General features: G+C 41.6%; 3 protein-coding genes across 5 annotated transcripts in view; all 3 read left to right on the plus strand.

The window, feature by feature from the left end:
- The window catches only part of LOC131241211 (wax ester synthase/diacylglycerol acyltransferase 5-like), a 17,652-nt gene extending 16,415 nt beyond the window's left edge, over positions 1–1,237 (plus strand). For both annotated transcript variants that reach the window (XM_058239943.1, XM_058239944.1), the window contains 2 exons: positions 19–156; positions 866–1,237. In XM_058239943.1, coding sequence (XP_058095926.1) covers positions 19–156; positions 866–1,015 — 288 coding nt within the window. In that variant the 3' untranslated portion in view covers positions 1,016–1,237. The remainder of the gene's footprint in view (positions 1–18; positions 157–865) is intronic.
- Positions 1,238–18,414: 17,177 nt separating this feature from the next.
- LOC131241212 (protein BOBBER 1-like) lies at positions 18,415–35,685 on the plus strand. Its single transcript, XM_058239945.1, has 6 exons — positions 18,415–18,934; positions 32,757–32,929; positions 33,503–33,551; positions 33,676–33,842; positions 35,384–35,467; positions 35,577–35,685. Exons 1-6 carry the CDS (start codon positions 18,523–18,525, stop codon positions 35,613–35,615), a joined length of 924 nt encoding a protein of 307 aa, XP_058095928.1. The 5' UTR covers positions 18,415–18,522; the 3' UTR covers positions 35,616–35,685.
- A 6,621-nt stretch (positions 35,686–42,306) lies between these two features.
- On the plus strand, positions 42,307–55,515 carry LOC131241213 (cytochrome b561 and DOMON domain-containing protein At3g61750-like). Of its 2 annotated transcripts, XM_058239946.1 has the most exons (5): positions 42,311–42,707; positions 44,107–44,500; positions 47,445–47,728; positions 48,746–49,044; positions 55,203–55,349. In XM_058239946.1, exons 1-4 carry the CDS (start codon positions 42,489–42,491, stop codon positions 49,031–49,033), a joined length of 1,185 nt encoding a protein of 394 aa, XP_058095929.1. In that variant the 5' UTR covers positions 42,311–42,488; the 3' UTR covers positions 49,034–49,044; positions 55,203–55,349. The 2 variants fall into 2 exon arrangements, with proteins under 2 accessions (XP_058095930.1, XP_058095929.1); XM_058239947.1 differs by lacking the exon at positions 48,746–49,044 and having other exon boundaries at positions 42,307–42,707; positions 55,203–55,515.
- The last annotated feature ends 16,574 nt before the right edge of the window (positions 55,516–72,089 follow it).

Consider the following 72,089-nt stretch of genomic DNA (forward strand, 5'->3'; position numbering starts at 1 on the left):
GCTTCTATGCCTTAACAGGCTGCGGCTGCTCTGTGTTATAGAATGCTATCAAACACAACATTGTCCTTCTCGAACATTATGGGGCCCGGGGAAGAGATCAGCTTCTACGGTCACCCGATAGCTTACATTGCTCCTACGGTTTATGGTCACCCACATGTAAGTATCTCTTATTGATCCTTGTGATTTGGAAAACTATTTGAATTGAATAAAATTAAAATAAGAAAATAAGAAAATTTACCGATCTGTAGAAGTCGATGTGTGATTTTAAATCACTTGGCTTGAAATCGAATTTGCCGTCTTTGGATCGCGTGCCAAGTACAACAGGATTATATGGGCAATCAATATCCAGGATACAACGACTATCACCCGGTTTCGATGGTGCACTCACTGTACAAAGGCTTGAACCACTCGCCGTCGTAACCTGAATTAGAAATACTTAAACACATTTTTAAAAAACAAAACCTTACTTTTAAATATATTTCAAAACAAAAGAGAAGAAATATATTTATAGACTTTGAGTGGACACCCTTAAAGGTGTAAAGACACCCTTTCATAAAAGGGTTATGGCTACTGAGCTCAGACCCAAAGGATGCAACCACCTTCGGACTTGCATGAAAAGACACATCCATATGACTAGAGGCCAACTCATGAGGTGTGGCTTCACTTATTTAACACTGTTGAGTCGGGTGGCTTCCTGCGCCGGGCGGACCCTGCCGCATCTGATTTATTAGCATGCCAGCTGGGATGGGCTGGGAATTAGGTCCGTTGATCATGTGATAGGCCCAGAGAAGCTTATTCCAGGTCCAAAGTGAAACTTTTACATTCTTAGAAGCCTAATTTCTTAATTTATCTTTGAATTTTGCAGGCTTTAACCATTCATTTCCAGAGTTATATGAACAAGGTGAAGATGGTCATTGCTGTCGATGAAAATGCGATTCCGGATCCTCACCAGCTCTGCGATGATCTAACCGATTCTCTCATTCTCATTAAGAATGCTGTCGAAACAAGACAGTGAGATGGCATGCCCACACAAACACACTCAAATGGACACCAGGAATAAGAAGGCCAGATAACACGTGCGCAAACATACACACTACAGAGAAGAGGATCGGACATTCTCTCTGTCATTCATTAAAATCGTGAATTCTATTGTATTGTTATAATCCATGCTGCTGTTGTTGTATTACACTTAACATTGCGCACATGAGAAAGTTAATCGTTGTAATGTTTTATTATAGATTAAATGGAGCAATAGGTCCAATGCGCCAGCCGTACCGGCGGGCCCACCCCAACCCAACAGTATGAGGCCCAAGGCCCTTTTTCATGGGTCTAAAACAACTGCCCAAGCCCTGGGCCTGGAAGAAACGGACCCACCGTGATCTATGTTGGAAATCCACTCCATCAATCAAAAGAAACCTTCCATGGTGAGCCACGGGCTTAAAAATCAGGCTAATTCATGACTTAGGTGGCCACACCTCAGACAACAGTTGAGAGTGAATGTTGAAACTTTCTTGATTGTATACGCGGCCTGGTGAGATGGTTTAGACAGCCAGCCCATCCATTGTGCGTCCCTCACTTGGACGAGGGGTCACATCCAGCCCATCCACTTTGTGTGTCCCACCACCAAATTTTAGGCCATTTCAAAACTCAGGCGGAAGCCAACAAATGCTTTTAGATGTTTTAGTCGTGATTTTAGGTGGTGTGGCCAACCTAAAACTCCGATGCAGTTAAATTTTGGTACATCTTATAATTTAAAGCGGGACCTACCAAATGCAAGGTATGGACGTCTCAAAGAGGGCGGGGCCCACGGAGTTCAACCTCAGGGAAATTCTCATGAGGTCGACCTCTAGGAACTTTTTTCTATTTATATTTATATACAAATTTTGTCAAAGCTTTTATTTTTTCAGATGTCAATATTTTCAAAATATAATGATCTATCCTTTACTGTATTTTTTATGATATTGCGAGATATATTACATCTAGTACAACAATTTCACTCTTCGAGCTTTAAAAAAAATAATGCACAGGCATAACTTTCTGTTGAAGTTCCAAGTTATTCATCATCTCTTTTAACCAAACAGTTTCTTCGAGCACTTCCGTCACGGTCATATATTCGACTTCAGTTGCGAAAAGTGCGCCCAGATATTTAAGTTTCGAAATCTAACTAATAGCTACTCCGACTAACACATCGGATTTATGTTTTAAACAATAAATCCAAACTTTTATAAAGAAGTCTTCAATAAATATAACAAAGAATAACAATCCGCCTCTAGTAATAACGGACGACGACCCCCACACATCCGAATGCACATAATTTATCCGACTTATACTAACATGCTTTTAAATTTTAAAGCTTAACTTTGATTGTTTCTTATACATGCAATGATTACATATGTTTAAATCAAAACTTTTAAAATTAAAAATTAAACGACAGTTAAGAAGTACCTTCATACGTCACTTGCTTGTGTGGCATATGCGTGCATGCCAAGAGCATGCCGACATGAACTCCACTACAAATGTTGTAACTCCACCTGATATATTATTTCTGATCAACTTGTAAAGATTTTCGCTCATCTGTGTTTTCATAATTGTGAGTGCCTATTTTAAAACCTTTAGGACACCTTCATAAACGGCAAAATTACACCTAAGTGCATCTAGAGCTCCTAGAGAGATCAACTTCTTCTTTAAATATGGAACATGCCTCACATCGATCAGAATACGTTTTACCCCATCAAACATTCTGATACAAACCAAACCAATTTCAACCATCTTACATGAAGGATTATTGCCCATAAGAACTAGGCCACCACATGCTCGCCATATGCATGATGATTATTGTTAGGTTAGAACAAGAAAATGTGAACTGAGGCTGTTAACATAGCTTTATTACTTGGTGAATTGGTCTCCTTCTGCCGCTATGTATTGTAAAATTTCAAATAAAGTGTGTAGTGGTTAGTAGGTTGACTACTTAAGACTGTGAGTATTTGATTGCAATGCTTACTCTCATATACCATTAGTTGAAAAAGATAAGCTAGACCAAAGGGCTAAAAAGTACGTCTTTGTCGGCTATGATAATAGTGTGAATGAGTACTGGCTATATAACCGAGTCACGTGGAAAATCATCATAGTCATAACGTCAAATTCAATGAAAAATCCTTGTTCTGTAAGGATGATTATAATGAAGTGAAAAAGTCAGTTGTGAGCATTCATATATACAGAAATGAGACACAAATTGGTATTGAAACTTAGATAGAAGTACAGGAGCAGGTGGGTGAGCCACCTGTGAGAAATGAATCTGTCAAGGAATCGTAGGTTACCAGTGAGATATAGGGATGACTCAAATGTTACATTTGTCCTCATTACGGATGAGGGAGATCCATCTACTTTTCAAGAGGCTATTGATGATGTAGATGCCGAAAAGTGAAAAGTAGCAATGCATAACGAGATAGACTTCCTGTACAAGAATAAGACATACGTGTTTGTGAGCTTCCCATCGGCCGTAAAGCGATCGGGTGCAAGTGGATCTTGAAGAAGAAACACGATAGGTAGAATGCAAGACTGGTGGCAAAAAGATATGCTCAGAGAGAATGTGTTGACTTCACTGAGATATTCATGGTGAAGCAAATATATATAAGATTTGTATTAGCGCTGGTTGCCAATACAATCTCGAGCTGAAACAAATGGATGTGAAGATTACTTTCCTGCATGTGGATTTGAAAGATGAGATTTATATGAAGCAATCAAAAGATTTCAAAGTAAAAGAGATAAAGACATAAGATTTGTAGGACATGAAATAGTCACATAAACAATGGTATAAAGAATTTAATTATTTCATGGTGAGTTAGAGATTTACCATGAGTGAGTATGATCATTATGTTTATTACAAGACATTGAGTGATGGAGAATTCATTATTTTGGTATTATATGCTGATGACATGCTTAACGTCAGTTATAGCATGTCTGAGATTGGCATATCGAAGACTCGACTATCAGAAACATTTGAGATTAAAGAGTTGGGGGTTGCGAAGAGGGTTCTCAGCATTGACATACACAAATATAGGAAAATGAGCAAGTTATGATCATCTCAGACAGAATACCTTGAAAATGTATTGTTAAAATATGGGATGAACAAGACAAAATCAGTCAGCGTTCCCAACGCAGTTCATTTTAGACTTTATTCTTAACAATGTCCTGAAATAGATGAAGAAAAGTAGATTATGTCTTGTGTGCCTTATTTGATCACAGTTGACAACTTGATGTATGCCAAGATCTATATGAGACCATATATTTCACATGCGGTGAGTGTTGTTAGCAGGTATATGTCTAGCCTCGGCAATTAATAGTGGGAGACAATGAAATGGTTACTTCGATATATTTGAGGTACGCATGATTATATCTTGACATTTAAAAAATCAAGGGATAAGTTAGTAGGCTACGTGGATTTATGCTACGCAGGCAATGTAGATAATAGAAAGTCGACTTTCGATTACTCGTTTGTATTAGTAGTGAATTGATTAATTGGATGTTAAAGTGTCAGTCTGTCGTAACACTTTCCACAACTGAATTTGAGTATATGGCAGTAACAAAAACATTTAATGAAGTGATTTGGTTGAGAGGAATGATAAATCAGTTGAGGCTTCAACAGGAAGCCGTGCAAGTTAATTGTGATAACGAAAGCATAATTACTTTGGCAAATAACTATATTTATCACTTGTTACTAAACATATTGATGCGTGTCATCATTTTATCCGACATGTGTTTGAGGAACGAGATGCGATTTATTGGGAAGACACACAAGTGTGAATTCGGCTGACATACTTACAAACATGGTTCCAACAGAGAAGTTTGTTGAAATATTTAGTTGAATTAAATAGACTATTAAAAATCGAGAACAAAAAAAAGAAAATAAATTTTGAGAAAGAAGAACTTATTGAATTGAGTCGAGGCGTGACTGAGTCACTCGGCTTGAAATCGAATTTGCTCCCCTTGGACAGCGTCCCAAGTGCAACAGGTTTCCAGAGCAATCGACCTCCAGGATACAACGACTATGACCCGGTCCCAGCGGTGCACTCACTGTACACGGGCTCGAACCACTTGCAGTTTAATCCGAAAGTGCTGAGTTGACTCAGCGATGAACTCAGTAGAAAATGCTTAAAACCGAATATCAGAGAGCGTTTTATAAGAGAAGAATTTTTCGTATCTTTGAAACTGGAATCGGTTGTCTTTATATAGACTCCGAAGTGGTGCATAAGCACCCTTTTCAAAAGGTTAAGTCCATTGGGTTTAAACCTAACAGAGGCGACCAACCGGAAGGGACGCATCTCTCTGGTTTAAAACAAAAAGGTACAAGTGCGAGTACACTCCCGCATATACAGTCCTACGAGTACCCATACACACACCCACGCGAGTACACACACACCGCACCCGCACCCGCACCCACGCCCACACGGACACGGACACGGACACGGACTCGGCTCGGCTCGGCGCGCGCGCGCGCGTGTGTGGTCAATGACATAGATTAGAGCTATTGGCATAGCCCCCCCACAGGACCAAATTCATATGCTCCCTGAAAGGGGCTCAAGCCCTAGGCAAAAAGACTATCTTATAAACAAGATAGTTTACCTTTTCAAATCCGATGTGGGACAAAATCCACAACATAAAAGTACTTCAACTTTTCAAAATTGGAGGGAAATTACCGAAAATTTAAAAATTCAAATTTTAATGCTATTTTAAAACAAAATACAACAATCCCCCACATGTTTTAAAATAAAATCCTTTCGGATTAAAGCGTAATAGTTGTGCAATGGTGCCGGTGTCACCATAGACTTGAACCGACATTAGAGTAAGCAAGACAGGTCTACAGGAATTAGGTGACACCATAGTCTTGAACCTGAATCCTTTTAATGTAGATCGCAAGTACATGCCACTCACACAACTCTTCCTCTGCAAGTGATTCTGCGGTTCGGTGCGTTTCGGCCATACACCATTACCTGAATTTCATGAGTGCTCTAGAGAATTCGCCTAGATTCTCATAGGAGGCGGCCTCCACCTCCACACCCATATAGGTGAATTTCATCAAGTGTATGCAGCAACTGTATACACCACAAAATATATGGCTTATGGATTTATTAAGAGTTCTAACAACTCATCCTTCTACGTTGCTGCTCGCACTGTACACTATGAAGGAGCTCATACAACTCAGTGCAATCATCTACCTCGTGTTTTATTGTTTACCCATTGAACCTATCTTATGGGATTTCCACTTGTATAGGTTGGGTTGCCGACACTGGTAGCTCATATATTAGGCTTAGCCTCATTCCCTTCGATATATCATTGACTAACTTTTTAGATAGTCCTTTCGTCAGAGGATCTACTAGATTCTTTTCTGACCTCACAAAGTCAATAGATATGACTCTATCACGCAACATATGTTTCACTATGTTGTGTCTGAGTCTAATATACCTGCTTTTTCTATTATATATTTTACTCTTTACTTTCGTTATAGCTGCTTAACAGTATAATGAATAGATACGGCCACAATGGTATATCAGCTAAGAGATTTCTAAGCCACTCGGCTTCTGATCCAACCTTTTCTAAGGCAATAAACTCGGATTCCATAGCAAACCAATCGATACATGTCTGCTTGGTAGACTTCCAAGAGACTGCTCCTCCACCCAAAGTGAAGATATATCCACTCGTGGATTCTGTCTTATCTGAATCATTAATCCAGTTAGCATCACTGTATCCTTCTAATACAGCAGGAAAACCATTATAATATAAACCATAGGCTATACTGCCTTTTAGGTATCTCAAAATCCTAGATAAAACATTCTAATGCTCTTTTTCAGGGTTATGTGTATATCTACTTAGCCTTCCTACTGCAAAAGCTATGTCTGGTCTAGTGCAGTTTGTTAGATACATGAGGCTACCAATTATTCTTGAATACTCCAATTGAGACACACTATTTTCTGTATTCTTCATGAGAGTCACACTATAATCATAAGGAATACTGACAAGTAAATAGTCAAAATGGTTAAACTTTCTCAATATCTTCTCAATATAATGAGATTGAGATAATATAATAACATCATTTTTCCTGGTTACTTCAATACCCAAGATTACACTAGCCTCTCCTAAGTCTTTCATGTCAAACTTAGATGACAAGAATTTCTTAGTTGTATTAACTAATTTAATACTAGTTTCAAAAATAAGCATGTCATCAACATAAAGGCATATAATAACATAATCATTTCCAGAAATTTTACTATATACACATCTATCTACATCATTTATATGATAACCATTTGATTTTAAAACACCATCAAATTTTTCATGCCATTGTTTAAGAGTCTGTTTTAAACCATATAATGATTTAATTAGTTTACATACTTTATTTTCTTTTGCTAATATCTTATAACCCTCAGGTTGTTCCATATATATTTCTTCTTCTAAGTCTCCATTTAGGAAAGCTGTCTTAACATCCATTTGGTGTACCACCAGTTTATATATGGAAGCTATCGCTATTAAGACCCTGATTGTTGTAATTCTAGTTACAGGAGAGTATGTATCAAAGTAATCTATTCATTCTTTTTGTTTAAAGCCTTTCGCTACCAACCTAGCCTTAAACTTATCAATAGTCCCATCTGGTTTTAGTTTCTTTCTAAACACCCATTTACAACCTATTGGTTTATTTCCCGGTGGTAGGTCTACAATTTCCCAAGTGTTATTAGATATAATAGATTCTAATTCATCATTTATTGCTTCCTTCCAAAAGGTTGCATCTGGAGAATTAATTGCTTCTATATAGGTTGTAGGATCATCTTCTACTAAGAAAGTGAAAAAACTATCTCCTAGGTTAGTTTCTCTTCTAACCCTAGTACTTTTTCTTGGTTGTATCTCTTCTACTACTTTCTCGTATGCATTTTTACTAGTAGATGCAATATCTGATTCACTGACTTCCTCTATTCCTATAGATTTAGATTTCATAGGGAATATGTTCTCAAAGAACTCTGCATCCCTAGCTTATATAATTGTATTAGGATCTAGAATATTATCCTTAGTTTTTAAAACTAGAAACCTATAGGCCGCACTGTTTTGTGCGTAACCTATAAATGCACAGTCAGTCGTTTTAGGACCTAACTTTCTTTTCTTAGTTTCAGGTAATCCTACTTTAGCAAGACACTCCCACACTTTAATATATTTGTAACTATGAACATGATTCTTCCATAGTTCATATGGTGTTTGTTCAGAAGATTTAGAAGGAATCCTATTTAGAATATAACAAGCAGATAGAATTGCTTCTCCCCACATATTTGAGGGTAAGCCAGAACTATTTAACATAGTATTCATCATCTCTTTTAGAGTTCTATTCTTACGTTCTGCTATTCCATTCTGTTCTGGTGTATAAGGAGCTGTAGTTTCGTGAACTATTCCATTCTTTTCACATAATTCTCTAAATTGAGAAGATTCATATTCACCTCTTCTATCTGTTCTAAGTCTTTTAATTTTTATATTTAACTGATTTTCAACTTCAATTTTGTATTTAGAAAAAGCATCTAAAGCTTCGTCTTTGTTCCTTAACAGATAGACTCTAGTGAACCTAGAGTAATCATCTACAAAAGTTATGTAATATCTTTTTCCACCTCTAGACATGTGATTTCTAAAATCACCTAAGTCACTGTGTATTAACTCTAATAGAATAGATGATCTTTCTATTTGTTTAAAGGGTTTTCTAATGAATTTTGATTCGACACATGTTTCACATTTGTCAAATTCTTCATTAGATATATTAGGTAATAAACCTAATCTTTTCATTTTCTTCAAAGATGTTATATTCACATGACCTAATCTACTATGCCATAGATAACAAGGTTCAACGATATAAACAGAACTGAATGTCTTCTTATTATTATCATTGGATACATTTATAATGAATAAACCATCGTTGCAGTACCTCTTACCAGCAAAGGTTCCATTTTTAGTCATTACAAGCTTATCTGAATCAAATACTAACTTGACATCAGCCTTATTGAGGAGCGAACCAGAGACCAACTTTCTTCTAATGTCAGGTACATGTAGGACATCATTCAACATTAGAGTCTTTCCAGAAATGAGTTTCAGAAGTACTTTCCCTTTCCCTACAACTGGAGATGTTCTAGCATTACCCATGAACACCTGTTCATCATCTCCTGATACGTGGTAGGAGGTAAACATGCTACGATCCTTGCACACGTGCCTAGTTGCACCAGTATCTAGTACCTACTCCAAGTTGTTTACAAGAAAGATTTCTGACACCACAACTGCTACCATGTCAGACTCATTTTCTGTTTCTGTAAGATTAGCTTCTGGCTTATATTTATTTTTCTTAAGCTTGCATGTTTTAATGTGATGCCCAGGCTTTCTAAAGTTGTAGCAATTTCTCATTTTCTTAAATTGATTGTTTGCATTCTTCTTTTTGAGCTTGCATTCATTTGCGTAATGTCCAGGTTTGCCATAATTATGACAGTTACCATTTTTCTTATTATTTGCTCGACTTGATTGCACAAGATTCGCCTTTGAAACTATCTCATTTCCATTTTCTTTTTAGTCCCTGATTCTATTGGCCTCTTCTATTCGTATGTGTACGATAGTGGTTTCCAAAGAAACACCGTTCTTTTTATGTTTCATTCTATTCTTATATTCTTTCCAGGAGGGCGGTAACTTTTCTATTAGTGCTCCTGATAGAAATACTTCATCCAACTTAATTCCTTCTGTCGATAGTTCATGAACTAGACTTTGAAAATCATGAATCTGATTTGTGACAGGTATATTGTCTGTCATTTCATAATGAAGGAAATTAGCAATTGCATGTTTCTTAGCGCCTGCATCTTCTAATATGTATTTCTTTTCCAAAGCAGTCCATATGTCTTTAGCAGACACGTAAGAAGCATACACGTCATATAATTCTGTAACACCCCATACTTTCAGTACTCGGGTGTCACCACGTAGATCCAAATTAGCTTACATATATGCGATTACCAACATAATTTACCTTACACGTCACTATCCAACAACTCTCAATCTATATATCCATCTTAAACCCTTAGATTTTAGACTATGACAACTCACAACATTATAATAAGATTTGGAATCAATCTGTCCGTTTGACTATCACAAGTTAAACTGTATTTAAATAAATGAAAATCTTATTTGTATAATCTTAAGTATGATGACATCTCATCATACACCTATTTAGTACAATCGATCTGTATGAAACCAATATAGGGATCAAAATCACAAGATTCACCATTCATCAGTTTACAACGCCCCATAGAAAGATCCTTTCTATTCAACTCCCAAATCTCACCTAAAACATTCATTAGGACCCCTAGAGTTATCAATAATGAAATACTAGGCAATCCAATTGTTGGATTAGTTTATAATGGTCCTAACTCCTAATGACCTACAGTGTGGCCCACATAATGAATTATATATATAGTGTGCAGACAATAATAATAATAATAAATATAAAAAATGATATAAATACATGTATACACATAACAAAATAAATGAAATAAAATAAAATTATGAGTATTATATGGGCAGTAACAAGTCTTGAAGAGGTAGACAACCCATAGGGCCACTTTAACCGTTGACGATTGATATGGGATAAATCTGACCACCAGAACAATTATAATCATCCGTTAAGGGTCAAGATCTGGTTGGCACGGCCCACCTGGGTCTCACCATTGACCTGAAATATGCCAGGGTCACTATGAAGGGTTCCCAATGAGAATGGACGGTATGGATTATTATACTGACATCTCAGCGGGCCCCTACATGGTGCATGTGCACTAAGGACGTTGGTACACGAGCCACACTGGGACCAAGCCCTTTTGCAAATAAGAAATATCTCCCGCCTTTCTCTCTCTGTTTTAAACCGAACTACTTCAACCCTATAAGTGGGCCACCCTGATCGCTTTCCGAGCTTTGTAAACCGTTCAAATCCTTCATGGGACCCACACGATTAAAACGGTATAGCCGTTTGACCATTTGTAAATGGACGAAGGAGATTGAACGCCACCGTCCATTTGAGCCTATAAATCGCCCGACCAAGAACCTGCAGTGAGAGAGAGAGAGAGAAACTGACTTCCCCTTTGGGAAGGGCTAAGCTCGGCCGTCCACGATAAGGACGATCACAGCCGTCCATCTCTCTCTCGCTGACTATAAAATGAGGTTAGTGTAGCCCTTGAATTCGCACCAAGTGAGAAGGAGAGAGTGTAAGAGAAACAGGGAGTTGGGAGCTGAGAATGTGAGAAGGTGAGATAGGCTACAACCATTCCGGGGGGAAAACATTTTTGTCTTGTCCATTTCTCATTTCCTGATAGCTTTTCCTTAGGTTGTTTCTCATTTTTTTCTCCTTTGTAGCATTAGCTAGTAGTGGTGCACACCTGAAATCGAACGATGGCTGTAACTCGGGTCAGAGATTAGCCAAGTAATGGCTAAAATCAGACCAAGAGATAGGCTAGAAGACAACCCAGTCTCAGACCCTGATCAAGCCAATCAATGGCTGTGTAACGGTATGAGGAAATAGTGATGTTGGGTCTCTGTTTTGAACTAGGAACTGAGCCAACCCACGGCCCTGTTCCGGGCTGAAATCCAACCCAACTGAAACCCTGTTTCAAGCAGGAACTAGGCCAATCAATGGCCTTGGTTCTGAGCTAAAACCAGGACCAAATGTTAGTCATGCGGAGCTCTGTTTTGGAACAGGAAGCGTGCTTCAAACAGGTCCATTTGGAGCTTTATTTTGAGCTCTCTGTAGAGCTTCGAAACTAGCTCGGGTTCGGGTTGGTGACCAGTCATTCAATGGTTGTGAAACAGTTAAGAAAAACAATAGGATTGGTCTCTGCTTTGGGCTGAAGACAGGCCTCATGGCGACCCTGTTCGGGAGCTGAAAACGGCCAAACAATGGTTGGGTTTCAGACAGACTACGGGCCTTGATGGCAGTGGAGAATGAAGCCTAGCAAGAGCCCTGGTTGTGTGAAGACAAGCCAAGCAATGGTTGTCTTCCCAATTGAGCAATCATGGCTCGTCAATGGTGGTGAAGATGGACTGGAACCAGCTCTTTCAGCTGCTGCCGAGTTGCATTCCAGATAAGGTTTTCATCAGGCCCTACTTGAGGCCGATCCACGACCCAAATGGTCCCAGCTTGGGATTAAATAACGGTCAAGATCGGACCACGTTCATGCTGAAAATCAGGGCTAGGAACCACTCCAACAACATGCAGTTGGAAGACGGTTTCCACGTCTGAACCCAGCCAACTTGGCCCCTGCAAATTGCAGGTGGGCCTCACCCAAAATGACAGTGGCTGCACCAACCAGGGGCCCTATGCCGATCGTGGGCCCCACCAAATGTTTTGATGGCTTGCACTGGTCATAAACCTACCTTGAGGTCAGGATCCACCTGATACCCCATCAAGGGCATTGCAAAGATCCTTGGGCTGGACGTCCCTCAAAAAGCCCACCTGTGAAGTGCATAAGTGGTGTGCGTGCCCCAGAACGTGGAAGCAGAGGACGCCGAACGCTTCTCTGCCAATCAGTTCACCTAAACTGATTTGCAAAAAGTTGAGATCTCATCAGCTATGATGAGTCTGGGAAATCCGAATGGTCCACATGAAGCAGCACCTCATAAAACCCCTTGGTTTCAAAATTTACTTTAAACCGAAACTTCGGTGGGCCGCAAGGAATGAAAACAGTTTCTTCCTTTAAATTGAAATTATTCTTACTGTGGCCCACCAGAATCTTGGGTCATGGTGAAAACTCACGCCCTGAGGTTTCTTGGGATTCTACATCTTATGGACCGTTCGGATTTGACACCCACGTTTACGCAGTACCCACACGTGAAGTGAATTGGCTGTGCATGCATGCGCCAGGGAGTGAAGATACGTAAGTTCACGTAAGCCACTGTAAAATTTCGAGATCTCCCCATGGCTGATGAATCTGGAAAATCTGAATGGTCCACTTGGAGCAGAACCTCATAAAACCCCCTGGTTCCCATTTTTACGTTGAGCCGAAACTTAGGTGGGCCATGGTTAATGCAAACAGTTTCTTCCCTTGAAAGTGCATTTATCTTTGCTATGGCCCACCAGAATCTTAGATCAGGATGAAAATTTACCTCCCAGGGTTTCTTGGGATTCCACATCTTATGGACCGTTCGGATTCAGAACCCATGTCACAAGTGTGAAGGAACGCACGTATATTTATATTTGCATGGTGAGTCTTACATGTGTGGGACCCACTTTTGTGCACGCTGGATACAGACCGTCCCGGGGTCTGAATGTGGTGTGCCTGGACACACATCCACACCGTCCACATAGAACTCGTGTGATACATGTATAATACACATATATATGTACGTACATACTGTAGGTTTCAATATCAAATACATAACGGATATAGGGATACATTGTGTGATGCATATGTACTGTATACAGTGTGTACATGTATACCACGTGAGATGTTATGTATGTGGTGTATACATTATATACCATCGATACATACCTCGGATATATAAGGTATGTATATATATATATATGTATATATACGCTATGTGCTACGTATGTAATGTATACATGTATACTGCATGATGCAAATATATTGTACATAATGTATACACAGATATACTATGGGATGTATATAGTGGGCAAGCTCATCTATATGGCAGTGGGCCACATATGGGGGCCCCTCCATGATATAAATGCTTATATGCCCGTCTTGAAATGGACCCCACCAACTAGGTAACTGTATCTTGTGCCCACTTATTGGGACAAGTATTATTAGGCTTGTACCCTCTCAAATAAAACACCAAACCATCATGATTTGGGCCATTCGACTAACTAGGGCGTCCTAGAATCTTAGAACTTATTAGCTAATGCAAGGGATTTCTCTAGGAATCTGTTCAAGTGACGCAGAGACGCTAGCTTCTCGAGAGGGCTCACACCAAAGGATGCCCTACAACTTGTCTGGTGATGATTCTTCCCTTTGAGCTTTCCATCTTCTCATTAGCTTAAGTTATAGTTGTTATTTAAGTTCATAATTAATATTTCTCTTTATAATCACATGTGTTAGCTAGTGAAAATTGAATTGTTGTATTATATGCTTTATGATTATCCTGTATAACTGTTCATGCTTGTGGATTGCTTATGGAACTTAAACTGGTACATTAGTGGAAAATTCCCACATATGAATGTACACCCATACTTGGGATGTAATTTGACAAGTTGTGATCGTAATGGACCTTCGACTTGGTGGTTATTGAGCGGTGGTCTAGATGGACCATTGATGTGGGCCTACCATCTAAGGTTGTTGTGTCCAATGGCTTCAAGGATGGTCTTTTATCGCACAGTTCTGATACTCGCCCCATGTGGCCTACTTTGATATCGCCCTATGTGGCTTTGTTCTAGTATTTCCCTATATGGGTTTGATGTTTTATTCTGTGCAATCATGCGATGGTAAGTCCCATATATTGTAATGTGATTGGTTACTAGTCGATGGGGTTCTATTAAACATCCTAAGGTGGTAGTCTCATGGGCCGGGGATGGTGGCAATGGAACACTATGCCCGAGCCGTCGGCCTACGCTGGGCCATGTGCTCCCCGTAGTGACCTTTGAGCTTACCTAAATTGGCTGGTTGTAAATGGATTAATAATGACTTGGCTAATCATGCATACATGGCATATTTCGATGACTTGGATCACTCTGCCCTGCGATTACGCTGAATGTTGCGCTGATGACCAGTCTTATCCCTGGGTGACGACCCCAATGTCCGTCCGGATGTTTTTCCCGGGACATTGCCTGTCTGGATGTTTTACCCAGGGCACAGACCGTCTGGATGTTTTACCCGGGTCGATCATTACATTCATGCATCCATGCATCTAACAAGACTGCATTTACTCTGTTTTGGTTGTTTGTATGTTTTATACTATTTCTTACCTAATGCGGCGGTGTGTAATCTTGAGGGGAATTCACACTGAGTTGGCCACTCATCCATCAAATATAAAACCGTACAGGTAGTACAGGTGGCTTAAGTGATATGCATGTTCAGACTTGATAAGGAGCAGGGTACGATCACCAGGAATGCATGACTGTATGCTTGGAGGAGTTGTGTGATCTTGCGGCTTATATTTATAAGCTTTCTATTATTTCTCATGTATTAGATCATGTAATTCTTGTATTTGTTAATTTTGGAGACATTGGTTTGTATAAGTCATTTTGGGCAGCACTTGTATATTCTAAATGAAATTTGAAATTTCCCTTTATGCTACTTGTCCACTCTACGCTCATCTGCTTACTCTGATAAAAGAAAAATATTATACCTGACCATCCTTTAAGGTTAACACTCGGGTTTTCGGGACATGGGTCATGTACTCGGGTCTTGAAAAGTCGAGGCGTTACAAGTTCGTTGGATAAAGAATTTAGAATATAATTTTTACAATTATTTTCATCTGTTACTTCAGTTTGATTTGCTGGATCTATAGTAAATGATTCAGATAATATGTATGAAACTTTCAGGGTGGTCAGAGCGAACATCAGTTTCTGTTTCCACCGTTTAAATGATTGTCCAGCGAACGGTTCGATTTTGGCTAACTCAGTAGAAGCATTTACTGTTACTGTAGCCATAGTCTATGTAATTCAACAATTCGATTTCAAGATTGTTGGAATATTTGGTTGAATTAAATAGACTATTAAAAATCGAGAACCAAAAAAGGAAAATAAATTTTGAGAAAGAAGAACTTATTGAATGAGTCGAGGCGTGACTGAGTCACTCGGCTTGAAATCGAATTTGCTCCCCTTGGACAGCGTCCCAAGTGCAACAGGTTTCCAGAGCAATCGACCTCCAGGATACAACGACTATGACCCGGTCCCAGCGGTGCACTCACTGTACACGGGCTCGAACCACTTGCAGTTTAATCCGAAAGTGCTGAGTTGACTCAGCGATGAACTCAGTAGAAAATGCTTAAAACCGAATATCAGAGAGTGTTTTATAAGAAGAATTTTTCGTGTCTTTGAAACTGGAATCGGTTGTCTTTATATAGACTCCGAAGTGGTGCATAAGCACCCTTTTCAAAAGGTTAGGTCCGTTGGGTTTAAACCCAACAGAGGTGACCAACCGGAAGGGACGCATCTCTCTGGTTTAAAACAAAAAGGCGCAAGTGCAAGTACACTCCCGCATATACAGTCCTGCGAGTACCCATACACACACCCACGCGAGTACACGGACACGGACTCGGACTCGGACTCGGACTCGGCTTGGCTTGACTCAGCTCGGCACGGCACGGCACGGCTCGGCTCGGCTCGGCTCGGCGTGCGCGCGCGTGTGGTTAATGGCATAGATTAGAGCTATTGGCATAGCCCCCCCATAGGACCAAATTCACATGCCCCCTGAAAGGGGCTCAAGCCCTAGGCAAAAAGACTATCTTATAAACAAGATAGTTTACCTTTTCAAATCCGATGTGGGACAAAACCCACAACACAAAAGTACTTCAACTTTTCAAAATTGGAGGGAAATTACCAAAAATTTGAAAATTCAAATTTTAATGCTATTTTAAAACAAAATACAACAAAGTTTAAGTTCTGTGCAACTTCTCTATGCTTGACGAATGCTTAATGAGGATGGAGTGTGACGAGAAGCGATGATAAAACTATAATATAAGGCAATTAGAGATGGTAATGATGAATGAGAAATGCATAATGAAGATTGAAGACATGGTCGATATTATTGTCTAATGTATTAAATTTGTCTGTAACATGGTCTGTTGATGTCATCAACGGATCGCTCAATCCCATTGAGTATATGTCAATGATGTTGATGCCATCGACAGATGCTCGATCCTATCGAGAAAATTTGAAAAAATCTTATTTGATTGCTGGACAGTCTTAAAGGTTGTTACAGGATGGCATTGAATGATCTTCGATGCCATTGACTGATCCTCATTGTATGTCGATGCCATCGAATGACGAAGTGAAGGCGCACACAAATTTGCATAAGTGCACAATTTGTTTCCTATTGTGATTAGGTAATATATATCCAAGTGTACTCGGGATTAAGATGATGATTACAAGGATTATTGCTTTCTAAGTTATTGTAAAGGGTTAATGTCATAACTAGGAATTTAAGGAGATTCGAGGGTTGTTTAAATCGGTAAGATCTATCATCTATTGTAATGTTGCTTTTGTAGTGCATTATTCATCGCTTTGTAATGTAATTCTTTTTGAAGGGTTTTTTTTTTTTTAATTTAAAAAAAATATAAAATTCAATTTGTCTTATTGATTGGTTTATTTGTGAGATTATTATTATTTTGCTTAATTTTAATCTATGTGCTTTCGCAAGTTCCAATGAGGACCACATGCCCGTATGGACGGGGCAACATGCATGTATGCATAGAGGTGTGTACATGGCATTGGTTAGATTTTCTTCGAAGTTGTACTGGCTGAATGCATTGGGACACCACCCGAGCTCTTGGGCTCCACCCAGTTATTTCGTTTCAAATCCGCTGCATACATCAGTTGACCCCTCATGTAGACCGTACCATAGGGAGTGACGTAAAATAACCCATAAAACCTAAGTTCACACGGCGTGGTTCACCCCTTTCTGTCTACATCAGGATGATTTTTGGATTTTCCCTCCATCCTGCTGAGGATCATCCAACGGGTTGGATGGAATATAGGCATGTGGTGGGCCCCAAAAATCAGGGTGCGGATTACATGAGGTCGGGATAATAGCCTGCTGGATGAGGCCCTGGGCTAATCTTGATGTATCAAGCTCATTTTATGGCATGATCGAAAAAATAAAATAGATCAAAATATCAGGTGGACCCACCATAGTAAACAGTGGTGATTGAACACCCATCATTAAATACTTTCCAGGGCACACTGTAATGTTTATTTGCTATCCAACCCGTTGATAAGGTCACACAGACCTGGATGAACGAAAAGCACATATATCACAGGTTGTGGTTAAAATAAGTTTTCTAATGGTCAATCAGGGCTGATTCCTGTGGTGTGGTCCACCTTATATTTGGATCTGCTTCATTTTTAAATTCATTCCCTAAAATGAGCTGGAATAAGGGATGGACGGCCTGGATATACAAAAAACATATCAAGGGGGGCTCCACTATCAGGTCATTCCCTAAAATGACCTCACCTAATCCGCGCCCAAAAAACCACTGGCTGGCGTCTTATCTCCATTGTTTCATATAACGTGGCCCACTTGATTTCTGGATTGGGCCAATTGTGGTGAGATGCTCTAAAACAGAGGTTCTCACCTGATGGACGGAGTGGATTTAGCACCAACAACATGGTGGGCCACCTGGATCTCGGGTAGTGTACCCGCTGTGAAAGGTGTTGTAGATTGTAGAGGATTTGGACTTCTCTCCCTCTCTCTCTCTCTCTCTCTCCACGTTTCTAGTTACTTCTCCAAGCGACTATAAAAACCACAGCTTCGAGCGTCGGTCATATTCGAGAAGCTGTCTGTTTTTTCTGAAGCAATGGCAGTGATTTCGGAACTGCAAGACCAACAGCAACCCTCTTCTTCTGGAAGCAGCTCCTCTGCGGTGGGCCCGTACGACGATGTGCTGAAACCGATCCTCGACCGTCAAACTCCACTTGGATTCCTCGAAGCAACAATGGATTTCCTCCGCCGGGAGTCCAATCTATTCGATGACGAGGCCGTCGAGAAGAAGATCTCGGCCATCGTTTCCAAGTTGAGAGAGAGGGGCGCAGAGGAGAGGAGGAGGAAGAAGAAGGCCGAGGAGAAGGCTTTGGACGATGGCGTAAAGGCAGAGAAGCGGCTTAAAGATGCTGATTCGATGGAGGTAGATTCTGTCGGGAAGGAGGATATTCCGAAGGAAACTACGACAGAGAAATCGACAGAGGCGAACGGGAAGGAGAACGTTCGAAGTGAGTTTTTTTTTTTTAATCCTTTTGCCATAATGTTTCTTTTTCTTTTTAAAATATTTCCTTTCGTTGACGGATGAAACCCTAGCTTTTTAGGCATTATTTGTTGGGGTGTTGCACAAAACCTTAGGATCTAGCCTCCCAAATCAAACCAGAATTATGAGATAATAAAGCAATGAAATAAATCAAAGCATAAACCACACCACACAAGACATTTTTACGTGGAAAACCCTCAAAGAGGTAAAAACCATGGGACCTCGTCCAGATCAACAATTCACTATGAAGTAGAACGTTACAACTCCTGATAAACAATAAGAGAATAAAAGAAAAATAGAGAGATCTTGTCACGCCCCAAACCCGCTTATAGAAAGCTTAGAGGGTGGTGTAAGTGTGTGTACAAGGTAAGTGCCAAGTATTCAATACAATGCCATAATCATACAATACCGGAAATACTGGTGATCCATAAATCGTACAATATCGGGGTAAGCAGAAATACTGACAGATCTCACCGATCACGAGGACGTAGAAGCGCTGAGATGTCGAGTGCATAGTAGATCACCTCTACGAGCATAACCTCCCTTCCACAAGCTTCCTCTCTCTCTCTCTCTCTCTCTCTCTCTCACACCTTTGATAGCCCTAAACCCTTTAGCAAACCCTTGCAAAGCTTTAGGAAACCCTCTTGCATTACCTAGAAAGGCCCTAGGCATCCCTATTTATAGTTTAGGAAACTCCCTTTCGTATCCCTTGCGAAACCGCCTCAGATTTCTGCAGTCCGCACAAGATCCGGACTCGAATCTGCGTAACCTCGACTGGTCGAGCACCTCCCTCGACTGGTCGAGCACCCCGGAGAAAATTCATCAGATAGTCGCTGGCCTTTAAGTCAAGCCCCACTCAACCGGTCGAGCACCACCCACGACCGGTCGAGCAGTGCGGTGAAATACTTCAAATTTTCAACTCGCTGCACTGTCTCTCCTCTGAACTGAGGAGGAAAAATCTCATCAAATCTTCCCCTTTCTGACTCAGGAGGAATTCACATTCTTCAAGCCAGCTTGGTTTCTACAAACCTCAAACTTCCCCTTGAGCAAAGCCTTGGTCATCATATCTGACCCATTATCGTCCGTGTGGACCTTCTCAAGCTGTAACACCTTTTGTTCCAAAGTATCACTGATCCAGTGATACCAAATATCTATGTGCTCTGACTTGGAGTGCCGACTTGGATTCTTGCTCATGTGTATAACACTTTTACTATCGCAATAGATCACATGCTGCTCCTGCTTCAGGCTAAGTTCCTGTAGGAACCTTTTCATCCAAAGCATCTCTTTACATGCATCCGTGACTACAATGTATTCGGCCTCGGTTGTTGACAATGCTACGACCTTCTGTAGCTTGCTCTGCCAAGAAACCGCTCCCCCTGCAAATGTGAACATGAACCTCGATGTAGACTTCTTGGAGTCTATGTCGCCTGCCATATCTGCATCTGTGTAGCTCTCTAATACAGATTTTTCATCACTATAGCATAGGCTCAACCTGGATGAGTCTCTTAGATACCACAATATTCATTTCACCACTGCCCAATGCTCTTTGCCAGGGTTTGCAAGATACCGGCTGACAACACCAACCGCATATGCTATGTCTGGGTGTGTACACACTATAGCATACATCAAACTTCCTACAACTGATGCATAGGGTATCTTCTGCATCTCTTCCACCTCTGCCTTCGTCTTGGGACACTGTCCGTCGCTCAATCTGAAGTGACCATCTAGTGGAGTACTGACTGGCTTTGCTGCATTTATATTGAACCGTTTTAGGACTTTCTCAATATACCGCTCTTGTGACAGCCAAAGTTTCCTACTCCTTCTGTCTCGAGTTATCTCCATTCCTAGGATCTGTTTAGTTGGGCCCAAGTCTTTTATTGCAAACGACTTGGCCAACTCTTGTTTCAGCCTGTCTATCTTTTTGATGTCTTTTCCCATGATGAGCATGTCATTAACGTATAACAGCAAAACTGAGAAATCACCATATGAGAACTTGCGCGTGAACGCACAGTGGTCGACTCTGTTCTGTCATACCCATGCTTCAATATAAACGAGTCAAACTTCTTGTACCATTGCTGTGGAGCTTGTTTCAGTCCATACAAGCTCTTCCTCAGCCTACACACTATATGCTCTTTGCCCTTGACTTCGAACCCTTCTGGTTAGTGCATGTAGATCTTTTCTTCCATGTCACCATGTAGGAAGGCAGTTTTAACATCTAACTGCTCTATCTCCAGATCCATGCTAGCCGCCAATCCAAGCAACACCCGTATGGATCTCATCTTTACCACTAGTGAGAATATTTCCTTGAAGTCTATGCCTTTCCTCTAACTAAACCCTTTCACCACAAGTCTGGCCTCGAACTTCGTTTGTGAATTCTTCTGCTCAGCCTTCTTTCTGAACACCCACTTGTTGCTCAAAGCTTTCTTGCTCTTAGGCAGTTTCACCATGTCATAGGTGTGGTTCTTATACAAGGATTCCATCTCCTCTTGCATAGCTTTCAACCACTCCTCCTTATGCTCGTTGGTTAGGGCCTCAGAATAATCTTGTGGCTCTCCCTCATCAGTCAGCATAATGTACTCATGTGGCGAGTACCTCTTGGACGACTGTCTGTTCCTAGATGACCTCCTCACCTATGGCTTAACAGGTGGATCAAGTGGGGGTTGCTCCCTTGGTCCATCTTTTGAAGGAACTCACTCATCCTCTGCACCTTGTTGTACTCTCCTGTTATCAGGCACCACGGGAGGAATAATTGGATCTATGTCCTCTAACTCACCTGAACTAAGCTGGTTCTTCTCTGGCTTACTAATGTCTTCTATACACTGATCTTCAAAGAAAACCACATCTCTACTCCTGACGAGCTTCTTCTCGGTCGGATCCCACAATTTATAACCGAACTTTTAATCACCGTACCCCAAGAACATACACTGCCTGATTTTTATATCGAGCTTGGACCTCTCGTCCTTTGGTATGTGAACGAATGTCCTGCATCCAAACACCCTGAGATGACTGTACGATGGATCCTATCCAGTGCACACCTTCTCAGGCACTTCTCCATTCAACAGGGCTGATGGAGACCTGTTTATCAGATACACTGCTGTGTGCATTGCTTCTCCTCAGAACGTCTTGGGCAATTTCACATGGGATAACATGCATCTGATTCTCTTTACAATAGTGCGATTCATTTATTCAGCCACACCATATGTTGGGGGGCCTTGAGAACCGTCTGTTCATGTCGTATACCCAGGGACTTACAATACTCATGAAAGTTGCTAATGTATTCACCACCATTGTCAGTGCGGATGCACTTCAATGATCTACCTGTCTCTCTCTCGACCATAGTATGAAACAATTTAAACACACCAAAGACTTCTTCCTTGGATTTCAAAGCATAAACCGAAACCCTCCTAGATGCATCATCTATAAAAGTGACAAAATATAATGCCCTACCCAAGGTTTGTCCTCATAGGACCACAAACATCAGAATAAACCAAATCTAATGCATGCATTTTATTAATATGAGAAACGGATTTAACAAATGAAACTCTATGCTATTTTCCTAATAAACAATCAATACGGGTTTTGAGAGGTATACCTGTCACGTTTGGAAGGAGCCACTTCCTCGCTAGTAGCTGAAGCCCTTTTTCACTCATGTGGCCTAGACGCCTGTGCCACATATCAATAGCTGAATCTTCCACTGCGTTCAACCCACCCTTACACACACTGACACTTGCATTGTAAATGGTGCAACACTTATTTCCTCTGGTTGCGATCAACGAACCCTTGATGAGCTTCCAGCGCCCACCAGCAAACTGGCTTTTATAGCCATCATTATCCAACCTTTCCGTCGACATTAAGTTGAGGCGAAGGTCTGGGATATGCCTCACATCCCTGAGAACCAATGTGCAGCCTACATCAGTCTTCACACAAATATCATTGACCCCTACGATCTTCGATATGCCAGAATTTTCCGTCTTCACGGTCCTATAGTCGCTTGACTTGTAACTTGTGAAGAAATGCCTACGTGGAGTCACATGAAACGAGGCTCCCGAGTCTATCACATAGTCGGTGTCCTGACTTGTAGCCTTGAGACAAACATCATGATCTGCTGAAAGAATAACTACAATGTCGCCATCTGAAGCGACCGTAGTGGAATCTGATTCATCTTCCTTCTCCTTTCCTTTTCCTTTCTTGTCATTCTTATTCTTACGACATTTATGCTTATAGTGGCCCTTCTTGCCACAATTCAAGTATTCAACATCCTTCCTAGTACTCGACTTGCCTCTTGATTTATCTCGGGCCTTCCTGCCTTTTCTGTTCTTTCCTCTTCTCCGTTCTTGAGTCACAAGATCCTCTTGCTGCATAGACCCCTAAGACTTCCTCCTTGTCTCCTCATTGAAGAGACAACTAGTAACCTGTTCCATGGATGCCTTTCCGTCTAGCGCGGAGTTATTTAGAGACACCACCAATGTCTCCCAACTATCAGGCAATGAGCTAAGCAATAGCAAAGCCTGTAATTCATCGTCGAGGACCATCTTCACAGCGGAGAACTGGTTCAATATATTGCTGACTTAATTCATGTGCTCAGCCACAGAACCACTATCTTTGAACTTGAGATTCATAAGTCGTCTTATAAGGAAGATTTTATTACCGGCTGTCTTCTTCTCATACAATCCTTTCAATTTCAGTCATAGGCTAGCAGCTGAGGTCTCCGTAGACACATGGTGGAACACAGAATCATCCAGCCATTGTCTAATAAACCTCACCGCCTTCCGGTCTAATTTCTTCCAATCATCATTAGACATATCATTGGATTTTGTTGATATGCCTAAAATTAGAGAATATAAATCCTTGCAATAAAGTAAGTCTTCCATCTTAGCCTTCCATATAGTCCAGTTAGAACCATTGAGGCTGATCATCCTTGATGAGCCACCTTCCATAATTCAAAATCGATCCCACTCTGTTCAATGAACCTGGTTCTGATACCTCTTTGTTGGGGGCCTTGCACAAAATCTTAGGATCTAGCCTCCCAAATCAAACCAGAATTATGGGATAATAGAGTAATGAAATAAATCAAAGCATAAACCACACCACACAAGAGAATTTTACGTGGAAAACCCTCAAAGAGGTAAAAACCACGGGACCTTGTCCAGATCAACAATCCACTATGAAGTAGAACATTACAACCTTCTTCACTCACGCAGGAGTGGATAAACAATAAGAGAATAAAAGAAAAACAGAGAGATCTCACCGATCACGAGGACGTAGAAGCGCTAAGATATCGAGTGCACAGTAGATCACCCCTACGATTATAACCTCCCTTCCATAAGCTTCTTCTCTCTCTCACCCTCACACCTTTGATAGCCCTAAACTCTTTAGTAAACCCTCTTGCATTACCTAGAAAGGCCATAGGCACCCCTATTTATAGTTTAGGAAACTCTCTTTCTCACCCCTTGCGAAATCGCCTCAGATTTCCACAGTCTGCACAAGATCCGGACTTGAATCTGCGTAACTTCGACTGGTCGAGCCGGGTCCTCGATCGGTCAAGTGGCCCACTCGACCGGTCGAGCACCTCCCTCGACTGGTCGAGCACCCTAGAGAAAATTCATCAGATGGTCGCTGGACTTTGAGTCGAGCCCCACTCGACCGGTCGAGCGCCACCCACAACCGGTCGAGCAGTCCACTCGATCGGTCGAGCAGCTGGTGAAATACTTTAAATTTTCAACTCGCTGCATTATCTCTCTTCTGAACTGAGGAGGCAAAACCCCGTCATTATTGTTGTTATCTGCATCTTCGGCTGTAGTTTCAGTTCGATTGGAGACCGCGTTTGGATGAACTAGGAATGCAAATTACACTGGCTCAAGTGCACTTTCACCCTACACGTTGAAACAGTGTAAGCTCCTGGAAGATCATTGCCGCTTGTCAATCAATCCCTGTTAGTAGATGCCATAGCTTAAAAGAAAAGGCATATAACCATCAGGTGTGCTAGACCTGTATAAAACGATTGAACTGTTAAGAGACTTTCTTTTGGGGCAACCCTAGCAAATTGAAGAACTCAACAAATAAATTAATAGAAGAAGAAGAAGAAGCTAAAAACACCTGCTAGCCCCATCAGGGTGAATTACAACTGATTCCTGTTCCCCAATAAATCTTCCATGCAAACCCTCTAAATTGCTGTCATGCTGAAGCCCAAGTATAGATATGAGAGAGATTATTCTCTTTAACATGTTAATGGAAGATGATTACCCATCGAAGTATCTGTTGTTCCTCTCCTTCCATAGGCCCCAAAGAATTCTGTAAAAACACCATTTTTTTTTCCTGAAGGATTCCATTTTGACCACTGCAAGGGCCACCCTGCCATTCAATCAAATTGTTTCTGGGGTAATTGTTGAGAGTATATGCAACTCCAAAACGTGACACAAACAAGGACTAGATATCTTATTGGTGCAACCCAGTTATCGATCGATGAGATATGGGCACCGAATCGCAAAGAAGTGACAAGAATTGCAATCACAAGAATGTTAGAGTCAAGAGGGAGATAACTTTATTGATATTAAACTTCTACTCATAATGCTCTAGGAAAAATTCACATTTAGAAAAATATTGGAATTAACTACTTCCAACACCACCTCTCTTTTTATAAATTCTAACTGAATCTCTAATGAGTATTCCCCTAGCTTAGAGATTATTTCAAATAGATCGTAGTTGACTTCAAATTAATATAATCTACCAAAGATGGTAAAAGCTTGACAATAGTAAAAGCAAATATAGAAAATCCTAACTATATCTATAAATCCACCCTGTATCTTTAATCACCTCCTCCTTATATTTTCAATCACATTTTTAAATCAGCGCCCCTATCTTCCAAAAATAGTAAATTGCAATCCTTGATTTAAGCTCACAATTTGTAAATAAACAGTCTACATTATTGTTGGGCCCTACAATGGGCGTAGGTGGGCCATAGGTTGCATCGCTTATGGCAATGAACATTGCAAAAATAGGTTTTCTCTTTTTAAATGATCCGAAGTGAGGATCTTCTTTGCCGTTTCTAACCAAACGTTGGAAATTACTCTTGGGTGCATAGGAGCCTTCCACGCTGTGGCATGATGAGAATTCCCCGCCTATGTTATCTTGAAGAAAGATTTTACTAGAAAGCAAGAAAGATTTTACTAGAAAGCTTGCCATGGCTTGCCTATTTCCAAACTTCCCTCTCTTATGCTGCCACATCAATATGTCTTGCTACGCTTTTCTAGAATGGCAAAAAAACAAACCCACCTCATGGGCATGTGCAATCTAATTGACCAAACTGTGCTTTCACAAATTATTTCACAGCATGCTTGGACCTCTAATGCCAAACTGTGCTTTCACACATTATTTCACTTACGCCCTCTAACACCTTCATAACATTATAAGACTGGTGCATATCACTTATGGCAATGATGTGCACCAGTGTGTTATTTTGAACTCAGATTCTTTTTCATTGGCTAAAGCGAGCATGTATATGATACATTAGATGCTTTCTATAATGTTATAAAATGTGCAAGTTACACATACATACATTCATACATGCACACACACACACACACACATATTACATAATCATTGTTATTGTTGGTTGCTCTTTAGATTCATGTTATTCAAAGATAACTCTCTAGAAGCATGCAGTTTTGTGACTGGCATTAATATATAACACAGAAACACACAGAAAATAATAATGATGATGAAGAGAACTTTTTGGTGATGTCCAAACCAGGTGTGATGCTGCTGTTATTTGTGTTTGCTTGCATTCATTGCTAAGTGGATCCCAATTTTTTTGTGATTGGGTTCAGCAAGTTGCTGAAAACACTGACTAGTAGTGGCCACCATTTTTCATATCCAAAATTGTATACTCGTGTGTAATGATCATTAATTAAGACGGGCATAAATTAAATTAAATTGCAACATGTCAGGAGGTTCAAGTTCTATCCTGTTATAGAAGAGTTATTGTGGAAGAGTTCTTTTAGATAGGTATACTTGTTAAGTGCCATGCCGAACCCATATAGCTGGGAGAAGGCTGTGATGATGATGATGATTGGGTTTCATGGAATTTCAGATTCTGGTCTCGCCAAGCCACTTCAATGGACTGAACAATTGGACATTGAATTTGACCAACTTCGAAAACAGACTAATAAATCCTAACGGTAATCCAGGACAGATTACATGGCCAAACAATCTGAGTATTAAAGCATCCAAAAGTGAACCAGTTGGCAAATCTTTTCCTTTCCCTGAAGAACTGAATCAATGAATTAGAAAATCCAAACAATTCAAAGAAAAGGGCAAAAAAAGGGGAAGCTGAAAAATGGCATAATCAAACCAGGGCAAACAAGAAAAGTGATCCAGTTTGTCTGAACTAGCTGAGCTTCTACCAGAATGAGCTAGGATCATTCTCATAAGTGACAATCGCAAACCTGTACCATTTCTCAGTTTCTGCTAGTCATCATCATTATTTTGAGTTGAAATTTCAGGGATGAAGATCATTTGGAATAGCATAATCCCCATAATGATTTTATATTTGGTTAAGCCTGATCCTGCTACAATCCAAGTTTTGTGAATAGTAACATCTACAGTTTGCTACATTAAAGGCAACTATTGCATGTATAGGTTCTGCATTCTTGTCCCCTTGTTGCTGTTATCTGTCATTGTTCTGCAATGAAAAATGGCTTCTTTTAATTATTGTTACTGCTGCTGCTGCTGCTACTATTATTATCTGGAAAATGGTGTTCTTATTTTCAGAGAATAACGAAAGCTGGTGTTTATGGTTATTAATTAGGGTCTGAAAGTGATATCTTTGCTATATATTTCTCTATGTAGGTACCAGATTTCTATATCTACTCCATATTTTCTTCTCATTTTATTTTCTTTATGCATTTTGAGTAGCCCCCAACTCTGGAAATGGCCTGGATCTTGACAAGTATCTGCGTAACTTCGACTGGTCGAGCCGGGTCCTCGATCGGTCAAGTGGCCCACTCGACCGGTCGAGCACCTCCCTCGACTGGTCGAGCACCCTAGAGAAAATTCATCAGATGGTCGCTGGACTTTGAGTCGGGTCCTACTCGACCGGTCGAGCGCCACCCACGACCGGTCGAGCAGTCCACTCGACTGGTCGAGCAGCATGGTGAAATACTCCGAATTTTCAACCTGCTGCACTGTCTCTCTTCTGAACTGAGGAGGAAAAAGCCCGTCATTATTGTTGTTATCTACATCTCCGGCTGTAGTTTCAGTTCGATTGGAGACCGCGTTTGGATGAGCTGGGAATGCAAATTGCACCGGCTCAAGTGCACTTTCACCTTGCATGTTAAAACAGTGTAAGCTTCTGGAAGATCATTGCCGCTTGTCAATCAATCCCTTTTAGTAGATGCCATAGCTTAAAAGAAAAGGCATATACCCATCAGGTGTGCTAGACCTGTATAAAATGATTGAACTGCTAAGAGACTTTCTTTTGGGGCAACCCCAGCAAAGTGAAGAACTCAACAAATAAATTAACAGAAGAAGAAGAAGAAGCTAAAAACACCTGCTAGCCCCATCAGGGTGAATTACAACTGATTCCTGTTCCCCAATAAATCTTCCATGCAAACCCTCTAAATTGCTGTCATGCTGAAGCCCAAGTATAGATCATGAGAGAGATTATTCTCTTTAACATGTTAATGGAAGATGATTACCCATCGAAGTATCTGTTGTTCCTCTCCTTCCATAGGCCCCAAAGAATTCTGTAAAAACACCATTTTTTTTTTCCTGAAGGATTCCATTTCGACCACTGGAAGGGCCACCCTACCATTCAATCAAATTGTTTCTGGGGTAATTGTTGAGAGTATATGCAACTCCAAAACGTGGCACAAACAAGGACTAGATATCTTATTGGTGCAACCCAGTTATCGATCGATGAGATATGGGCACCGAATCGCAAAGAAGTGACAAGAATTGCAATCACAAGAATATTAGAGTCAAGAGGGAGATAACTTTATTGATATTAAACTTCTACTCATATTGCTCTAGGAAAAATTCACATTTAGAAAAATATTGGAATTAACTACTTCCAACACCACCTCTCTTTTTATAAATTCTAACTGAATCTCTAATGAGAATTCCCCTAGCTAAGAGATTTGATTTCAAATCAATCATAGTTGACTTTAAATTAGTCTAATCTACCTAAGATGGTAAAAGCCTAACAATAATAAAAGCTATAGAAAACCCTAACTACATCTATAAATCAACCCCATATTTTCAATGACATCCTTGTTATATCTTTAAATCAACCCCCATATCTTCCAAAAATAGTAAATTGCAGTCCTTGATTTAAGCTCCAAAATCTATAAATAAACAGTCCAAAGATCAACACATGTTGGGTCTTACGATGGGTTGTGGGCCTGCATTATTGTTGGGCCCAACAATAGGCCTAGGTGGGCTGTGGGCCTGCATCAATTCTCCCCGGCTTTGAAAGAACTTATCCTTAAGTTGAAAACTAATCTCAACTTTTGGACTGGTTGAAGCTGATGATGCAACCCTAAACGTCGGCTTGGCATAACCTTTGTTGGAGTCCACTGTAGATGACTTCTCTCTTGCTTGTATTTTTGTGGGTGCCAACTTATTTGTCATAATTTTAAAATTCTTCATGGATCCTGCAACATTTGCCCCATTTTTCATGCCACTATCATCATTTGCAAAGGTGCTTTAATTTGAGGATTGAGACCCATTAGCATGTTTATAAATGTGACGACCAATCTCAATGGATCCCTCAATTGATCCATTGGTGAGTTCAAGTGTAGGTCCAACGTAAATGCATCAATCACTTCATATGTCGACTTTTCCTTTGACTATGTGGATCTTTTTGTCATTTTCAGAAAATTTACCTTGATTTTGGGTTTTATGTCTTGTTCCAACGATCAAAGGATTTGATTATTGGTGTCTTCATATGCCGGGGCCACCCGTTATTGGTTATAGGACATTAATGGGGACCTTCCCCTACATGTCCATGTGCTTCAACTTCAGTCTCTAGATTCCCTTCAAGCTGTAGCTGCCCCACTTGATTAGTGAGACTGCTTGCAGTAGGTGTGAGTTGATCCACCCGCTCTGCGAGTGCATAGAGCAATCAGATTATTTGCACAAACTCTTCTTGTGGCATCCCTTTTGAATCAATTAGGTGATAGCGTAGAGTTGGCAGTTCCCCAATGATCACTCGCTCTGATACCAAAATGGTGCAACCCGGTTATCGAGTCAATGAGATCTCAACCCCCAAATCGCAAAGAAATGGACAAGAGTACACCCGCAAGAATGATGTGGTAGAGAGGGAGAAATAATTTTATTGATATTAAATTTCTTCTCTTATAATAAATTAAGAAAAACTCACACTTAGAAAATATTGGAATTGATTACTTCCAACACCACCTCCTTTTTTGTAGACTTTAAGTGAATCTCTAATGAGAATCCCCACTATTAAGAAATTGATTTCAAATAGATCGTAGTTGACTTCAAATTAATATAATCTACTAAAGATGGTAAAAGCTTGACAATAGTAAAAGCAAATATAGAAAATCCTAACTATATCTATAAATCCACCCTGTATCTTTAATCACCTCCTCCTCATATTTTCAATCACATTTGTAAGTCAGCCCCCATATCTTCCAAAAATAGTAAATTGCAATCCTTGATTTAAGCTCACAATTTGTAAATAAACAGTCCACATTTTTGTTGGGCCCTACAATGGGCGCAGGTGGGCCATGGGTTGCATCACTTATGGCAATGAACATTGCAAAAATAGGTTTTCTCTTTTTAAATGATCCGAAGTGAGGATCTTCTTTGCCGTTTCTAGCCAAACGTTGGAAATTACTCTTGGGTGCATAGGAGCCTTCCACACTGTGGCATGATGAGAATTCCCCGCCTATATTATCTTGAAGAAAGATTTTACTAGAAAGCAAGAAAGATTTTACTAGAAAGCTTGCCATGGCTTGCCTATTTCCAAACTTCCCTCTCTTATGCTGCCACATCAATATGTCTTGCTACGCTTTTCTAGAATGGCAAAAAAAAAACCCACCTCATGGGCATGCACAATCTAATTGGCTAAACTGTGCTTTCACAAATTATTTCACAGCATGCTTGGTCCTCTAATGCCAAACTGTGCTTTCACACATTATTTCACTTACGCCCTCTAACACCTTCATAACATTATAAGACTGGTGCATATCACTTATGGCAATGATGTGCACCAGTGTGTTATTTTGAACTCAGATTCTTTTTCATTGGCTAAAGCGAGCATGTATATGATACATTAGATGCTTTCTATAATGTTATAAAATGTGCAAGTTATACATACATACATTCATACATGCACATACACACACACATTACATAATCATTGTTATTGTTGGTTGCATTCTCTTTAGATTCATGTTATTCAAAGATAACTCTCTAGAAGCATGCAGTTTTGTAACTGGCATTAATATATAACACAGAAACACACAGAAAATAATAATAATGATGAAGAGAACTTTTTGGTGATGTCCAAACCAGGTGTGATGCTGCTGTTATTTGTGTTTGCTTGCATTCATTGCTTAGTGGATCCCAATTTTTTTGTGATTGGGTTCAGCAAGTTGCTGAAAACACTGACTAGTAGTGGCCACCATTTTTCATATCCAAAATTGTTTACTCGCGTGTAATGATCATTAATTAAGACGGGCATAAATTAAATTGAATTGCAACATGTCAGGAGGTTCAAGTTCTATCCTGTTATAGAAGAGTTATTGTGGAAGAGTTCTTTTAGATAGGTATACTTGTTAAGTGCCATGCCGAACCCATATAGCTGGGAGAAGGCTGTGATGATGATGATGATTGGGTTTCATGGAATTTCAGATTCTGATCTCGCCAAGCCACTTCAATGGACTGAACAATTGGACATGGAATTAGACCAACTTCAAAAACAGACTAATAAATCCTAACGGTAATCCAGGACAGATTACATGGCCAAACAATCTGAGTATTAAAGCATCCAAAAGTGAACCAGTTGGCAAATCTTTTCCTTTTCCTGAAGAACTGAATCAATGAATTAGAAAATCCAAACAATTCAAAGAAAAGGGGAAAAAAGGGGGAAGCTGAAAAATGGCATAATCAAACCAGGGCAAACAAGAAAAGTGATCCAGTTCGTCTGAACTAGCTGAGCTTCTACCAGAATGAGCTAGGATCATTCTCACAAGTGACAATCGCAAACCTGTACCCAAGCAGAACCCATTGGTCTGTGTAATGACGGCAGCATTTAGGCCACTTCTCTCCCATGATTGGTACAAGTTCTGTATTGAGTTTAATTAATTTCTCAGTTTCTGCTAGTCATCATCATTATTTTGAGTTGAATTTTCAGGGACGAAGATTATTTGGAATAGCATAATCCCCATAATGATTTTATATTTGGTTAAGCCTGATCCTGCTACAATCCAAGTTTTGTGAATTGTAACATCTACAGTTTGCTACATTACAGGCAACTATCGCATGTATAGGTTCTGCATTCTTGTCCCCTTGTTGCTGTTATCTGTCATTGTTCTGCAATGAAAAATGGCTTCTTTTAATTATTGTTACTGCTGCTGCTGCTACTATTATTATCTGGAAAATGGTGTTCTTATTTTCAGAGAATAACGAAAGCTGGTGTTTATGATTATTAATTAGGGCCTGAAAGTGGTATCTTTGCTATATATTTCTCTATGTGGGTAGCAGATTTCTATATCTACTCCATATTTTCTTCTCATTTTATTTTCTTTATGCATTTTGAGTAGCCCCCAACTCTGGAAATGGCCTGGATCTTGACAAGTATTCTTGGACACAAACACTCCAAGAGACCACTGTTAATGTTCCAGTTCCTCGGGGAACGAAGTCAAGGTTTATCACTTGTGAAATAAAGAAGAACCATCTTAAGGTTGGATTGAAGGGTCAGCCTCCTATAATTGATGTAAGTGCTCACAATCTTTCATTTGATTCCTTATGTCCGTATGTCTTCTTTCCATCATGCCAAGTTGAACATGAATGGGGTGGGGTGCATTTGGAAGTTCTGGCTTATTGAGGTCAGCATGACGGGCTAGCACCTAAATAGAATTGAGACATGTTTAGGTTCTTCTTGTACAAGCGACAAGTCTCAGTTGTAAGTTGGTGCTGCAAAAGTGGGAAACATGGAAACCAGCTTTATAACTGTTCCTGTTCTGTCCAATGCCTTTCTTGCCTTGTTGACTCGAAACTCCTGTCAATAGCGCTGTCAATTGGCTGGGCCTGGGTTTGTTTAAGCCTGCATTTTGAACTGGTTGGGCTGGCTTCTCAGGTGGGTCCTGTACAAAAACTTGATTGACCCATCGACAACCCTACCCACACTGGCCATGATTTGGCAAACACCCCAAACTCACTCTTATTTGTAATCTTTCCTTGTGCACCAATCCGTGCAATGTGTGTTAAAAAATAATAATAATAGTAATCAACTACTTTTGAGCCTCTTCTCAGCGTTCACATGTGATGAATATTCTCGTACTTCCAGGGGGAGCTTTTTCAGCCTGTCAAAGCAGATGACTGTTTCTGGAGCATAGGTATGCAATTTTCCATTTGTGTACTTCTTCAAGGGTTCTACAACATTTTCTTCTTGATTGTGCCATCTTATTTATTAACTACTTTCTTGGTTTGTGACAACCATACACCTCGAACTTTCTGCAGAGGACGAGAAATACATTTCTATCCTTTTGACAAAACAAAATCAAATGGAATGGTGGAAATGTTTGATAAAAGGCGATCCTGAGATTGACACGCAGAAAGTAGAACCTGAGAACAGCAAGTTGTCCGACTTGGATCCTGAAACTAGGCAAACAGTAGAAAAAATGATGGTAATTTTCCAATGTGCTCTTTGTTCCCATATCATCGTTTGAGAGAAACTGATCACAGACAAGCCAACATGCCACTTGTGTAGGACATATGTGCCATGAAATGGTAGGTCCCTCCACAGAGTACCTGGTACAAAAATCAGGTTGTTAGCTCATCAGGTGGGATTGCACAGCTGGAATCAGAGGAGAAGTTAGTACTGTTGCCTGTATGGTACAATGTCATAAGTTGAGTTACTGTTGTCTGTTTGTGATTAGTTCTTATTTAAGACCTCGATTGACTTAGGTTGATGACTAGGCTGGCCCAATCTGGCCTGGCCTACTTCAGCCCGGGTTTGCGCTCAGCTTCAAGGCCTGTGGGTTGGACCCATGCCTGAGTTTTAGGCCTCTGAACCGATTCCACTGGACGTGGCTTGCATTCATGTAAAGAGATAGGTAGCCCCAGCCCAGCCCAACTTATGTGACATCAGTGCACTGGGTATTTGGCTGACAGGCTTGTTCCAGCCAGAGTGATTTGTTAGCTCATGAGCTGGGCTGGGACATTCAGTTGATGGCTCATAGGCTGGACATGGAGATGTGTTTTTTCTAGGTTCAGTTGCAATCCTAGGTTGACAACACGAGAACCTGCATCAATACTCTGGTCAAATACAAGTAGTAATAGGTTTCCCCCCCAACTCTAGTAATAGGGAAGCATTAAGCTAGATCACTCCAAACCTCATGAATCTCTGAAGAGGTGGATTTGGTTTTCAGCCAAGTTATTTAGGTGACGGAGACTCATGTCTCTTTGAGCACCAAACTACTCTCCTTCCATGTCATTCCCAGGTTCTTCATAGGGTAGCTACCGGGTTGGGTGGCCCAGCTCGGCTCGCTTGTGGCTACATTTTAAGCTGAACGTGGAGACCCAAGCACTGGTCAAGAGCACCAAACTACTCTCCTTCCGTGTCATTCCTAGGTTCTCCATAGGGTAGCTACCGGGTTGGGGTGGCCCAGCCCGGCCTGCTTGTGGCTACATGTTGAGCTGATCGTGGAGACCCAAGCACTGAGCAAGTCTGAGTATTCAGGTCACGAGCTTGCATATGCCTAAGGGCCTTACAGTCAGCCCAGTCCAGCTGTTTTTCAATAATACGCATAGCTGTTGCAGTATGTATTTGACCTGGCCTGTGCTAATTCCTTAGTTGTGGTCTGGGTTTTTGGCTTGAACGGTGCCTCTTTCACACATGGTTTTGGACCTCCTTCAGCTTAAATCTCTTCCTGGCCCAGTATGACCCAGCTCTTTGGCAGGGCATCATTAATACCGTAGTTCCTGGTTCCCTGATCACTTCCCCCAGTCTTTGCCTTGTATGATTTCACCACAACCATAAAGAAACAGCATCATCATCCATTTTACTTATGAGTGCACGGGGAGCTGGCTGTGGTTTTTTAGGTGTCCCTGATTTATAACATTGTTACCGTTCTGCTTCATTCCATTCTGCACTTGTTTTTTTGGGTGATGAAGGCCAAATTCCAATTGACTAATTGATATCAAATATCCATGTGGGTGCCTACAGTTTGACCAGAGACAAAAGGCCATGGGTCTCCTGACAAGCGACGAGATGCAAAAGAATGAGATTCTTAAGAAATTCATGGCTGAGGTGAATTGATCTCTTGCTTGCAAATGTTGATTTTACATGTTACTTTGTGTTTCATGCAATTTCTCATCTCTGTCCTGGCTGGCTTTTTTATTTTTTCCCCTTCTTGCAGCACCCGGAGATGGATTTCTCAAGAGCAAAAATGGCATGAGTTCTGTTTCATTTTCATTTTCCTTTTTTGGCTTAGGAAAATATATGGAGAAAGAAAAACTGTGTATAGTACCCTAACTGAATTTATTTATTACTTTTTTAAGTAATCTATTTTTGGTTGTGGTTGAGTAGGCATTGTTTGCTATGAACAGGGTCCTTCCTTGGTGATCCTAGCCATTGATCTGACGGGCCATGCCTGACAGGGATGTGCCAAGAATCTCACGGTTTGGGAGATTGTGGCCTGCAGATCTTTTGAGTTTTGACTCCTTGCAAAACAGAGAACTACAATTCTAGTCTCCTCTTTATTTGGAGTCCTGGTGCATCATTTACTAAAGGGGGCCTCAAAGCAATGTTTGTTTCCTTTGTTGCCGGGCCTAATAGGTAATAGCATTGGCTGCTAATGAATGGGAGTATGCAAGTCATGGTTCCCACCCTCAATTGCGGTCCATGCCATGGCTGGCGAGAGTGCCAGTTGCTCTAGACCACTGCCCCAATCACAGTGACTTGCATCAATCAATCGTTGAGAACCTCTTTCCTTGCGTGTTAAAGGCCAATGGCCAGGCCCGCTGTGCTGGGAAGCTAGGTGAGGCCCGCCGTGATGTTTGTGAGAAATCCACCCGCTCCATCCATTTTAGGACATGCAACCAAAAGTGAGGTGGATCCAAAACTCAAGTGGGCCATATGAGAAAAAACAGTGGGGATTAAATGACCACCATTGAAATATTTGTATGGCCACAAATGTTTTGTATCAGGCTAGGTCTCGTGTTTTCAGTTCATCCCTAATGGGAATGAACTTATAAATGGTTTGGATGGCATGTAAATATCAAGGAGGAGCCCAGGAAGGTTTCAACGGCAGGCCTCTTTTCCTTGTTTTCCCTCTTGTGTGGCCCACTTCAGCTTTGGATTCACCTCATTTTTGGTTGCATGTCCTAAAATGACCTTGCAAAACGGATGGTTAGGGTGGATTTCTCACAAACATCAAGGCCCCGCGCCTAGCTTCCCAGCACAGGAACTTCCTGCTGAAGGCATTGGAAGGAAATCCGTGTCCACATCCCGGGCACGCAGGGTGTCAATGGGTCGGGTTTACCGTTGGGCCTGACTTGGGCTGCGCTTAGCCTGGAAATCAGGCCCTTGGACCAGGCTCGGGCTTAATGCTCATGCCCGTTTTTAATTCGTGCCGGGCTTGGACTGACATCCAAAAGCCTGCTGGCTCGGTCTGGCCCGTATATAAAGCATTTTTAAATTTTCATTGCTGTGATCGGGAGGTAAAAGATATTTGAGAAGGGGAAAAGCTATCTTCTCAAAAAATGTATTCACCTTGACAAAAGGGGATGCTGGCTAAGTGGCCGCCTAAAGTGGACCCCACCATGGTATTTAATTATTTATACTATGTGAAATCGACCAAACAACTGTAAATAGTGTAAAGGGCAATGCTAACAATCAATGTGGGTCCTATAAATATCAAGGGGTGGACGTCTATCTAAGCTATATCCCTTGTGGCCCGCCTAAATCACAGATTGTCCTACTTATTTTTTTTTTTGTCACGGGCACACCGTAGGATTACACATCTAATGGTTGGAGTGGATCACACATACACATGATGTGGGTCCCTTTAAAAATAAAGGGTGGGTCCGGTGGAGGGTCAAACGGGAGTGAATTTGGTGCGGTTGCCAGTGCGGCCCTTACCATGGGCCCCACCTTGATGTGTGTATCTTATATCCACAATCATTTTATCAGATCAGTTTATTGCACAAACCCAAAAATGAAGTAGATCCAATTCTCAGGTGGAACATAACATTTTATCAGATCAGTTTAGAAAAAATAAAGTAGATCCAATTCTCAGATGGAACAGAACATAACATAGGAAACAGTGGTGATTGACCATTAATGGTCCACAAAAGTTTCGTATTTGTTTATTTATTTATTCCCTTCATCGTGTTTTCCGTGACCTTGTCAGAAGGTTAGATGGTTAATAAACATTAGGATAACATTCTAGTGGGCCCTAGGAAGTTTTCAATCGTAGGGCATTCAATCACCACTGTTTCCCATAGTATGGTCCACCTGATGATTAGATCAGCTTCAATTTTGTTATCGTGTGCTATAATGATCTAGAAAAAATGGATGGACGGTATGGATATAAAATACATAGATCAAGGTGGGCCCCACTGTAAAGGCCGCACCATTTTGGGTGAAAATGGGACATGTCGTGGATAGGCTGGGTTTGGACTGAGCTTGGCCCGACCCTAACTTGGCCCATTGACACTCCTAAAAACTAGAAGAGAAAAACTTTAATACTCTGGCGGAATGTGCTAAATGATGCACTTAGAAATTGCATACATAGCATGCAATTAATTAAAATTATACCACCCAAAATAATGGGTCCCAATTTAGATGTATTATAAACTAAAAACTGATAGGGTCATTTGAATGTATGTGAAGTTTTAAGTTGTAAACACTTCACATTTAAGTTGTAAACACTTCACACTTTAAAAGAGTTTTAGTTGTAAATGATTTATATATTAATCCATTTGGCTTTTAAGTGATAATCTTTTTATAGATTATGTATTTGGCTAATTTGTAAAGTGTTTACAATCGGTCAAGTAGATAGAAGCTATAATTTATAGCCTGTAAAGCTTTTCTAGGCAAATACAGGTCCGTCCAAACAGCCCATGTAATTGAATTACCTGCAATTCCTTTACAGCTTAAGAATTTTACAGGGATCCAAACGTCCCTTAATCTAACTTGACTCTCAAGCTATCAGATCTGTTAAAAAAATAAAAAAAATTCAATGGTCTTGTTTCAGCTAAAAATATGTCCATAAATCCTATATTAGACTTCTTATTTTTGAGCAATTTCTTAGAAATAGTGGGAACCACATTTTAGCCGCTGTTGTTGTTTTATTTTTATTTTACTTGAAACTTTATGTATTCCACGTTTGCAATTACTGACACCAACGAATCAAGTGTCATATTCTGCCACAGTTTCTTATAATATGTATACTCTGCCTGGTACAAACATGGATTTTGTAATTGCCTGCATTGTGATATGTCATCCTTGACTGCTGCATTAAATGAGGTCACAGCAATGATGTGGCCCAAGTACAAACATGGATTTTGTATCTGAAATGAGGTCAGCAATGATGTAGCCCAAACACAATTCAGTCAAACGGGAAACCTCTCTTCATCACAAACAGTGGATATGGACTCATCATATAACTACCAGATTAGATGTGGCCCTGACTAAGGGGGCCCACCTTCATGTATGTACTGTATATTCACATGTTCTATCTATTTCATGGTATGATCCAAAAAAATGAAGTAGATCTAAATCTCAAGTGGACCATACCACGGGAATCATAGGTGATTGATTGATTATTATAAACTTTTTGTGGGCCACAAAAGTTTTAGATCAAGGTGATATTTCATTTTCCCGTACATCCACGCCTTTGTGACCTAATTAGCAGGTTAGATGGCAAATAAACATTGTGTAGGCATTATGTTGGGCCCTGGGAAGTTTTTAAGGGTTAAATCACCATTGTTTCCTATCGTATGATTCACCTCTGATTTGAATCTCCTCCACTTTTGGGCTCATGCTCTAAAATAATCTCGCAAAACCGATTAACCACTTGGTATATAATACATACATCAAGGTGGGCCTCACAGCAATCACAGTAAGGGCCCCACCATTTTGGGTGAGACCGGGGCGCACCTAATTAGCTCCCCCTTTGTTGCCACACACTGGCCCCACACACCACTGGGTTACCAATGATCACAACATGGACTGTTGTGGAATACTGACATAAGAAAGTAAAGATGAACTGATGATTGTAACAATCATTATCCGTGGATGGATTCGGAACAATGAAAAAGAAAATTTGATGGTTCAAATTCAACTCAACGGATGATTGTAACAATCATTATCTGTGGATGGATTTGGAACAATGAAAAAGAAAATTTGACGGTTCAAATTCAACTCTAAAAATCAATGATTTGTATCATTTCCAAATCACGATTATCTGTTAATAATTGAAATTGAACTCGATGGGTCATTCGTTTTACCAGACGCATATCTAAATCTCAAGTGGACCAAACCACACCACAGGAAAAGTGATGATTGAACCCCACCATTAAAACTTTCCTAGAGCCCATCCAACCCGTCGATCAGGTCACGCAGACCTGAAGCCGCGTGGATATGGAACATTCACGAGATCTAATCCGCCTATTAGGTATGCTGCGTCATTCCAACCATTGAAAAAAATAAATCATGATAATCAAAGCTCAGAGAGAACGCAGCGTAGGAAAAGGTTTGGATAGAACAGGGACCATTAGTTTTTTGTAGCGCCCACATGAAAGCCATTCATTTGATGAGACTCATGAGGATGAAATAATTACCCAAGAAATTACTGTATTCCAAAACCATGTAGCTCATAACTGTTGTACCACATTTTTACTGGTTATGAAATTCAATTGGAAAAGACATGGGAAAAAAAAAAATATTATCATGTAAAGATCTCTAAAAATAATTAACATGTTTTTTATTAAATTATAGTTAATAGGATGGCAAGACAAGAGTAGTTGGTAAGAATTCAAAAGCAAACTAATTAGTTGATCAAGCGACTGATAGCCATTCATGAGATCTAGCAAGTAATCGATGGTCATTTTAGAGGTCGATCAAGCGGCTAATTGCCATCCAGGAGCTCAATCGAGCGACTGATAGTAATTTAAGAGTTCGAACGAGTGGCTAGTGAGGAGTCCTGGAGCAGTTACTAAGATAGGTGGTAATGAAATCAACAGTTATAGCAATTGTTAGAATGTGAGAAACATCCAGAAAGTCAAATAGTGCTAAAATGGTTATAACAACCGTCAAAATGTGAGAAAAATTTAGATGATTATGATAAAACTATAAATAGAAGAGGAAAACAAGAATAAGATTTTATCTCATGCCAACCCAATTAAAACCAAACATTTTTTTTCAATTATCTTTCAATTATTAGTCAATTATATTTTTTAGTGTAATCGCTTTACTTTTTTTGCTAAGTAAATTACATTTATTAGTGTAATCATTTACTTTTAGCTTGTTATCTACGTTCCGTAGTGTAATCTGTATTATTGAATTTATCTATAACTGATAATTTTATCTATAATTTGAATTTATGATCGCACATTGAATTCAATTCTACTTCAAGAGAGATTTTATCGCTGTTCTTCATGACGGATTGTAAGAATTCTTTTCTCATTTGTTTTTACTTGTACTGGAAAATAAATTTGTATGAAAGTCAAATGTGTATCTGAATATCATCAAATTATATTTATATATTAAGGGAGTGATTGAATAGGTGATTAATTTCATTAGATTTTGGTTATACACTATGTTGTTGCCTATCTCGACAATTAAGGTTAGAGTTATTCGGTTTGATTTTAGTCACAAATCTAATTCTGACACGCCGAGACATTCTAACAACCGAAAACTAGTGGCAATAATAACACATAAATTTAAAATTTTTAGGTCTAATATTTTGAAATGGTCCATGTGAGTGTTGAAGTAGCCTAAGGTTTTTAGCACAACTTGCGGATCCGCGAGGTGGGTGGATACCTAAGTGTGGGGCCCACCATGATGCATGTGCCTTACATATGTGACAGCCATCTGTTTTGACTGCTTATTTTGGGCATGATACAGAAAAAATGAAGCATATTCACACCTTAGGTGGGCTACACAACTGGAAACATTGGTGATCGACCATTAAAAACTTTTTGTGGGCCACAAAAGTTTTGGATCATGCTGATATTAGTGTGGTCCGTTCATCCAGGTCATTCTGACCTTATCAACAGGTTGGATGACAAATAAACTTTTGATGACTCTAAAGAAGTTTTTAAGGGTGGGTATTCAATCCCCTCTCTTTCCATTGGTGTGGTCCACATAACATTTAGATCTACTTCATTTCTTGGATCATGCCTTAAAATGAGCTGTCAAAACAGATGAACGGTGTGGATGTAAGGCACACACAATAAGGTGGGATCACGGTCAGGGATCCACAAGCCGCCATTGGATTTTGTTATCAAGGACAAAAAAAAAGGTGATGTAACTCCGGTAGGTACTGCTCCGCATAGCGGATTAGGTGTGGATTTGACGCAGGTGAAGTCGTTTTCCCATGCTAGGGAAAGTAAACCCGGTTGGTGCTGCTCCGTAGAGAGGATTAGCCGATTAGGTGTCACTTGGATTCGGTGTTGCCCTCTCTGTGGGCCCACATTCATGTACGTATTGTATATCCAAGCCGTAAATCAGTTTTTCCAGCTCATTTTAGGGCATGGACCCAAAAAATGAAGTAGATCCAAATAGAAAGTGGACCACACCACATGAATCAGTGCTGATTGAAGCGCTGCCATTAAAAAATTCTTAGGGCCCAACACGATGTTTACTTGCCATCGATCCTGTTTACAAGGTCACACAGATCTGGACTGAGGGAAAACTGATCCAAAACTTCCATGGACCCAAGAAATTTTTAATGGTGGTGTGGTCCACTTGAGATTTGGATCAACTTCATTTTTGGGACCATGATCTAAAATAACCTGGAAAAATTGATGGACGGCGTGGATATACACCGAATCCGCTCCCCTTACTGTGAATTACGCAAGCGTTTTCCAACCAGAAAAATCCGTGGCAGACTGCCAATCTGGCGGGAAAGATGATTACCCGCCACGACCAACCTCTTCCCAATATAACGACCACCACCATCACAACAACCATGGCCATCACCGTCACCATCACCACCACCGTCGATGACTTCGGTTACAAGGGACAGCAACCTTCCAACCGCTCCCGTTCCCAATCATAACCGCTACTCTGCATCTTCCACAACCCCAGAACTCCAAGAACCATGGCAGGAGAAGATTCCAGAGAGAAATCTCTCTCCAGATTCTTCTCTTCTGCTGTCATCATTGCTCTGTTCCTCCTCTTTCTCTCTTCTGTCGAGAAGATCGCCGTGAATGCACAGACGGACAGTTGCAATTTGGATCTGAGCAGCTTCCTTCCATCTCCTTTCAACGTCTCTTCCGATCTGATCTGTAGGCGTGTTTGGAACAATTTCGTCCTGCGGGTAAGCCCATATGGCGACGATGGACGGCTGTAATCCTTTCATTTGATTGAATTGGGGTGTTTACCTTTGATCTTGCGGTAAAAATGTCGAGAGATGTATTGATTTTCAAGTTTGCAATGATACTGCTTAGTTCTTGCGAATGCTGCAGAATTTGAAAATCTTCAAAACTTTGATTTTTATTTCTTTTTTCTCTGTTGTTTTCCCCCTCTTGTGATTGCATGATCTAATGTAGTGAGATCAATATGTGGAGTTTCTAATCTGACGTTGTTCATTACAATGTAACTGCATCTGTGGATGGGGCCTACAAAGCCTCACGGTCAGATGATCCAAACTGTCCATCATAGCGACTATGGATGGCCTTGTGGACAGAAATCATGCCAATTGGGCTAGTCCACCCGCGAATCAATGGACATTTCTTACTGATAATAGACCATTGGCTCTCTCTCTCTCTCTCTCTCTCTCTCTCTCTCTCTCTACTGGAATGCTGTCAATCCAATGGTTAGGATCACCTGATCTATGTGGCTTTTGGACTTTGGCCTCATCTGTAGTTGGCTGACGGGATGGTTAGCTCTGATCTTCTGAGCATGTAGTCATGTGGATCCCATCCATGTATGCAGAAGCAGTTAACCTTCATCAGGATTAACAAAAGAAGAGATGGTGGATCATAATTGAAAATATGAAATTGTTGGCTGAATTAGGGATAAGCATGTGTGGAAGGAATCATGGCCTTAGATTATTATTATTATTATTTTTTGGGTAGGAATTTTAAAGCAAGGCGAAGAGGAAAGAGATGGTTGGAAGCATGTCTCCTATATATGGATGCATTGGTCATTAGAGGAAAAATGAGAGAAAATAGAGAAAAATATAGAAGTAGGAGAGATGCCATTTACCGAGAAATGCCACATGTAATTGGAACCCAAAGACAAATGATGAATTACAGTACTAAACGTTTGAATCTAATTACCCATGAGAAACTGAAACATCTAAAATAATCTGAAAGGGGATTCATCTTTCTCTATTCAGTTGGAGAGAGATATTGGGCTTGTTTCTTCATTAAAAAGATCATGAAGAACTCTGTTTGAAATTCTTTTAAAAAGATTATGAAGAAATTCATTTTTGAATGTTTTCTCACTTGTGGCATTGATGCATTGGAAACACTTTCGAATAAATAACCGCATCACTTCATTTTCTTCTCGGAATTTTCTTTGTGGCAGTTCTGAATCGGAGCTTTAAGTATGATGCATTGTCATAGCTAATACATTCAGCTCATATCAAAAGATATGAATACTCTTTTAGGAATGAGTTTGTGTCCTCATCCATTTTCCTTGTATATTTGTTTATGACATTAGCAGGGCTCTCTGTGCCTCTATTTTTCTGATTTGTTAACGTTCTGTTCCAGTACTCCCAGAGCACAGATGGTGCTTTGAGAATTGTATTATCCACCGTATACACCAGTGGATGGGTTGGAATGGGATTCTCAAAGGATGGAATGATGGTGGGTTCCAGTGCCATGGTGGGTTGGATTGCTAAAGATGGCAAAGCAAATATTAAACAATACCTTTTGAGTGGTACATCTCCATTGCAAGTGATAGCGGATAAGGGCCAATTGCAAGCAACTAGTCCACCTGTTGTTGTTCTTAATGGGGTAAACATATTCCTAGCATTTCAATTGAAGTTTTCTACGCCTCTTTCTATGCAACCACTTATATTTGCCTTTGCAAGTGCAACACCAAACCAGTATCAGCTAGCAGTCCATGACGACAAGGCAAGTGTTGTCTTCGACTTCTCTGCAGGTTTGTTACTTAGCATTATTGTTGTCAGAAATTTTTGCTATACAATTATCAATCACAACATGCATTTCAACCTAATTGTACAGAATCTTGCAACCACAACATTTCTGTTTTAAAGGCAGAATTCTGGCATTACTTGTGTTTATATTTCCATCCTTTGTGACCCATTTACTTGTGTTAGTTAAATCCATAGGATTAAGTAGTAAATCAGTTTACAATTTGTAATGTCGGCATGCCCCTATGTAGATCAGTGACCTGCTCAAAAATCCTCCTCGCACCTCTGATGCTGCCCCTATCTATTAGGAGGGGCTTCTACTGACTCCCAAAAGGAGAGATCGTCGAATCCCGTATGAGAGAGAAGCCTGGGCCTGCTTGGATATGTTGTTCCCTCGGAATGGGTGGCTTATAGCAAGGGATAAGTGGATACCAACATGGAAGTCTCTTTCGTATGGAGATTGAAAAGGAATTGACTCCCAATGGTGTTCTGAAGGAGTGGGTCCGCAACCCAGTCAATCTGGAAGAGCACCAACCGAATAAGGGTTGATATGGTGGAAGAAGGAAAATGGGAATGGTGTCAAAGCGTTTTGCAGATATGTAGCTGTTAATTTATTGATGGTTGTCTAGATTTGTTTCTTTGATCCCACTGCTGGTAAGATCAGCCTTAAGTCTAAACTGCTAACCTGTTGAACACCATCACCATAGTCTTGCCCAGCTAAGGGTGTTAGTGGAAAGAGAATGAATTTTTAGACCTTTAGGCACTCTTGGCAGCTAAGCTGTGTAGATAGTTCCTGCTATATCACTAAGGGTGGAATGTTTGGATGTGAAGTGGCCCCAAATACCTTATATGAATGTCCAATTGAGGCATTAGGTTCTCTGAGGAGTCCTCTTGGTCTTTCGTGCTGCTAGCGAGTATCGAGCTTGAGGTTGACTGTACATGGTAGGGACCCAACAGGCTTACCATGGGCGGTGGCATTGGTGGTACCTTGGGGCGTCTTTGAAATGTGCAGAGGCCTCAGATATAAGTGCAGGAATATGGCTGGCAATAGGCGAGGGCGGGGTCCAGCAAAATCAAAATTTTGAATAGGCCAGCCTGACGAGTTCAAAATCCAGGCTGGGGTCTGAGCCCATTGCCAGGCCTATGTGGGATTATGGTGATGTTGTGACATGCTGTGACGAGATTTGTGAGTGTGTGGTATTTTTTATTCTCTTATCAAATTTGAATCGTTTCTTATATGAAAGAAGAACATTTTCTATTAGGGGAAATATATCCATTTATTAATTTCATCTTCCAAGTAGTTCAAATTTGACTCAGAAGCCTGGAGCAAATTCAAAGGAAACAAGGGGTAAATGAATGGATTTGTTTCTGTAACTCATCTCCTCGAGATCATGTTTCCCTATTAGTTCTCTGATTTAATTTTCATGTTTATCTTACATTTTCTTCATTCTTACCCCATGTTTTCCCTTTTTTTCTTGGATTCAATTTCGGGAAAGCTGAGTTTGATGTTTTCATTTTTTTTTTCCCATCCAGAACTAGTTTCCTTGTGACTTCGCTTCTAGTCATGCACAATGAATTTGACCCTGCCAGCTTCTTCAATTTGTTTTAGTGTTTGATAATCCTTGCAACATTTTCCCAACTTGTTGGTAGGGCGACATCTTCTCTCATTTCCATTCCCTGGAAACTACTACATTGGTATTTGTGATCTTCCTAAAAAACTGGCTTTTACAGATGTTAATCACATATTCAACTTAGGCAAGATTTCTTTCACATTTTGGGCCATTTTGGTAGCTATGGCATCATTTTTCATGTTTGTTGAACTATAATGGGGGCAGGTTTGTCTTTAATCTATTTTGTTCTGCATGTCTGCATACAACAAGTGCAAAATGGTAGCTTTTGCAAGGTCATTAATGCATGGTCATTTTCACAATGGGCTCGAGTGGGGTAGCATATGGGATGCGGGGACACACTCAGGGTGGCCGGCCCATGTGAGGAGGATGGCTTGTGTGAGGCAATACCCATGTGATTTGGGGCCCACGAGGGGGGTTCGATTGAGGTCCTAACCCATGCGATGTGGGGCCTGGGCTATGAGATAAAGGGATTAATTCGTCATGCTCTATCATTCCAAGCTTTTAGAGCAAAGTGGTTGATTGTCCTGCATCAAAGTGGTATGAGAGCGGGAGATCTCGTGTTCGAGACTCCTCACTGGGGGTGATTAATGCAAGGGCATGTTATGTGTTTATATATTCTAGGTTATTTATTCTTAATGCAAGTTACTTCTAGACCTTTGTTTTCATGTAGAGGCTGAGATTGTGACTAATGGAAAACCTTACTGAATCCTATTTAGCATTGCATCTTCCCAAAGTGGCAGATTTCCCACTTTAACATGGTGTTCCCTTTATTTTCAATGTCTATCAGCGAACCCCACTCTTCAATTAAATGAATCTGTTTTCTTCTCCTGCCAGGATTAGCCATAAGTGAGTTCAGAACACTTGACTTCTGCTTACCTAAACTTTATTGCTTCCCTTATATCCAGTTTAATATGTTTACTCCTCTTGATTTTGATTTTGATTTTTTAGATTTTTTATATTTTTAATTTGTTGCCACATCTTGATTACGTTTCATATTCATAGTTGCTTCTGTTCAATGGTAGCTTCATTTTATTTATTATAATTATTATTCTTTGTAGTTGTTTAGTTAGTTGCTATAGACTTTTCATTTTCAGCCAACTATTACCCTCTACTCCTCTTTTCCTTCTGCATGTTTATATTGTTGTTATTTAGGATGCATTTGGTTGCACTAAATAGAAATATCATGAAATTTAATGATATTTAGTGCAACCAAACGCATCCTTATGCATCAATTAAATTCTGATGGGCATAAAAGGGCCTAATGACCTTGCAATACTATCCAACACAAGAAGCTTATACACCCGAAATTATTCTGTGACAGGTACTTCATCTGTTTCCTCCTCTGCTTCCCAGCTGAAGATGAACCATGGGGCACTGGCTGTATTTGGATGGGGAGTACTCCTACCAGTAGGGGCAATTATCGCAAGATATTGCAGACAGTGGGATCCACAGTGGTTTTATCTTCATTCGGTCATTCAGTTCGTGGGATTTCTCTTTGGGCTTGCGAGCGTGGTGGCTGGAATTTCACTCTATAATAAAATCCATGCCAATGTCCCAGAACACAGAGCACTTGGAATCATTATCTTTGTTCTTGGAACTCTTCAGGTTGGTGAATCGCTGCCACATACCTATTTTATGCATTTCTTTAACCATAATTTTACTAGCCAAACTTGTATTCTCTTATACTTCTAATTGAATGTTCTTTTTCCTATGGGGTTTAAATTTTTTATCGAATCTAGATTAGTTTGATTTTACTGTTTCAACTAAATTCAGACACTGTATTTTACAATGATGAAGATCCTCTCAGAGAATAGCTAGAGTCTAAATTTTAAAACAAATCCCAAAGATTAGTTTGGCCCATCATCCTTGGATGCTGTTTGGGGCCCAGACAAACATGATCATCAATCTATTTCCAACCCCTTATCAGAATCTCTAGTTCAAATCCTATTGGGATTCAATCACTTCCCAAAAAGAAAGGCTAAAGACACCCAACTTAAAAGGGGGCAGAACTGGGAAATTTAGTGTTTATGTATTAGTGATTTGTCTATGTATGGAGATCTGGTGAGAAATGTTGTTGGTCATGGCAAGATAATCGTCATTCGCTTGGAAAAGAACAGCAAATAATCACAATTTCAGAAACCACAGGTGTAAACTATTCATTCCATTTAAACATTTGTAATGGCGGAGGTATTTTGTGTACCCCCTACCTCCAATGATCAATATCATCATTAGTTTTGAAAAATCGCTCCAACACTTGCAGCATATAACATGCTTGAATTCTCTTCTAGCCACTCAAGTTTCACTTCCAGAGTGTGTCATATATTTTCTCTGTAGATATGTATGCCCGCGCCTTCATGAACAAGGGTATCCATGTAGTTGTGTTACAATCAAATGATTTAAAAGCCTAGCTTGATGTGTTCCATCAGTCCTGGGACTTTTTAAATATTAGTTAGGTACTTAACAAGTTGTGCTTGTTTATACTTTTCCTTGGTTGCCACCAATCCAGATTCTATTTCTTCATTTTTTTTTTTTAACATTTTGAATATGGTGATAGACATTCTATATATAACACATTAACTCATCCCAGCCCATTAAAGCATATCTGGTACTTGAATGCATCAGGTAAGTGCATTTTTCTTACGGCCAATGAAAGACGCCAAGATCCGCAGGTACTGGAACTGGTACCATCACGGGATTGGGAGGCTCGTGCTCTTCCTTGGGGCAGTGAATATCATTGTCGGGCTGGGAGTGGGAGGTGCACCCAAAACTGTGAAAACAGGTTATGGGTTTATCCTTGGCATTATCCTAATCACAGTCATTGTTTCGGAGATGATTTTGCGAATCAAACGGTCCAGGAAGTCTGCTGATCCTCCAGCCTTCCAAATGCATCCCACCTCAATTGTGAGTTAGGATACTTCAAGGTAAAAGGACTTTCTAATTTTAAATTTTTTCTAATTTTATTTTAACAGCAGAAGTTAGGCATTGTTGTAAAAGAAGGAAAGAAAAGAAAATATTTAATATTCCTTTTTCTACCTCTTTGGAACTGTCATGAGTGTTGGGCCATGCTTTTGAGGTATGACTTCCATTAGGAGATTGTATCAGAGGGAAACGTGATTAAGATTCTTGATTATTTTTACAGAAATGACCATAACCTTCACATTAATGACTGAAATTATCACAAAATGTAAATGTGCAATTGTCTTTTGAAATTCTCCAGGCATGTTGATTTATAGCCTGTTGTGTTTGCTTAAACATACATTTTTCATTCTGGGCTTCTTGAAGGGAAGGTTGTTTACATGGGGGATTCCGTCATTGATGGTAGGCTATGGGCATCAATGGTTATTAATTTTTCTTGGAAAGATTTAGAATGTCCGATTGAAGGAGTTAATCAGATGAAATGAGAGTAAATGCATGGGAATTAAAGTAATTTATGGAAATGAAATAAAATGGGATTAAATGAGCTTGTAAATGAAGTACTTTTGGGGAGAGGATTTGGAAGTAAATTGGGTGAAATGCCCTTTTGAGCTCTCTTGGAGAGTCGCACAAGTAAACATAGGTGCTGCTACGCACATGCCTGTCATACACCTTGTACGCTGATGATACTCAAAATAATGCAATTATCGACTACATCACTAAAATCACACCAATAGAATGATCCAAACCGTCCAAAGGTTGATCATTTAAATGGACGGTTAAAAACCATTAGCAAATTTGTTGTTTGTGATCTTTACGACTGTAGCCCCACTGAGGCTCAAAATCTCTTCATTTTTGGCAAAAGTATATATTTTAAGGGCTTACAATTGTTCTATTAATCATGTATGTTCCTGAGAATATATTGAAAATTTTCAATACATTTCAATTCCTTCCATTAACTTCAATCCAAATGAAAATTTTAAATTTCAAACGCATTTCAATTACTCCCATCAAAACACAACTGACTAAGCTATTTACTGCCAACTCATTTACCTCCAATTCAATTTCCCATCTACCTCCATTTATAATCTCTCGAGTGAAATATTCAGATTTCTAATGCATTTCATTTACTCTCATCCAAACACAACTGAGTAAGCCATTTACTCCCAATTCATTTAATTCCAATTTCATTTCTCATTTATCATTTACTTCCATTTATAAGCTCCCAAAACTCGCCTTTGGAAGTAGTTAGTAGAACTGGCCTGAACCCCGCTCTCCTTGGGCAGGGTTTCTGATGAATATGCGGGCTTCTGGACTCGGGCTTAGTTTGAGTCTGCCTGCCATATTGCCTCAGCCCAACCCAGCTCACGTAATGCCATTTCCCTATTGGAGTGGGTATTTTGTTAGGGAATCTGGCTAGGTATGGGCCGATCTCTTTTGCCTCGTTGATTGGCTGATCTGGGCCTGGAGTTGCATCTTTTAGTTTGTATGCCGGGATGGGCTTGGTTCGGGTCCTGAGCTTATGGGCTGGTCTTGACAGCCTCGTTGAAATGGGAAACTGTGTATTCATGGGAGTGCATTAGGTGCTGCTCTGGCCTCAGCCGAGATGATGCGGCCCTTACATTGGATCTCACCTTGATGTATTTATTATATATCCACACCGTCCATCCATTTTTCCATATCAGAGACAAATCTCAGGTGGACCCTACTACAAGAAACAGTGGTTACTGAACATTCCACCGTTAAAAACTTCTTAGGTTCCACCGTAATGTTTCGGTAATATTTATTTGCCATCTAAACCGTTGATAAAGTCAAAAAAACTTAGTTGAAAAAAATAAAAATATATATAAGCTTGATCCAGAACATTTGTGCATCACGAGAAGTTTTTAGTGGTCAGTCACTTTCCTGCAGTATGGTCCACAACGCATGCATGATGGTGGGCCCACCTGTAAGGGCCGCACCGTCTTGCGTTAGGCCCGGGCTGCACCTAATCCGCTCCCGTATTCCATACGGAAATCTCTCTGGTTTGCAGTGCAGTTTTCCAGGGTTCAGTTACGCGAAAAAGTGGAAGTCAACGGTAGCTTTATTTCCTCAGAGCATGTGGGTAACGGCACACGTGTCAGAGATCTGGGCCATTCATCAGATAGTATGCACTGTGAACATGACATGTACTTAAAAAAACAGTGTGGTGACTCATCAAGTGAGCCTCACATGTACACTGAATTTGACCGTTGATGTTTTTTCTCTAACAGCCCATTTTTTTTTCTAGCGCATGTTTGACCTGCTTGATTGGCCCCACTCATTGAATCATGATGATCGTGATGTGGGGCCCACTTCCATCCATATGGCTGAGGACACTGTCCTGATCTTTCACACGAGGATCATGCAATTCCTTGTAAACGAAAGTAGAAATGTTATGAGACACCTCATGCAAGGAGAGAGTGAATCATTGGAGTGGTGAAGCAGGACGCGGATTAGCCACTGTCAGGTTGAGTAGTGAAACTCGCTATTGAAGTGACGTCACCAAGTTACGTGGCTGCCACCATGATTTATGTGTTGTATCTACACCGTCGATGCATTTGGAGAGATCACTTCAAAGAATGAAGCAGATCCAAGGGTAGAGTGGACCCCACCACAAAAAAAAAGTGGGTAGAGTGGTGCCACCGTTAAACTTTCCAAAGGTTCACTACGTGTTTATTTGAGACTCAACTTTTTCATGTGTTCACGCCGACATCAAAGAAAGGAAAACACAAATATAAGCTTGGAGTTTTTAACGGTGGGCGTCACTCTCTCCACTGTTTTCTGTGATAGGTTCATTTAAACATTGGATATGAGTTATTGTTTGAATCATGCCCTCATACGATCCTTCCAAATATATAGATGGTGTGGATACAAACCATACATCATGGAAGGGACTAGGTGATGTCACTTCAGTAGCTAGCCCAGCTGCTTAACCTGTCATTAGCTAATCTGCGTCCTGGACGCGTGTCAACTAGGACGCATAGCTACTGAACTCGAAGGCTACTGAAGTGATGTCATCAGTTCTGCGGGCTCTATCAAGATGTATTTCTTGTATCCACCCAGTCCATCCAATTTTCAATTTTAGAGATAATTTTAGATCAAGGTCCAAATCTCAAGTAAACCCCACCACATAAAAAAGTGGGGATTGAACGCCTATCATTAAAAACTTCTCTAGGCCACAGAAGTTACAGAGCAAGCTGATATTTATCATTTCCCTTATTTCATGTCTTTGTTAACTTATAAACAGGTTGGATCTCAAATAAACATCATGGTGGGCCCTTGTAAGGTTTCAACGGTGGACGTCACTGTCCCCACTGTTTGATGTGGTGGGGTCAACTTGAGCTTTGGTTCTCCCTCATTCTTTAGAACAAGACTTAAAATGATCCCTCCAAGTGTACGGATGGTGTGGATAAAGCACATACATTATGTTGGACCCAAAGAACGTGGTAACGTCACTTCGGTAGCCAGACTCGCTACTGTGGGATTCAGTAGCTAATCCGCGTCCTGTCAACTCAGCTCACGTGTGTGGAGTTCAGGCCAACCAATTTAGGTGGTGCTGACCCCAAAATGCCCTGCCCCCGTGAATGAGGCAAGTCGGCGCTGCTGATGGCTCCAGTCAATATGACAAAAAAAGGACAGTGGACCAGTCTGGTTTCTGAGCGATGGTCCAACGGCCATAGTTCAGTATACGCTTGTGGTCCAATTGATGAGTGGACCAGTCTGGCTGAGCGATGGGATGATCATATCTTGTCCCACAGGGTGCATGGCACGGATCTCATACACGTTCACGTTGGCTCGTGTCAACCGGTTCACCTCCTCGATCTCTCACCCAAATGACTCTAGCACTGGTCATTTATCTCCAACCCAAAAGATGAATATCAGATGATCTCAACCATCCATCCATAGGATTGTGAAAATGCATGGCAGATCCGTTGAAACAAAAAGGGTTCCATTGGGCTATTGTTTGGGATGCTAAGGTTTACTTACCTATGGACCGGATCTGATAATCATAACCATCCACTGCATTACTAAAGTCCCTCAACAAAACAGATTTTATGACAAAATGGCACAATAATAACCTTTCATTGGTTGCATGCAAATAAATGGTTGGTCCAAAAGAGGCTGAAGATTGGGTGGACAGGATCTTCCAAATATTGTAGACTTTTGGGAGCAGATCCTTCCATGGTTGGGCCCATCAGATCAACAGTCTGCATTAACTAGACTGTGGGCCCCGCTATTACAAAATGCAAGCCCACTAATAAGATGTATATCCCCGTGTTGGGGTTAGCCATGCCCGAGCGTCTCGGTCGAACCGGCCCACCTTACCGGCCAAGTGCTAATAAGCCAGGCCAGGCTTTGTTGTCAAGTCGGGTCCTATCTGTCTCAAAACAAATACCCGACCCACCAAGAAGACTTTTTAAATCCAGTTCAGATAGGCTGGACACGAGATGGGCCACGCCAAGCCACCAACAGGTGATCTCTCCGTGTAATCAGGGTAAGCTTTCCGAGAGAATTGGCTTCTTCAAACGTGGCCCATCTACGGTGGATCCCGTGATATGAACGGTCGAGGTGCATTGCCACTTATGCATACAGATTGTCATAACCCTGCCAGACTACAATGTTTAAAATACTCAGCGGAAGCAGATTGCGTGGTGTACCACACACCACCGACCTCGGTGGTGTTTGACGTCACCAAGTTATGTGGGCCCACCGTAATGTATGTGTTACATCCACACCGTACATAAAATGAAGAAGATCCAAAGCTCAATTGGACCACACCTCAGAAAACACCGGGACATTGATGCCCACTATTGAAACCTTCTTAGGGCCCACCATGATGTTTATTTTCCATTCAAACTGTTCATTAGGTCATACAGACTTAGATGAAGGGGAAAAAACACATATCAGCTTGATCCAAAACTTCTGTAGCTCCCAAGAAGTTTTCAATGGTAGACATTAATTCCCACTATTTTATGTGGTGTGGTCCACTTGATATTTGGATGTACCTCGTTTTTTTAATCATGCCCTAAAATGATCACTCAAAATGTATGGACGATTTGGATATAACACATGCATCATGATAGGCCCCTCAGAATTTGGTGACGTCAACACACTAGTGTGGCACACCACGCAATCCGCGAACATATTCGGCATTCGGAAAGAATTTGAATTTTCGTCGGGGAGTGATTTGATTCTCTGGCAGTGTATGACGCTTGGTACGCAGGCACTCGGAATTTGAACACGTGGCATGTATTAACTAAAACTATACCGAGTAAATTGTGGAACATACTCTCTCTAAGCCAGAACCCAGAAATTAGATTGGTTGAGTAATCCTGATATCTGATTCGTGGACATTTGTTTGTTGAAGTAGGACCATTAGATATTTTTCATTTTTAACCATTAAATAAATCTCCACCATTCTGATAGTTAGATAATTAAATAATTGCAAGTTCTATTTCATGATACATCTATCTGAGACTCATCGTCCGCACAGTTTAATTTGAATTTAGTTTAGCTACGTATGCAGTTTCTAAGTAATTTCTATATGCATGCGTATCATCCATCACACTCCGACAGAGTATCAATTGTTTTCGAGAAATTGACCACTGTAAATTCACCGTTTAACCAGCGTCTTTTCTGAACCACCTCAAACTCGTATTCCCAGTCTAAATCTCTCACGTACGGATAGACTAATTGAGGTCGAAAATACAACTAGCTTTTTCGAAAATACAGCTAGCTTTGAAAAGCAGGAGTATTTTCGTCCTCAGACTGGGAAAGTAAGTTTAGGAGCGTTTGGAAAAAACGCTGGGTGAAAGGTGGCCTCACAGTGGTCAATTTCTCAATTTTTCCTCATTTCATGAATATGGATTGTAGGTGACGCGATGCGATGCTTTGCACCGGCTACATGGGTTTTTAATAGCTTCCACTTCCACTGGGTCCATGTTTGGGTAATACAGACCGTTGTTCTGTTGCATTCCACACCGATAATCTCACAGATCAAGAGATCCTAGAATCCATAGCAATTTTCAATTGAATGTGGATCAATGCTACATCTTCAATTTGTAGCCCACAAATCTAAAGGGTAAGATTATTCTAACAAGATATTTATTTTTGGACATGGACCATCCGTTGTTGAATGCTGTAGATCAGAGCTCTCGACTATCAGAAGATGGCCCCACTTGTCAGAATTGAAAAACACGTATCCTGCGCAGAGCATCGCGTTGGATTGAGTAGTTCCATTTGCTAGTCCTCCGGACCACCGGAAAGATGCCTTTCCTCTCTCTTCCGTCTGAAGCATCTAGAAATCTCGAATGTTTGGAATACAGAACAGAGGCGCTCGTTGAATTACGAAAATATACTGCTGTCGTTGTATGGAGGAGGAGAAAAACTTCGATACTCTGGCAGAGTGTGATGGATGATACACAGGCACTTCGAATAAACAGCCTAAATTATGTTCCCAAGTTTTTTTTTTTTTCACACGCGCACACACCCCCAAATTGTGCTCTCCAGTTTAGGCGTACAAGTAATCGAAAATTACGTTTATCTGATCATCTGATTGTCTGATTAGTGGACAGTTGTTAGACAGTTAGGAATAAAAACATCCAACGGTCTTACTTCAATAAACAAGCGTCCAAGAATAAGCGGTTAAGATTATTTGATTAATCTGATTTTGGGGTTGTGATTTAACGACAGTAATTCCCACAAGCTAATGTATGTCTATGGTACAATGAGTACCTTCGTATTAAGCGTCATATGCAACCAGAGCATCAAATGACTTCTGATGGAGAGCCGCTGCCTTACTTGAATTGTCTTTTTCTTTTGGGGCTGCCTGCCTCACGCAGGAGTTTAGAATCCAATAATGAGACGCAAGTACACAAGCGTGTCCCGCAAGATAACGGCATCCATCCCCTCTAATTCCACTGTTATCTGGTCTGTGCCTTTGCCTCGAGATTCTCGACACGTGTCGCCTACCCAAAATGAACGGATGCAGTTGTCATTTTCAAGGGTCACTGTCCCCCAAAAGTTGCTGACATCAGGTGGGCCACCACCACCTTTGTTGCATCTGGATCGTCAAATTGACTAAATGGACACTTTTGTCCTCTCTCAGTTTCTATCTCAAACCACGCGTGGTCCCACCTCTCGCGCCCCCACACGCACACTCCGCCCCGAGAAATCCGATGATCAGCTCATCAGATGGCACACGTTCGGAAATTGTACGGTGGAGATCAAGTACAAGTTTATAGCCAACAGCCCACATTCAACATACATGGGTCGGTCCCGATGGACTCCTTGGATCTAGTACAATGTCAGCAGACGTGGGCCACTCCTGATGAACGCTCTGGATCGAGCATACGTGCCAAAAGTCTGCATGTGTGATCAATTGTATTTTGTAATAAACAAGCGCGGATGGAAAAAGGCATTCCTCAGGCTGGACATACGTAGCTGCACCCACAATCGTAGTGCAGGTGGCCAAACGCACGAGATTAGGACCGTTCATCTGATCGAGCACAGTCTCTGGTCCTGTCTGGCAAATGGAAGGTTTTTTCCCTGTTCAATTTTGACCGTTGGATGGCCTTTTCACGTACATCTTGCAATCAGTGGCTAAGATTACTCGAATCGCTGCAATTTTCAGGACACCACTAATTCACTATAGGAGACAAGAGTTGAAGTGTCCAGATCTTTCACATGTGTGCCACATGTACGATGAATGGGTCGCAGACCTATTCGCGCACAGGAAACCCGCATTTTGATTGGTTCCCACAAGCGGTGGGACCCACGCTAAGGAAGTATGTTCGCCATTTCCAAGACCCCCTCTGTTGATGCAGATGCCACCACCTGAAAAACAGCGAAACGATCACATACAAGCGTGAGACTCGTGTGGAGCATTCCATCCATTCAAAAGGTAGGCCCCACCAGAATGATCTCGTAAGGATTGAAATTAGGCTTATCCATTCGTCAGATGGACCACACAGTCGAGACCGATGGACAGCCTATGGTCTAGACTCAACGTTGGGGGTTGTAGCAACCTATAAGGAGTGGATGGCCCTGATTTTTACAGCAGTTAATTTTCATGGTCCGGCCCATCTTTTGCACACATGGGACATCCTTCGCACGTTACACGTTGGTGGGACGGGAAAGACCAGGCTATGTGTGAAAGTTCACACGCCTGGCATGCATAGAGAAAATTTCCTTTGTATATTTCACTTTTAACTTAACAGCCTTTTTAAGCCTCCAACAGTTTATTTTTTATTTCGAAACTTTATAGTTTTTTAGGATGAAAATACCCTTACTATCTTACAAACTTATCTCCATGAAATCGTCTGAAATTGTCTTATCTTTCCTTATTTTTTCCTGAAATTGTCTCATCTCTTCACATTTCTTTCTCAAATAGTCTCATCCTGTTTCTTCATGGAAACTACATGTCATTTTCTGAATTAGTTGAAACATATTACGTTGAAGAGGGATTTGAGAGATAAAAGAGAAAAAAATGATACCTCAATCCAAGAAATTATGTTTTGCAGTTATAATTAGAGAAATTCCACTATGTAAACCCTAAAATCCTAAACTATGATTATAAGTACTTAGGTTAATTTTCACCCAGTACTTGATTATTTCTACGAGTACTCGGTGATTTTTCACCCTGTACTCGGTCATTTTCGAGGAATACTCGGTTAATTTAGCATTCAGTCAATTTTCACCGAAAAGATAAACAAGAGAGATCTTGACTAATAGACCACATCAAACCCATTACTCTTTTAGCATAAAACTGACGGTTTTGAGTAATTATGACTAAATCTCCACTTTCACTAGTTATAAATAGGCCACAATATGAACAAAGTTAATCCAAACCCTAATCATTACCCACGAGAAATCTTAATATATAATTCATTATAGAAATGTCCCGATTTTCTGAACAAGTTCTAGACCGCTCGTTGGTGGGCCACTAGTTATAAAACTATAGAATAATGTCTGTCTTACTGGGCTCGATGTCCATCGCGGGAGTCGGACCTGGGTACTGTCTAGAACCACTTAACTTGATCCAAAGGACGAGTGCATGAGAAGTGCAAATACCCTAAAGGAAGAAGCTGAAACTTAAGTGAATTGGATCGTCCACTCTTATGCAAAGTTGAGGATTTTGGACTGTCGGTTTACGACCAAACTTCACACGTGGAGTAAGGATATTTCTCTACTCATATCCATATAGCCGTGGCCCCGATCGACCATCGGTGACCGTTGAACAAACTTCTAATCATATCTATCGATCAGCGCATCCAAATAGCGGGTTGTTCATATCCATACGTAGATTATCGTTAGGGATAACTATCCTACGGTATATATTAATATGTACGCCCCATAGTGGGTCCAAAAGGTTAGAAAGACCCTCCCATAGGACTAATATAGTAAAAACATAGCCCTTAGGGCCATTTACACCAAATTTGTCACTATATAAGGGCTTCTTTTGGGCACCCCCTCCTCCCATACGAATTTCAACAAGAAAAAAGGGGAGAAAGGGAGAAGAGAAAGAGGAGAAAGAGCTTGGAAGTATGAGGGTTTGTGCACATTCACCCTCTTATCTCCTCTATAACAGCATCGTCCTTCATTGGTGTCGATTCGACGATGATTGAGGGTAAGTATTGAGTTATGTTTATAGGTTTAGATCTTGTGTTTAATTCCTTCCAATTCTTACAAGCTTGTATGCTTATTTAGGCATTTCAACGATGATTTCCTAACACCCTAACCCTATGAGCGTCGTGAATCAAGCAGTTCGTCACAAGGTGTAGACCATCATCCCTAGGTGGCCAAGGACCAATTTTACAATAAATTTAATAATTGTGGATGTTAGAGTGATGCGCATGAGTGATTTGGAAAAAACCTATCTAGAAACTTACATATTAGGTCTACCAACATCTATACAATGATAAATTGCTATTTGTTTGGTTTTCAACATGTTTGAGCATGAAATTAATATTGCATGATCATCTCATATTTGATTCTTGCATGATTTTTCCTATAACACGTATGATTGTACTATTTCTTGTTGTATTCTTGTACTATAAGTGGTGTGTTATCCTTTATCTTTTTGGTAATCCAGCACCACACGCACACACATCTAACTCATGCTATTAAGAGTAATTGCATTTATATTAACAACCTGAAACTTCATGATCGATGTATTATGCGCATGATTTCACTTGTATTAGAAGATGAACTCTTAATTGTTGAAGTGATATTGAATACAACCCATTCTCTGGGTTGGTCAGGAACTGAGAATTGTGTGGGTGGACCCGTTGGTTGGACCGCCCTATGACCAGACTGACTGATTTGGGCGAACACGAATGGGCAACAGTAGTGGGACTACATGGGTTGCTTGCACCCGATGTCGTGCATTACGTGCTCGCCTGAACTTGAGCAATCTAGTCCACCGACTGACCAACCATGCTTGTTAACCATGTTTGCTCATGCTTGTTTAGAACCTAGAATACCCCTCGCCCACTGACGCCCACTGACAACAGCTAGAAACTGATACAGTCTCACGAGCCGGGTATGGTGGAATGGGACATTATGTCCGAGCTGTCGGCCTACGCTTGAGTGACGAGCCTCCCTGTAGTGACCACGACCGATCTCGCTTTCCAGTACTCCCCACGTACTTACAATTGGGGGTGGGGACCCTAATGGGATCAATGATTGTGAGGTCCTGGCCTCGCGCGTTAAGGGATCCGGGCCTCACAAATGGATGAGAGCATTGATATCGTCGGAGTGTACCAGTTTTTCCAACCTGCTGGATGAACGGAATTAACTAAATACTCGGTTGACATTATTCATGCATTACATTAGCTAAGATTTGGCGACTCGACAGTTGAGGTCACAAATAAGGGAGTGTTGGTCATGCACGACCGTGAGACGAAGTCCCTTGAGGGAGTGTTGTGGATGAGGTCATGTGTGAGACTCGAACCGAGTCCGCATGTGTGCGTGTGTATGTGTGTGTGAGTATGCATTTCGTTCATTTTAGTCTTGCGGTCCTACCAGTCAAATTTCGGCGACCTGCGACCTTCAAATAGTGTTCCTTGAGTTCGATCACATAGACCCGACTCAGATTGACCCAAGACCTATGTCATTGCAACCGCATTGTCACCACGTCTCGCGCGTAAATCCGACGTATCCATCAAAAGTTGTAGGCCGCACATGATTTAGGCCGTTGGTTGCATTTTTGGTAGGGCCTACCTGACTTGTATGTTTCCCCATGTGCACTATTCCCCATGTAAGCCACTTTTAGCCTAGCAATGATGGCTTCTTTTCTCAAGGAAATCATGATGAGATTAGCTTCTCTATGCAATGATGAGCCACCCTATCCCATGAGCAATGATTGTTTTCTCTTTTCAAAAACTCATCTTTTTTTAAGAAACTAATCATTCCACCTCTACAACTCTTCCATATCTCTCATTTCTTCCATCTCCCTCCTCATCTAACCTTCTACTTTTCATCTTGACCCTTCATCCATGGTCCTTGAAGCCTAAGGATTTCAATGCATCAAGAACTTTGAAGATCCAAGCAAGGTGGGTGCTCTTAAATCTTCCTTTATCTCATCTTTAAAGACTTATGGGACCCATCAAGTGATGATGGAGGTCTCCCATGTCTCCATGATTAAGGCCAATGACCTATTTTCTTGCATACATGATCCATGGATGGGGTCATTCTCCATGGACCCCATCATGACAATTTCTTTTGATGCATGTCATGTAAGGGTCATCTAGACCATAGATTTTGGTGGGAGAAGGCATTCCCACCATACGATTAATTCCTAGTACATGTACGGATCTAGATCTAGTTTGTATGTGATTTAATGCATGGCATGTATTTATTGTGATGAAGGGAGGGCCTCAATAGTGGCAGAGACCCTCCCTTGTGGCCGAAATTTTTCCCCTTAATCTGTCACTCATTTCTGATGTGTGTGGCCACTTAGGGCCCCTGAAATATCCAGACCGTCCAAGCAAGGTGGACGCCCATGGCTGTCCATTCCTTGGACGTCGACACCCTATTTTCTCCTATTTGGATGCATACAATGGGTTTTGTGAAGGGATTTTTATCTGGAAGTTTGTGGGGCCCACTGAGGTGGACCACAACACTAATCTTATGGGGTATTTCCCCCTTTAATCAGTGGTTATAATCAGTTATTTCAAGACATACCTTGCTGTCCAGAAAAATTCTGGACTGTTTCTGGATTGTCTTTGGCATAGTCTATGGACTGATTTGGAGGATGTTTTACCTCCACTATTTAATTATTTCTGAAGATGTCGACCCCACCTAGAAGTATGATAAATTTCACCCTCATCTGTCCCTGTTTGATCACCCAAAAGGGTGGGCCAAGGAGGGTGGACAGTCCAGATTTTTCTGGACTGTCTAGCCACACTGTTTGCTGGAAAATCATAAATATCAGCCCAATTTTGAAATGGTGGGCCACCTTTGTGGACCCCACCTTGTTGTATACTTGTATAAGAAGGTTGTCCTTATATTTTTCCAAATTTACATAGACCTGGGCCCACTCAAATAGGGTGCAAAAGTCAGGGATAGCAGCATTGCTGTAGTAGGAAAATGAAAAAAATCTGGACCTTGCTGTCCATTAATTGCAGGAGTTAAATAAAATATTTTTACTATCCCAAAAATTTTAAATTTTTGTAGGGAGGTGTCCCACCCATGGTAGGACATACCTACACAATTTCAGGGCCAAGGGATCCCATTTGGGCATCCAAAAGGGTGGGCCAACATACTGGACTACTAGAATTTTCTGTTGTGTAGTCCAGCAGCATAGTTCCATAAAAAAAATAAAGTTTCAAAAAAAATACTTTCTAAGAAGGTGGGCCATATCTCTAGATCCCACCTTGTTTTAGGCTTGATGAGGGACCTTGGGTCCAAATTTCAGGGATTTTGGAGGCCCAGAACCCACCCATTGGATGGCCCAAATTCAGGACAGTTATATTTCAGCAATATTTCACCCTGAACAGATTGTGTTCTTCAAATTAATTAAAATACTTTTGAGTATCCTAAAATTTTGAAATTTTTTGGAGGTGTGTTCCACCCATGGTGGGACCTATCTACCAATTTTTGGGGCCAATGGACCCCTGTGTACGCTGTGGCAAGGGCCGGACGAGCCCACCACATTAAGACGTCCAGGTCAGTCTGACTTTCTAGACAGATTATTTTATTTAAATTAATTAAAATACTTAGGAATATCTAAAAATTTTAAAATTTTGTAGAGGTGTGGCATACCTATGGAAGTATTACTTTGTAAAATTTTAAACCCAATGGACATTCAAGCTGACTGTGGAGCAGCCTGGAAATTTAGGTTAGTTTTGGGCCAAATACCCAGGACTGTAGGACTACTCACCATGCGACACCCCTACCTTGGGCTGTTGCTGCGCCCGTATTCCAGCAGCATGGCCCACTCCTAGTGTGTGTTGTGCATTCCCCTCTCATTTGGTGGGGCCCACAGTGATGTGTATGGATCATCAGAAAGTAAATACTATAAATTAATTTATTTGCTGAACTCCAACAAACCCAGAAAGCGGGTGGGCTGGAAATTCAGCAATGGGCCCAATGTTGACGCCCATAAATGTCTGTTTTGGAGAAGTATGGCCCACTAGATTTGAGAAGGATTTGAGTCAGTTATCTTGTCCTTTTAATTTTATTTTTGGGCATTAATTAGTGCATGATTAAGTGCCCATTCCAATTGGATTCTTCTCGGGCTAGTCTTTGTAACGCCCTGAAAATCAGGGGTCGAGCAGGAGTCCAACTCCTGAGTTCCAACGCATCACTTATGTAACATGGAAAGTGATGATTTAATGTTGTCCGTGTTAGTATATTAGACATGAGTGAGATTTTACCAAAATAGCATATCATACTCCAGAGACAGTTAAATTTCGCAAGCGGAAGACTTGATAGATATAAATAAAGTATATAAGTGGTAGTGTGTCTCCAGAGTACAATCATGTTCCAAGTCAAACAGTTACATGTATCATTTCAAATTACAAAATATCAAAAGGTGTAGGTCCATCTACATCATGAAATCCCTATAGCCCCGACGATCAGAAAGCAGCCTACATGAACCCGCTTGAATACTGCATATACGAGAAGTCCTCATCGACATCAAAATTAGGCTCCGCTTCATAAGCCGTGACATCATCTGCAACTAAGACAGTGTCTGGTTGGTGTTTTAAAACACCGTCGCAAAACGTGGGAGTGAGTAATCAACTTAGTGGAACTATAAGGCAAAGGTTAACATGTTATCAATTCAGTCAAGCAATAATGATAACGCAATACAGCAATCATGTCCTATATTATTCTTGTTAATGAAATCATGGTATATAATAATGATGCATGCCTTCGCCGACACTCCCTCAGTGACTTCATCTCACGTTCGCGTATGTCATCCTTCCGAAACGTGCGCTTCCTTGCCAAAACACATGCAATGCGGTGCATGATCGTGTTAACCAATACTTAATTAAACATATTCATATAGCAGGATTGGGAAGCTAAGGCACCTCTCTTTATATCATTTACCCAAATAATGGTCCATCTAGAGTCGTCAATCCTAGTTAAATCACATACAATAGCAGTTCTAGGTCGCTACGGAGAGGCTCGTCACCATCAGCGCAGACCTAGTTTATACTCAAGGTTACTACGGAAAGGCTCATCGCCTTAACGTAGTCCTAGTGTATACTCGAGGTCACTACAGGCTCATCACCTGATCGTAGGCCGACAGCTCGAATACAGTGTCCCATACCACCGTATTTGGCTCACGAGTTTGGGTTGCTCATTGGTCACTACGGGGAGGCTCGTCGCCCCAACGTAAGCCGACAGCTCGACCACGGTGTCTCATACCATCATGCCCGGCTCTTCAGTCTTAGCGGATCGAGGTACCAAGGTTAAACGGGCTTTTCACTGGTGAGTTTGGTACCTTAGATTCAAGCAGTAGCGTCCATACATGTTGAACATACATTGGGCCAATCGGGTTACTTGACAAGCTCGACTGGTACGAGCGTACGTTGAATTAGTCGACATGGAGGGCATACGCACCCCTCGTGGCCTAACCACTGTCGATAATCATCGTACGACTTGGATTCATCAGGCGTATCCATCGTGATTAAGCAGTACGACCACCATCGTAAACCATTACCGATTGCCTGGACTACATCGTAGCCTCAATCACACTCCAACCAATAGCATTCACATGTGATAATCTAAGACAGCATGTGACAACTAAATCTAAACATAAATCTCATTTGAGCATCCCAACAGACACATACTACACATGTCATCATACATAAGCATTTCATCTGTAAATCACATAGTAGTAAGATAAGTTACATGAAGGAAACTATAGCTTTTCTGCGTACGGTCCGGAGTAAGTCCCCTGACATTGGATCTAGGTCAAGTTAAATTTTTAGTCCGATCGGATTTATAGATTGACCGTGGCGGACCAGTTTCATTTCAACGGTCACCAGTACTCGATCAGGGCCACAAGTGCACTGACATGTGTCGAAAATTTTTCTTGATCTGAGGGTGTAGTTGTGTCAAAATCTGATGGTCTGAATCCTTAGATTTAACCTGCAAGTGAATGACTCAATTCACTTAAGTTTCAGTTCGCTTTCTAAAGGTATTCGCATTTCTCACACACATTGCTCCGGGCTCAAGTTGTGCGTTTCGGGATACTATTAGGACTTGATTTTGGAGATAGTCATCAAACCCAATAAAGCGGTCATAATCGTATAATTTTGCGGTTGTCGGACTTTCGACGCGCGGTCGAAGTCCGATACGAATTTTTCAATGTGCTCTCGAGAGCAACTGGGTTTAGAGGTTGATCCTAGATTTCAGGGTAATATAGCGTAAATGACTCTATAAGTTTTGGGTCTTGCAGATCGCATTTAAAGTGATCTAAGCTAATTTCACAGATAATCTCATTTAACACTTAGTTGATTCTCGTTTAATTTCTAAAGGATTTGGTCTTGAGTGATCTCTGCCTGAGTTGGTACTCGGGTCTTTGTACAGATTTTTCGAGATGTTACAATCTACCCCCCTTAAAGAAAAATTTCATCCTCGAAATTAGTACCTTTTTGCACTCCTCAAGAATATCAGGGTAGTTCTTATGGACCTCGGTCTATTTCTCCCAAGTAGCCTCTTCCTCAGTGTGGTGCTTCCATAATACCTTCACCAGCGGAATAACATTACTGCACAATACCTGCTCCTTCTTGTCCAAGATACGCGTCAGTCGCAGTACACATGTAGCGTCCTCACTCAACTGTACCTGCTCCCATTTGATAATGTGAGAAGGGTCAGGAACGTATTTCTTCAGCATAGATACATGAAATACATTGTGCACGCCGACGAGTGGTGTGGCCAAAGCAAGGCGGTAAGCCACCACACCCACTCGGTTCAGTATTTGGAATGGGCTATTCTGGCGTAAGCTTCCCATTCTTTCCAAACCGAAGGACTCCCTTCATAGGGAAAACTTTCAGAAACACATGGTCCACGACCTCGAACTCTAGTGGTCGTCGTCTCGTATCGGCGTAACTCTTCTGTCTGCTCTGTGCTGTAAGAAGTTGACGCCTGATAATGTCGATATTCTTTGAGGTCGCCTATACTAATTCTGGGTCAATCAAACTCTTCTTGCCAACTTCTGCCCAGCAATGCGGTGCTCTACACGAACGCCCATACAACGCCTCATAGGGGGCCATGCCAATGCTCACCTAGAAGCTGTTGTTATAGGTGAACTCTACATAAGGAAGATAGTCATCCTAGCTATCCTTGAAATCAAGGACAAAAGCTCGCAGCATATCTTCCAATACCTGATTCACCCGTTCCGTCTGCCCGTCAGTTTGTGGGTGGAACGCGTTACTGAACTTCAACGTCACACCCATTGCTTCCTGGATATGAGTCCAGAAGATAGATGTGAATCACGTGTCTCGGTCTGACATGATCTCCATAGGAACTCCATGCAGACGCACTATCTCCTTGATGTACAGCCTGGCTAAATCGTCTACTGAGTTCGAAACTCTAATAGGAAGGAAATGGGCTGATTTCGTCAACCGGTCCACGATCACCCCAAATGGAATCATGTCCCTTTCTCGTCTTCGGTAGCCCTGAGATGAAATCCATAGAAATAAAATTCTATTTCCATTCTGCTATGAGCATGGGCTGAAATAAACCAGGAGGTCGGCGATGCTCGGCCTTGACCTATTGGCACGTGAGGCAACGGGATACAAAGTCGGCTACGTGGGCCTTTATGTTGTCCCATCAGTATGAATGCTTCATGTCACGATACTTCGTACTACCAGGATGCATTGCCAACTTTGAATTGTGAGCAGCCTCGTGTACTTCTCTCCTCAAGTCATGAAGATTCGGGACGAACAGGCAGCCACGATACTGCAAACCTCCATTCGGAGTCTTCACTGTCGCTCACTTGCTCTCTTATCTCAGCCAAGCGCTCATCATCCTTCTGAGCCACTACGATCCTATCATCAATAAGTGGCTGCACTCGAACGTGTGCGACACTCTCAAATGGCTCCTCCACCGTGAGTTTTTGCTCAAAATCTCGTACGAACTTTAGCATATCCCACTCGGCTATCATCAGCGGAGCCACAAATGCTATAGCCTTCTCGCGGCTCAACGCGTCTGCCACAAGGTTAGCCTTGCCAGGATGGTAGGAGACCTCGAACTTGAAGTCCTTCAAGGTTTCCATCCATCGTCACTGCCTCATATTCAGGTCCCTCTGTGAGAATATGTATCTGAGGCTCTTGTGGTTGCAAAAGAGCTCGAACTCCTCTCCGTAGAGGTAATGTCTCCAGAGCTTCAGTGCGAAGATGATGGCCGTTAATTTCATGTCGTGTATAGGGTAATTTTCCTCGTGTTTCCTCAACTGCAGCGATGCATAGGTAATCACCCTTTCCTTCTTTATAAGGACGCAACCCAAACCAACACGAGATGCGTCAGTGAATATTGTATATTTAACCCCTTGCTTTGCCAATACTAGCACAGGGGCGGACGTCAACTTATCCTTCAGCTCCTTAAAAGCTGCTTCTGCCTTCTCATTCCAAGTAAACTTGAGATCCTTCTGAGTTAGTTGAGACAACGGTCTGGCTATCTTGGAAAAATCTCTAATGAAGCGTCGATAGTAACCCGCCAGGCCAAGAAAACTCCTCACTTCAGTAACCGAACCGGGCTGCTCCCAGTCCTAGACTGCGGATACTTTTACAAGGTCTACAGCTATGCCTTCCTTAGACACCACGTGTCCCAGGAACTTAACTTTTTCTATCCAGAAGTCGCACTTCTTGTATTGTGTAAACAACTGGTTCTTTTTGAGCGTATCGAAGATTGCTCGCAGGTGCTCCTTATAATCTTCCCGACTCTTAGAGTATATCAGGATGTCATTTATAAACACAATGACGAATTGAAAAAGATACAACCGAAACAACCTGTTCATCAGGTCCATGAACATGGCCGGTGCGTTTGTGAGTCCAAACAACATCACAAGAAACTCGTAGTGCCCAAAACTGGTCCTGAAAGCCGTCTTCTGCACGTCCTCATCCCTGACACGCAACTGGTGATACCCTGACTGTAAGTCAATCTTCGAGAAATACTGTGCTCCCTTCAACTGATCGAACAGATCATCTATCCTGGGCAAGGGATACTTGTTCTTCACCATCGCTTAGTTCAACCTGCAATAATCAATACACAATCGTAAAGATCCATCCTTCTTCTTCACAAACAACACGGGTGCTCCCCAAGGAGACACGCTCAATCGTATGAAACCCAACTCCAACAAATTATCGATCTATCTCCTCAGTTCCTCCATCTCACATGAAGGTATGCAATATGTCGGTAATGAAATGGGTGTCGCACCAGGCACCAGGTGATAGTAAAATCGATCTCGCGTTGGGGAGGTAATCTAGGAATCGTCCTGAACACATCCTGAATATTCTGAACTACTGGCGTGTTCCCCAACGTCGGACCATCTACATGCTCTAACAAGGTGGCGTAGCAACTGATGTGGTAGTACTAACTGACCTGCACTGGGAATGTAAAGGCCGTGCCTTTGGGTCCATGTGTTGTCACCACCCTAACATCACAATTAATCTCTGTCTTCACCTCCGTAAGCCAATCTATATCGAGAATCACATCGTAATGACAAAGCGGTGCGACCATCAGGTCAACAAGCACTGTTCTGCTCCCTAGGTTTATCGAACAACCCCTACACATCTTGGTGGAATCTGAGAAAGTCTCAGTGGCGGTAAGGAGTCTCAACCCAACCATAGGACTATTTTCCAACCCTACTCGCTTGACTGCAGCGCATGATACTATAGAGATAGTGGACCCGATGTCCACCAATAAAAAGACTAGAGTACCTTGGATGTGAGCTGTGACCTTAAAAGCCATAGGTACTGTAGGTGCTGTCTCAGATGCCTCAGCTGCAAGTGAGTGCACACGAGCCTACTGAGAACGGTTCGGCTGCGGTGCCATAGGCCATTGTGGCAGCCTAAATCGAGGCGCAGGCGGCCGAAATGATGGATGTGCTGGTGCTGACTATAAAGGTGGGGTTGAAATAGCCTGAGGAAGTTGGCGGTCAATCCTCTAAGGCAACGAGAAACCACTGTCCCTCATCCTGCTGAAATAATATCTATCTATGTGGCCCGATCTCCCACATTAGGTGCACCGCAAGTCTGCTCACCCCAGCTGAGTCGGTGGTGTCGCCAACCTAGGAGGTGAATCCGCACGTGACCTCTTACCTAGGAATGGCCTGCTCAGGGGATCTAGTCGGGGCCTCTGACCCATGGGTGCTCGTATACGGGACTGCCTGACCTCGTCCTACTCAGCTTGCATAGACATGCTCATTAGCTTAGCATAGTTGGGTATGCTAGCGCAGCACATCTTCGAGCTGATCTCGGGTCGCAGACCCTCAGAAAATTACCGCATACGCATCGGCTCATCAGCAAGTATCAACGGAGCGTACCTAGCCAGCTCCGTGAATCTGTTCTCGCACTAAAAAATAAACATCCCTCCCTATCGGAGGTGAAGGAGCTCTCTCTCCTCATGGCGGTATGTGAGGAGAAAATACTTCTCTTGAAAGTGCGTTTCAAAGGCCTCCCACGTCCATATGTAGCCAACCGCAATGGTCCGCAGCACACTGTTGCACCATAAGCTGGCCTCCTTCTCGAACATAAAGGTGACCAACTCCACCTACTCTGCCTCAATGTAGTACAACGGCTTTAGCATCTTAGAGATGCGGTTAAGCTAATACTCGACCTCCTCGGGTCTGTGAGTACCCGCAAAAGTAGAAAGCCGCAAGCACTGAAATCGCTTGAATGCGCAGCTGGCACTCGCGTTCCCAGCAGGGTGCACAGTTGGTGCAGGTGGGGCCATGTGTATATTCTAGGCAAAAGCCCCTGCGATGGTGGCCAAGAACTGTTGCTGCTGCTGGTGGTGTTGCATCTGCTGTTGCTGCATCAGTAATATCATCTGCTCTAGCCTATTAGGAGGAGGAGCGTACTGTGGTATGTGAGGCGTCGAAGAGGACACACGGTTCTTCTCAGGAACCGGCGGTACCACAGGTGGGGCAGCAGGTGTCGGCCCATTAGTGGGGCCAGTGGCCAGCTGAGAATTCGACAGGGTCTCGTGAGTTAGGCCCGAACTGGGGTCCACATGGCTATCGCTAAGGGGAGGTGCCCCGTCAACCGAGTCGCTGAGCGTGAGACGTGTCGTACTCCACGTGGCCTTAAATGACATTCCCTATATACGACATAGGGTGCAACTCTTGAGATTTAACATATAACACTCAATTCTTCAAGCATTCTACGCAGTCCATAACAAAAGGAGTCATGTGCATTTCATTAAATAAAACTTGTCACCATACATGAGATATAGTTTTACATGAATCATGATAGGAAACGTATGTGAGCTAATCTAATCAAAGCCTTAAATACAACACACCATCAACCTACTCTACTACTAAGCCCGTCAAGGCTTAAACATAGAAACCGGGAAGCAAGCAATAAAGCAAACTAAAAGACGACTGCGAGCATGACTAGTCGTCTGAATCAAGTGATGGAGGAGATGCACCCTTATCCTGCATGCAGCACAGGATAGCCTTCAAGGTGCGAGACACCTTCTTGAATTTCTACTTTACAAAGGCCCGGGTCTCACCAACCTCTTGCCGCAGGGCAGCCTGGCCCTCCTCAAGTCAAGCCAATCGGGCTTCTATAGCACCCCGATCACTGCCATGCCCCTGTGTAGCAGGAGGAGAGCCCTCATCAGTGTCTTGGGCCTCCTCTTCTTCTTCCTACTCTCCTTCTTCCTCTATCTCATTCTCTTCCTCTCTTCCTCACTCCCCTCATCTTCGCTTTCCATCCCATCGTCACTCTCCTCGAGTCGGGCTTGACGCTGTCGTGGCCCAATCTCCATGTTGTTGAGAGTAGTGTCGTTAATGAAATGGATCGACACAGGAAGTTCTGCGCCAACTCTGTAGGTGAATTCACGTGCAAGCTTGCATATAAGTCGACCGAAGGGGAGCAAAATAGACGTCCTAGAAGAGCATGCCATCTGTACTATATGTAGCAGTACATACGTAGGCATGTACAACCTCTCTCCTACCCACCTTGGTACAGAAAGTCTACCATCAGGTGCATGCACTTGTTGCGATTGCTCCACCTGGGGTACACGTTGTATGTGAAGGTGTGGTGGAGTAGGCGGAAGTCGTAGGTCATATTGGATGCTAGGAGGCTATTGTTTGGATTCCAGTGAGCCAGTTGGCCACAAAGGAATCGCGTGCGACGATCCCTTTCACGTGCACTCCTAAGACTCTTCTCACTAGCATGGGCTTCGCCAAGCTGTATCCCTATGAGTCGGGCTATTAAGCCAACATCAACCGTGGCCTCCTGCCTTCCCATGGGAATTTTAAACTACAAAGGCTCCAGTGTTGGCTCCTGTATATGAGCGTAAAAGGCTCAGACAGTGCTCACATTCATGTGGAACTTGCCCTCAAATATGGGACCCCACCCAGCATCCACCAGGCGGTCCATCACCAGATATTCTCTAAAGAGTTCTCGTCCATGTGTGCTTCAAAAAGGACCCTAGGACCCTGAAATCTTCCATGGGACAGATCCACCAGTAGAGCTCTCTCGAGGGAAGCCTAAGGATCGAGGTCCAGTTTTGTCTTTATCTCTCGATCGATACTCGTACCTGCAGCGGGGCTTCTCGGCCTCCTTGAATGAGTAGGGCGGCTAGGCCTAACTTCGTCCGTGGAAGCCCTTTTCTTCCCCATGAGAGAAAGAAGCGTGGAAATGGAGAAAATAGTCACTACAAGCTCTAAAGGAGTCATTGGAGTGAAATAAGGTAGAGGGATAGGATTGGTTGTTGGATTTTGAGACACAAAGGAGTGCTTGTGTGCTCAAATGAGAGGGATTAAGGGAGATAGGTAGTTGTGGAAGATGGATTTGAGAGAATAGTGGAGGTGGTGCAAGAAAAGGGAAGAAGATGAGATTAGAGGAGTGATTTGAGAGGGAAAAAAGGGGTTTGTAGAGGAAAAGGGAAGCTTTGAGGTGTGTAAGAGGGGAGAGGGGAGAAAATGAAAGGGTTATTGGGGTCCCCACGTGATTTCGTGGGCCCCACAGCGTCCCACAAGTGCCGGCCCAGCGCAGTCCGACAGGCCCGGTCCAGGCGATCGGCGAGGCCTCGCTGATTTGACGATGTCATCTCCAGTCCCTGGACTCCCTGGTGAGGGCTTGCCCCAGGGGAGATGGCATCCTCCCCCCCCCCCGCGGGGGTGCCGTATGTGTGTGAAGTCCATTACGGGTACCCCCCGAATTGTACCGATTTGGCTCCCGACTCCGGTCGAGTCGATTCAGGTTCCATCTCGTGTATATTCGCGCTCTTTGGTTTGTTTAAATGTGGAATTGATTAAATTTCCATCTAAGCCCATCGACTGACGGTCTAGAAAGGTGTTGGGACATTTCACGTGATCACAAAGGCCTACGGATCCAATTTC

The sequence above is a fragment of the Magnolia sinica genome, chromosome 3 (genome assembly GCF_029962835.1).
Source record: "Magnolia sinica isolate HGM2019 chromosome 3, MsV1, whole genome shotgun sequence".
In the NCBI taxonomy this organism is placed as follows: Eukaryota; Viridiplantae; Streptophyta; class Magnoliopsida; order Magnoliales; family Magnoliaceae; genus Magnolia; species Magnolia sinica.

What these genes read in the sequence shown, in the direction of transcription:
- LOC131241212 (XM_058239945.1), top strand. Translation starts at nt 18,523, where the DNA reads ATGGCAGTGATTTCGGAACTGCAAGACCAACAGCAACCCTCTTCTTCT. An exon ending in CGGGAAGGAGAACGTTCGAA is followed by an intron (nt 18,935 to 32,756) that starts GTGAGTTTTTTT and finishes CATTTTGAGTAG; the next exon opens with CCCCCAACTCTGGAAATGGC. An exon ending in TGACTGTTTCTGGAGCATAG is followed by an intron (nt 33,552 to 33,675) that starts GTATGCAATTTT and finishes AACTTTCTGCAG; the next exon opens with AGGACGAGAAATACATTTCT.
- LOC131241213 (XM_058239946.1), top strand. Translation starts at nt 42,489, where the DNA reads ATGGCAGGAGAAGATTCCAGAGAGAAATCTCTCTCCAGATTCTTCTCT. An exon ending in GGAACAATTTCGTCCTGCGG is followed by an intron (nt 42,708 to 44,106) that starts GTAAGCCCATAT and finishes GTTCTGTTCCAG; the next exon opens with TACTCCCAGAGCACAGATGG. An exon ending in TTGTTCTTGGAACTCTTCAG is followed by an intron (nt 47,729 to 48,745) that starts GTTGGTGAATCG and finishes TGAATGCATCAG; the next exon opens with GTAAGTGCATTTTTCTTACG.